Genomic DNA, 72,089 nt, shown 5'->3' with positions numbered 1-72,089 from the left:
AACTGACTGCAAAAATAACCTTAATAATATATCATAAATGAATACTGAAACCAGATATAATCATTAAGGAAATGTATGCATGTGTACTATGTAAACTCTTTCCATTTCCATTTTCCAGCCATTCAGTTGCAAACCAGATGCACCTGTACTGTTTGTGTTTAGCACCACCTGCATCTAATCCCCTTCAAAAGGAAGCCACTCAGCAGCAAAAATAGCAGATGTACAAGCTTGCAGCACGGCACAATTTTAGATTTAGCATAGGCCTACATTTTAAAATGTCATCACACATATTCTCGTCTAGGGGTCCCTGGCAAAACAGATAGGGATCCGCAGCTAAATACATATACGTACATTTGGGGGTCCTTGGTAGCCTGGCCCCAGCCCTGAATCGCTACCATATTTACCCCCCCCCCTCTCTCTCTCTCTCTGTCTCTCATTAGCAGGAAACGGTGCAGCACTATCTCTCTCTCTCTGTTTCTGGCACAACAGCGCCACTTTTGCCCCTACTGCTACTCATAGTCACATAGTCACATAGGTAGTCACATAGGTTATGGTGGTGTCAGTCTCTATCGAAAATCTGATCGCAGCAGCTGATTGGCCATCAGTCAAACAACAACAAACATGGCTGCCCCCACTGCGGTAACTCGCGACCATATCAATCTGGCTATTAAAGCACCCTATGATAAATAGTTTCTTTACAGAAACGAAAGTTTCACGAAAGTGAAACGAAATGAAAATTCAGACTGAGTGTCAGGCTATAGGTCCTTAATTGGCACAAAAAGGTGTGTTAGAGGCATGCTGGAGTACAGTAAGCGTTTCATTTCCTCTATTGATATGGACCAAACCAATAGTTACCTTTCTATTGGTTTGCGTTACCTTGGTGCTTATTTTCCTTGGTTCAGATTGTGTCATTTGTTTCCTGTTTCCTGTTATCCACAAAATCGACGTTCGTTTCCACATCATCATTAGTTCAACTCCATCATCATTTTGTTCATCATCTTTATTTGTCCACAATAAACATCTGTGAACCTTATATCTCTGCTCCTCTGATCTTAAATACTCTGAACTGTATCCTGATGTCTGAGTTGAAAAATAGTCTGCTATCTAAAAGAGTTTTGTACATACAGTACAAGGTTTCCACCAATCAATGACAGAACTAAACTAGACACTCTGTCAAGGTGCCAACTTGCGCCTTGCACACAGAGCACGCAAGTACTGCTATACTAACTAATGTCTATTACAACTGCTGTTCTAAATCCTTTAGACCCGTTATTGACCTTATACCAACCCTGAAACGTACCTTAGTTACGTCACCATCAACAGCCAATAAGTGACCACCATTATTACCCCGGCATACAGACAGACAGACAGACAGACAGACAGACAGACAGACAGACAGACAGACAGACAGACAGACAGACATACATACATACATACATACATACATACATACATACATACAGTACATACATACATACATACATACATACATACATACATACATACACTAGGTGTGATATGATAACTATACTGTATATGAGATGTTTCACTGTAATATTGTTGTATTATATTCCATGATTGTTCTCTAAACTTATGTTCTCTTATTCCTTTACCCTTATTCTCTAGGACGCTGTTTCTCAACCGGTGGTCCACAGACCACTAGTTGTCTGTTTCTCAACCGGTGGTCCACAGACCACTAGTTGTTCTCTAGGACGCTGTTTCTCAAGCGGTGGTCCACAGACCACTAGTTGTCTCTAGGACGCTGTTTCTCAACCGGTGGTCCACAGACCACTAGTTGTCTCTAGGACGCTGTTTCTCAACCGGTGGTCCACAGACCACTAGTTGTCTCTAGGACGCTGTTTCTCAACCGGTGGTCCACAGACCACTAGTTGTCTGTTTCTCAACCGGTGGTCCACAGACCACTAGTTGTCTCTAGGACGCTGTTTCTCAACCGGTGGTCCACAGACCACTAGTTGTCTCTAGGACGCTGTTTCTCAACCGGTGGTCCACAGACCACTAGTTGTCTCTAGGACGCTGTTTCTCAACCGGTGGTCCACAGACCACTAGTTGTTCTCTAGGACGCTGTTTCTCAACCGGTGGTCCACAGACCACTAGTTGTTCTCTAGGACGCTGTTTCTCAACCGGTGGTCCACAGACCACTAGTTGTTCTCTAGGACCCTGTTTCTCAACCGGTGGTCCACAGACCACTAGTTGTTCTCTAGGACGCTGTTTCTCAACCGGTGGTCCACAGACCACTAGTTGTTCTCTAGGACCCTGTTTCTCAACCGGTGGTCCACAGACCACTAGTTGTTCTCTAGGACCCTGTTTCTCAACCGGTGGTCCACAGACCACTAGTTGTTCTCTAGGACGCTGTTTCTCAACCGGTGGTCCACAGACCACTAGTTGTTCTCTAGGACCCTGTTTCTCAACCGGTGGTCCACAGACCACTAGTTGTTCTCTAGGACCCTGTTTCTCAACCGGTGGTCCACAGACCACTAGTTGTTCTCTAGGACGCTGTTTCTCAACCGGTGGTCCACAGACCACTAGTTGTTCTCTAGGACCCTGTTTCTCAACCGGTGGTCCACAGACCACTAGTTGTTCTCTAGGACCCTGTTTCTCAACCGGTGGTCCACAGACCACTAGTTGTTCTCTAGGACCCTGTTTCTCAACCGGTGGTCCACAGACCACTAGTTGTTCTCTAGGACCCTGTTTCTCAACCGGTGGTCCACAGACCACTAGTTGTTCTCTAGGACCCTGTTTCTCAACCGGTGGTCCACAGACCACTAGTTGTTCTCTAGGACGCTGTTTCTCAACCGGTGGTCCACAGACCACTAGTTGTTCTCTAGGACCCTGTTTCTCAACCGGTGGTCCACAGACCACTAGTTGTTCTCTAGGACCCTGTTTCTCAACCGGTGGTCCACAGACCACTAGTTGTTCTCTAGGACCCTGTTTCTCAACCGGTGGTCCACAGACCACTAGTTGTTCTCTAGGACCCTGTTTCTCAACCGGTGGTCCACAGACCACTAGTTGTCCGTGGCATAATTACAGGTGGTCTGTGGAACAATATTTTAAAATGAACAAACAAAAGAAACATGTTTAAATAATACTTGTGTATTGTAAATGTAAGTAAGTATGTAATGTACTTCGTTGCACGCACGGACAAAAAATAGCAGATCCACAAACTCACAACACGCTGTGACACGTGAGCTTGTAATTGGCTATTGCCGGTGGGCACAACTAAATATACATCAGGTTTTAATATGATTAATGTTAAATATATTTTTTTGCTTTGATTACATAGAAATGGCTGTGTAATGATGACATATATTGCGGTGGGCGCGGTGGTCCTTTAGATTTGTTTGAAATACACTTGTGGTCCATGGTGGGCAACTTTGACGATGGAGAGGGCCACTATATTTCCAGTTTCCACACTCACTCCAGAGGGCCACATTGCATATTACTGTCATAGCAAAAAATAGCCGATCTATACAAGCTCAAAACACGTCGCAGTGCGACATGTTTGAGCTTGTAGATCAGCTATTTTTGCGATTATTTGAATTGAAATCCTGAATATTTTTTTGCTATTTTTCAATTGGAATCCTGAAAAGCAACATTTTTATTTAATTTCAAATGCCGTTCAAATGCCTTCAATTATAGTTATGTTAACTTAACTAAAAAAATACATTAGCATTTTAATACTAATACCTACTAATTTACAATTACAGCGGGTCATGTTTGCGTGTTTGGAATTGTAACAGCTGAAATCAATAATATATCAGTATTCGGATATTAACCTGCAGGCCGCATTAAGTGAAGGTGGGGGCCGCATGTGGCCCCCGGGCCGCCAGTTGCCCATGTACAGGTCCAGAGCCAAAAAAAGAAGAAAAAATGTTGAGAACCACGTAGTGCTCTAGTTGTTACTGTATGTGGTCTGTTGACGTTGACCTCCTTGTGTATGCAAGGGTTGCAACTCTCTAAGATCCAAGTCCACGTCTTTGCGTTCCACTCCAGGAGAACAGACTGTACATTCCCCTTGTTAATGGTTACGCGGTGGTTTTACCTTGACATTGAGAAAGTCTAATGTGCTACAGCAAGGCCCAGCCAATAGCTTTAGCATAAATATTCATGAAGTACAGGGCAGAAACAAATTGCACTGATACATGCAATGCATATAGTTTATTGACAAATTGGCAAGGAAGATGTTGTGCCAAAGAAATAATGTAGATATTGCTGGCAATGGTACTTCTTTCTTTCTTTCTTTTTTACTCTATCCTGGCTACAAATGGTAAATAGTAAATGGTGCATTTATATAGCGCCTTTATCCAAGGCGCTTTACATAGATTGTGCATTACATTCACCCATTCACACACACATTCATACACCGATTGCGGCGGAAGCCATGCAAGGTACCAACCAGCACATCGGGAGCAATTTGGGGTTCAGTGTCTTGCCCAAGGACACTTCGACATGTAGACAGGAGGAGCCGGGATTCGAACCGCCGACCCATGGATCATTGGACGACCTGCTCTACCTCCTGAGCCACAGTCGCCCTTACGGCTACAGTACAGTACAGTACAGTACAGTACTGTACAGTACAGTACAGTACAGTACATCCTATGTGAAATGATTTTGAAAAATCCTCTGAAGTCATTCACATGATGACTAGGGAGTGCCCATAAATCAAAATAAAATCACATTACATAAAAACAAAAAAAACGAACAAACAAAAAACAACAACATTTTGGCCATGTAAAAAAACGATATCTCAGGACAGACCCTGATGACCTATTTCGGCCCCTCTGTGCGTCATCATTGGTGATTACATCAGCATAGATGTCCTCCTGTGCCAGTCATGAGAACTTTGGTCAACAACACAGTCAGGACAACCTTCAACCATTCTCAGCACTGGTACTCCAAGTCTGTTTCCCAGCCCTGCTCTTCTGGTGTTCTAGGGCTGGGCAACTGATTGATGATGGAGAGGGCCACTATATTTACACACTCTCGCCATATAGGGCCAGATTGTATATGCTTGCTGTCGGGCAGAAACCTCTTATCTCCATACCCATTTAGGCCTGACCTCAAAATTTAAAAAAAAAATCTTCTAAATCCTCCAGTTTTCTGAAATAAAATATTTTCACGATTTTTCAAAAATAGCAGACCTACAAGCTCGTAGCGTGCCACTCGGTGGCGCGCTATGAGCTTGTAGATCTGCTATTTTTCAATAGCTAAATTATAACATAATGTTTAAAACACTAAAAGGGGTTCCCGCCCAAAATGGGTTAACTTTTTCTTTTCTGTTCAAAATCTTTTTATTTTGGTTTCATAACAGTATGGGGTCAAGTCACAGGTTCATAGAAAAAATAAAACATCAGATTTTAGTATCAGTGACCGAGGTAAACAAACGTATAAATCACAGAGATCATGGGCAGACATAATGAAAAGACTATGTTATTGTGCAAAACATGCCCCTTCAAGACAAAAGAAAAACATTTCCCCCCTTCAAGTCCCAATTTAGTAAAGCCAATTCCCAATTCCCCAGCCAATTCCCCAGTACTCCATCTCTGCTAACCCCCACAATCAGTCATTGGGAGGGTGAAGAAAGCCTCGGGTTTCCTCCAACTTTTTATTATTATTATTTTAAATTAATTTCCTACTTCATGATTCTAGTATGTCACACAAAAGTATAGCAAAAATAGCTGATCTACAAGTTTTTCTTCTGCCATTTTTCGCAGTTTTGGCAGTTTTGTGCTGTCGTTTTCCACGAAATTCGATAATATGGTAGAGGGCCGTGGGAATAGCTCAGGAACTGCAGCTCACAGTCATTCGTCAAAGGACCTCTGACATTTAGATCTCCCAATGAATGAATTATATGATCTGGTCTATCCACTTTTTTTTACGTCAAAAAAGCGATTTCTGTAGCCTGGTTAACCACTCCCCCTTGAAATGGCATTTCCATTAATTTGTGTGGAGTCTGGACCCAGCTAATGCATGGTTGGCAGCGGGAGTACAGCGTTGACAGACAACGCCTTTAGCCAATCAGCGAAACAAAACAAGTCTCCCTGAACCTGTCTTATCGCTGCGTACAGCTATATTTTTGAGGGGCGCTCCTATATACAGGTGTAATGTTTGTTTTTAGTTCAATGTTTGTTTTAAAAACGCCATTGACAATGAAGGGAAAATGTATGTCATCTTCTCCCCGACACAAACATTAAATGCCATTAACAATAAAGAGAATTTAATGTTTGTTTTGTCACCGTTTGTTTTACATCACCGTTACATCACATAATCAACATGAGTTAGACGTTAATATATTAGCGCCCCTCACTTCACACGGGTGTGATTTTTAAATTGGAATCCTGAAATATTATTTAATTTCAAATGCATTTAGTTAGTTATTAACTTTATGAACCGCCAGTTGCCCATGTACAGCATGGCTTAGTCCCTCGTGAGTCAGCACTCAGCAGACATGACAATCGAATCATCCACAAGGATTAGGGCTGCGAACCACCCTATACCGTACACCTCAATCTCAGTCTACATATTATGTGCGTGTGCGTGTGCGTGTGCGTGTGTGTGCGTGTGTGCGTGTATTTTCATCAGATTGTCAATTAAGTTTAAATAATTCAGTCAGGGATGGATTTCAATCACTACATCAGTGGTGGTCAGTGTGTCAGACAGCAAGATCAATTTCTTCTCGGTCAATCAGCTATTCCAGCCTGTCAGTCATTCTCCATGAGTGAGTGATTCATTCAATGCTTGCTGTGTTCACGCCTTTGCTGTCAAGTCTTAGCAAAACAAGAGCCAGACACAGTAAACACAGTATGCTAGCCGGGGGGGGCATTCATACTGTTTACTCTTTCCAAACATGCATGCATAAACAAACATCACGCTGCTGAGCATTCAAATTGTTGTGACTGTCGTGGAAATCGGTGGCCATGAACCAGAGTGGGACCAGAGTAGACTGACTGACTGACTGACTGACTGTCTGTCTGTCTGTCTGTTGATTGAGGTATTAAAAGACCACACCAGGGAGACCTATGACAGTAGACTTGTGAAATATTTGACAGATGAAGAGAAAAGAGAGAAGGAGAGGACAGAACATGAACATGAATGGGGCACTGACTTTCAGTACATTTTCTGGTAGACCAATGGAAGTAAAGATATAAGATAAAACCTTACATACTGTACATGCGTGTGTGAAGAAGTTATAATTCCACCCATTGCCAATGCAGAAGCTCTTGATCTATCCAACTCATCTTCAACCATCTGTAGTCAGGTCGCGGGGGCAACAGCTCCACCAGAGAGCTCCAGACTGCCCTCTCCCGAGAACACATTAGTACAGTAACTTCCTCCTGGGTGATCCTGAGGCGTTCCAAGGCCAGTGAGTTGATGTAGTCCCTCCAACTGAGCCTTGGTCTGCCCTGGGGTCTAGACGTGCATCAAGGACCTCCCTAGGGAGATGCTCAAGAGGCATCCTGACCAGATGCTCGAACCACCTTAAGCTGGCTCCTTTCCAGGCGAAGAAGCATGCAGCCGAGTCTCTCTCACGTGACTGAACTTCTCACCCCATCTCTAAGGGAGATGCCAGCCACCCGTTGGAGGAAAGTCATTTTGGCCGTTTTAACAGAGAACCGTTTTTGCTCACAAGATGTATACCTACCTATCTGCCCAAGATTAATGGTACCGTTTTGAGGGTGCTCTCTTTTAAGATGTATGCCAAAAAAAACGGATCAATGAGAGAAAAGAAAGATCCCATTCTGGGTCATGTTAAAGTGAGTTTATGGCTTCCCCCAGTTTTTGCTAAGTAGTTTATTTTCAAGCAAATGTCTTCATAGTGGCACTTGATCTGGTTCCAAGTTGAGATGTTTGTCTTAATCGCAGACTTAAAAAGATTTTCTACTCGCCCACAAGCATCACACGGGTCACGCAGGGATTTCACTGTTGGGTAAATATTTGGGCTTGTTGAATTTTACGAGCTGATTGTTTGAAGATTCGCTGCATTCAAAATGTAAGCATGGGACCAGGTGCCAACATTCGGCACCAGGGGAGGCTTTCACGCAAAATCCAAGCTTCAAGCTTCCCACCCAGTATCAGTACTATGCACATGTGAGCGCGCATGTGTTTACATACAGTACAGTACATGTTCTTCCCTAGTATGGATCCATAGGTTTTGTGCAGGCCAGTTGGAAGGCCGAACGCCAGCTCGCGCAGTTAGCCGGCGCAGCTGCCGTCGAGCCAAGTGGACGAGGAGTACACCGACTTGTGATGGTGACGTCAGGACCAGCTGCTGCAGGGGCGACCTCCCAGAACTCACAAAGTCTCTCACACTGACCTGGGAGAAATATTGCTTTCACTTGGCTTCCCACCCTCTGTGCGTAGTTCAGTCCATTCCAGTCCAGTCCAGTGCTTTCATACTGTGTGTGTGTGTGTGCGTGTGTGTGTGTGTGTGTGCGTGCGTGCGTGCGTGCGTGCGTGCGTGCGTGCGTGCGTGCGTGCGTGCGTGCGTGCGTGCGTGCGTGCATGCGTGCGTGCGTGTGTGCGACCCCAGTCACACTGGCACCACCTTGACATTAAAGAGTTGTGCGTTGGAATATTACTCATTTGTTGGACGTTCTGCATCAATGCTGGGCCACTCTCTCTCTCTCTCTCTCTGGTTCTCTCTACTACTAGCACTGCCCACATCATGAACAACTCCTGTGGAATCTCTGTGGCTTGTAATGTGAGTTAACAGCATAAAGAGGTTATGCCCCCGTTGACACTTTATCACTGTTCACCAAGGGGAGCGATATTTTAAGCCCCTACAGAGCGGAGAGGCGGCTTATTATAGCTGTGAGCACGTCTTCACCTGGAGCAGCCAAAGAGCAGCAGTCACAAGACACGCAAGAAGTTCAAGAACTCGCACCCCCTCTGCCCTGCCAGCTCAAGCCACAACTCCGGCAGGACGCAGCAAGGGTCAGATCTTCCGACTCTCTTTCAGACAGGTGACCGTAGTGTGATTCCTCGCTTAGTACCAAATAGGGCTCAGCCAAGGCTTGCCAGACTGCCGGTTATATACTTTACAAAACGAAATTAAAACGTGATCCTTTTGAAATGTATTCCCCCCACGCACAAACTTGTCAGCTTGTATTTGGTTTCGGATAAGTAGTGACTTTTATCTTGTGTAATAAACACTATGAATTGAGCCTGACAAGCTGTGCAGTTTCACTCTGCTGTTGAGAAGTGGCTCCTGGCATTATACTGCATTGGCAGGCCATTCGGCGGGTAGTTAGATGTGATAATCTGATTTAGCCCCCGAGCATCTAAAGTTTATTTTGTTCTGTTTGTGCGTGCGTGCGTACGTGCGTGCGTGCGTGCGTGCGTGCGTGCGTGCGTGCGTGCAAACCCTGCAATCCACCACCGGCCATCCCTGTGCACCTAGGGTGACCAGATGTCCCTCTTTGCGTGGGACAGTCCCTCATTTCCAAGACTTTTCAGGCGTCCCACAAATTGAGACCCTGCCTGTCCCACATTGTGACTGGCAGGCAATTGCATCAGTGTTCAAATGCCCTAATAGTTAGTCCCCTAATAATTGGCCTTCTGTTGAAAAGCTCTCTCATTGTCTCTTCCTGCAAGATGTGTTTTTAAGCCTGTTAAAATAGCATACAAATAAAGCATGATTTTAAAATAAAGCATGATTTTAAAACAAAATGTGAGACACCAAAGGAGTTTATAAATGATAGCCAATAGGCCTATGGTCGAATATGACATCAAGGCATTTAATAGCAACTCAAGTAGTAAGTAACAAGTTGGATGGGGGGACAGGGGTCCCCCCATCCCACTTGTCCCACACAAGCGATACTTCTGTCCCTCGAATGAACAGTTTGGATCTGGTCACCCTATGTGCATCATGGACCATTGCCAGCATCTCAGACAACAACTCACCTAAATAAGGGATGGTCGTCGACATCACTCTCTAACTCTCCGTCCCATTTTGCAGCCCTTACACATCCCGTAGGACAGCAAACTAATCTATCTAAGGGATAATGTACAGTGATCCTGTTGTTATTGCAAAATAAACCCCGACAGGATGGCGCAGGGCCGACTCTCTAAACACTTTGCGTTGGTCCTGCTTCACCCTGAAGGGGTTTGTTTTGCAATAACAGGCAAACTGTGCACTATCCCGCTTATTTAACGGCTACTTATGAACAAAATCAATAATTTGGCATTTGATTCCCCCCCCCCCCCCCCCCCAAAAAAAACGATTTAATTAGATGTCAAGTTTCTGCTTCCATGGAAATCTAAATGGAGGCAGAACCGTGGCCTGTTATTCAGAAATAACAGCCTGCAGAATGCCCTGATAAATATAATAATATAATAACAGCCTGCAGAATGCCCTGATAAATTTAATAATATAATAACAGCCTGCAGAATGCCCTGATAAATATAATAATATAATAACAGCCTGCAGAATGCCCTGATAAATATAATAATATAATAACAGCCTGCAGAATGCCCTGATAAATATAATAATATAATAACAGCCTGCAGAATGCCCTGATAAATATAATAATATAATAACAGCCTGCAGAATGTCCTGATACATTTAATAATATAATAACAGCCTGCAGAATGCCCTGATAAATATAATAATATAATAACAGCCTGCAGAATTCCCTGATAAATATAATAATATAATAACAGCCTGCAGAATGCCCTGATAAATATAATAATATAATAACAGCCTGCAGAATGCCCTGATAAATATAATAATATAATAACAGCCTGCAGAATGCCCTGATAAATATAATAATATAATAACAGCCTGCAGAATGCCCTGATGGAATCACTATTCCATAAGTCTGTGTAATCAGAGTTAAATAAAGCCTGTGACTTCAGTGCACAAGAGCCATGGCCACCTGAGACCTCAGCCTGTGGGATATCATGTCAGTCATCACTGCTTCCACGTCAAGTCGTTTGTATTGCTCACATTGGCAAGCCCTTATAGCCCCACACACACCCACAGCTGGAACACTCACTTTTTTATTGCCAAAGTAGGGCATTGTGTGGCCGGTGAGAGCATAAGTATGTACGCTTCTGTTGCTACTCTGTGAACCAAATACGATTCTAAAGAGGGCCGACTCTCGAGTAAGAGTGAGTATGGAAACATGGCCAGTGTGTGTGTGTGTGTGTGTGTGTGTGTGGGGGGGGGGGGGGGTGTGATAGGTGGTGTGAGGGCTAAAAGTAGAAAAGCCCCGTGATGACATGGAGCAGCAATTAGACTGGCCCTTGACCAGGTATGGAGGGAATCCACATAGGTCACCTGTGCTGCTGGAGTGCGGAAAGCAGCAAGTGGTGAACAGTGTTAACCTGAAGGGACTGAAAATGAACCACAGTAACCTACCGCTGCAACAAAACACCGCCATGACGCATAATGAGCTCGGGGACATTGTCATGCAATATCATGATGTCACTCCGAGTGGCCCAGTGTCTGATGTAACACCTTTAATAGTTAAATAGTGGTATGAGTCTTCTTGTTATATAATGTTCCATTATGCTCATCATTGCCCACTGACAGTAGAAATAAATTTCCATTTAAATATCAGAAGAAATGTTGTTTCTTAATTATCTCCAGTTATTTCATTTGTGATTGTTTTGTGGCTCATATAAATGGTTCTACAGTGTATACTTTTAACTCCAACAGACTAAAATTACAACAATAATGAGCCATTGGTTCCAAGGCAGTCCTGTGTAGAATCATGTTGATCATATGATGTTAAAAGTCAAACAAATGAGTTGTGGCGGCGCTACAGCATATGAGCAAACCAATCACTGCTCAGTATGCTTAAGCCTCTGTCCTTCTTACAGTATAATTAATGCTATAATTGTCTCTGCCAGGCCAAAGGCCGGAGACTATGTTTTTCTCCTGTCCATCCATGTGTCAGTGTGTCCTTCAGTGTGTCGATCTGTGAACAGCTAATCTCCAGCACCGTTTTGCACATGCACTCCCAGTAGGACAACGGAGAACCTCTGCCCCAAATGTTTAAAATCTGCCTTGCAGCGCTATATCAGGCCAATGTAGGTCCTGCAGTTCAATACACACGTTTTGCTGCTGCTGCTGCTGCTGCTGCTGCTGCTACTACTACTACTACTACTACTACTACTGCTACTACTACTACTACTACTACTACTACTACTACTACTACTACTACTGCTACTACTACTACTACTACAAACGTCACTCAAATCAGTATACATTCTCTCTGAAGATGTTACAGTCAAATATGTCATGTTCCCAATTGTCTATATCTGCCTTCCAAAGTCCTGGGTAGGCAACCAGGCCTGACGGAGACCTGCGCTCTGAGGAGCACACCTTTCTAGTTAAGACAGTCTCCTCACTCCAAATGGGCTCAGCTAATGTTTTGACATTCACAAGAATGTTCACTTTCCTGTCACTCTTCAGGGTTGAGAGGAGTTTAGAGCTCCCAGAGTTCTTGTTACTTTAATTAAAAAGGGTATAACATAACATGCTCGCTCCTTTTCAACAGGCTTGGTTCAGACTCCTGTCCCTATAATGCACACTGCATTGAGGACATGCTGCAGTTATCTTAGGTCATGTACTGTCCAATTTGCAAACATACTGCACAGTGAGTGAGAGAGTGTTTGTGTGCTAGCTGGTAAGACACGTTGTGCAAGAGACATCAGGCAAACTCCCTCTCCCTGTGAGCCTATAATTGATTTTCTATGCAATGCCGAAGGCCTATAAACACGAACACATGTTGTCAACATATATAAACAAGAGCCGTACAACAGTTTACTCAAATGTCAAAACTCTGCAAAGTAATCCTTTGTGCTGCTTGCTTGTTCAACACAAACTGCACGGCACTTTGTTTGGCAGAGTGGGAGGGGGTGAGGTCGTTTTCGGGGGGCATGACGAGGCCTTTGCAGCTGCATTGTCGGAGTGCAATCCTTGTTATCGCAGTGCCAAGTGATAAAGTGGCTGAGCTGCCCGTGGAGCCCAGGCACTGGTGTGGTCCACCCTCTGGATGACCCCAGGGGATGTTTATACACAACACGGGGAGGGGCAAGGTCACCTTCTCAGAACTCACACGCCCCGTGAGGTCACTGGTCAGCTGACCATGGAAAACATCTTTGACGTCTGCAAATAAACAGGCGAGGGGAGGCCGTAACAGCCCCGTCTCATAATCACATGGATAAACAGTGCACTCGCGCAAACACAGCATACAGGGTAAATAGCTGCACACGCGCACGTACACACACACACACACACACACACACACACACACACACACACACACACACACACACACACACACACACACACACACACACACACACACACACACACACACACACACACACCCCTCATTCTGTGGAGACTCTGGAGAGGACCATGAGAAGGTCACCTGGATAAGTCCTGGCAGCCAGTCCCCTAAAGAAGCGCCAGATATCCTGGGCATCAGGGAGCCTACCAACTGGATTATTACATAATTAGCAACCTAACAAGGTAATCACTGTGGGGGGGGGGGGGGGGGGGGTATTATTTTTTAAGAAGTTATGCAATTCTATACAGCCAGGCAGTTTGGACCAGGTTAATTTGACGTTGTTCCTTCCTGGCCTGTCAGAGGCGTCCATTTATAGTCAGCGCAGCACTCCGCACGATGGCTGGGAAATACACGGCAGAGGGGAATCTAATATGGTAGTGACATTTTTCTCTTGGCAGGGTGACAAAACAGAGTGTCAAGGCAGGGGAGCACGCTGCAGGAAGCCGGAGCCAGGAACTCCCATCAATCTCCCAGGATGGAGGCTGATTACCCAGAGCCACTACTAGCACTGCACTTACATTCAACCAGCCTTCAACCTTTTCTTCTTGCATTTCTCTCTCTCTCTCTCTCTCTCCCCCTCTCTCCCTTTATCTATCTGGCTAGCCTTTCTTCATAATTCTCTCTCTTTCGTTTGCACTCTCTCTTTCTCTACCTTTGCCATGAACTTTGTTCGGCTGTCCTGGGTGTTCCCATGCACGCCGCTCACCTCTGTTTGAGCGCCGCCGTCCGTCGGCTGTTGCCACGGTTCCCCTCTGTGTGGACGTGACAAACTTGTGTACAGCAGCTTCTAACAGAGATCCAGCGGCACCCCTTTGTGAACTCTAGTACATGCTGTCGTGTGCATTGACCCTCCTGATCAGTGTCACGTTATGTCACCACTGCAGCTTTGCCTGCAGGTGTTTCCGTCCTCACAGGAAGCCCGGGGGGGGGGGGGGGGGGATTGCTTGACACAAGCTGGTGTTCTATACACTACAATGTCACGGCAGAGGGCATTTTCAACCCACTCATGATCTAAGATAACTTGGCAGCGTCATTGTTCAACTTCTGCCACCACTGATCAAAAGAAATACACAGTGAAATCCCGAGTGGTAATTTAACTCTGGACGTGTAAAGCTTGGCCTATAAGGTTAAGAGTTAAATGAACACTCTAACTGTGTGTAGAGCCGGACATGGAAATCTGATTATCAAGGCCCAATAACTTACCTCCGCCTACAATCATGCATACAACCCCTGATTCTATCTATTTTCCAGTATGTTCTCTGAAACACCAAATACGGTACCTTTGCTAGGATGGAGGTAGATGGCTGAAAATGTTAGCCGTGGGAGAGGCACTGAAGATCTCCAGCTCTACCTGCTGCCAAGAAAGATAAATATATATACTCTGCCCTATTTATTTTCTAAATTGCACTGAGTAATTAAACTAATTTGCAGTATTGTCAAGTAATTTAATGCATTAAATATTGGGAAGATATGTGTGCGTCCTTAACCACACGCACACACACACACACACACACATGCACGATTGCACACAAGCGCGATTGCACACACACACACACACACACACACACACACACACACACACACACACACACACACACACACACACACACACACACACACACACACACACACACACACACACGTGGATAGTACCTACATAATGTGCACGCACGCATGTTGTCTAAGAGAAAAGACATGTGAAGCATCAGCAACTCTAGGAAAAGTTCAGCGCTACACAAGTAGCTAGGATTAAAATTCAGGACCATGTTAAGACATAAGACACACTCTATGTTCCTAGTTCCTACCGGATGGCACTCTCTGTTCTTAATGTGGTTTTGGCTGACTGTCTGTCACATGCAAGGCTTAAAAGAAATGTCAAGAACTAAGCGGTGCAACTATAGGCCTACGTTTTTGTTATAGTTAGTGTGTGTGTGTGTGTGTGTGTGTGTGTGTGTGTGTGTGTGTGTGTGTGTGTGTGTGTGTGTGTGTGTGTGTGTGTGTGTGTGTGTGTGTGTGTGTGTGTGTGTGTCCTTAAAGACCTCTGACAAAGCCATCTCGGATGGTGACAAATCATGGGCCGAACAAATAAAAATAAAAATAAATAAATAAAAAGGTGGTGTACCCTGCCATTTTTTTCTTCTAATTATTTGTTCGGCCCAATTTCTTTTGTTTATTGTCATGATTTGTCAGCAGCCGAGTTGGCTTTGTCCGAGGCTTTAATGGTCTTTAAATAAATACTTATGGTCTTTAAATAAAATGGTCTTTAACTAAATACTTTGGGAAAATCTATGGGAAAAATTAATGAATGGGAAATTCTCTTCCGGGCCGCTCGACGGGGGCGGGACTGCGATGCTCTATAGGTCGTATACTCTCTAAACAGCAGGGTCAATAGGTCGTACTCTAAGCAGACATAGGGACAGACAGACATAGGGACACACATATAGCCCTTTAAAGAAGGCAGTTTGCACCGCTCAAAAATAATACTCACTCACTACATGGTTTGAAAATACAGGGTTAAATGCATTCCCTAAACGTTTTCTGTAGAGTATATTTTGGTCAAATGAATGGTATACCACTCATTCAGATCTTTATTGTGTTTTTGTTCCCTGTACAACAGTCTCTATAGTGACATATCAATCTTAAAACCTATTGCATAGACTACAGAGCCTGCAGTTATGTCTGGCATTTCTCGTGTTTGGTGTTTGCTTACTGTAACATTATCACCCTCAGAGATATTACTGCCCTCCTGCCACGGTGCAACAGCATACATATATAGCTCTGCATGTGTCTGCGGCGCACTGTTTGCCTGACCGACTCCGAGAGCACGAGTATCTACTTAATTGTTCTTAAATGGGTAGACAGCATCGTACGATAACGTACCAGAATCTCACGGCTTAATGAGGTGAAAGCCACCCCTCACATCACAGTCAGTCGGGAAACAGCGAGACAAACCCATATGTATTCTTTTTTTTTTTTTTTTAAATATATGTTTATTGGTAGCGGGTTTCAACAATTTAAGTTCAGTTTGAACATACCATTTTTTTTTTCATTTTCTCCCTCACACCATCCCTCCCCCCACAGTTATCCTCATTATTAAAACAATTAAAACAATATATTAAAAAAAAACAATAATAATTGAGTACAGACATACAAAAACAACAATAGCAACAAGGAAAAAAAAGAAAAAGATCCAGTCCAATCAAACAACCATACATTTTTAAACAAACCCATATGTATTCTGAATGCACACAAAATGGTGAATTTGTAGACTCCGAGTTAAGTAAACACTGATGGTTTTTACTGTGCAGTCTGTTAATAGAGGTTTATTGATCATGTGAACACTGTCTGGGATGGTGGTCTGTGGTCTTGAGTTTGCCCTCTACGTGCACGCTATAACGTTAATGTAAGGGATGTCCCTCCTTACGAATCAAACATGCATCATTTCCTCCTTATTAGGGGCTGTTAGTGACCCAGGCCCAGGGATGCTGGATCTGTTTCCATGGTGGGCATAAAGATAGATGTGCATCTCCTGTTGATCCAGAGAGACTAATGACTCCCATTAGCGGCGAGAGAGGCGCTCTCCGCAGGACTGCCCAGCCAAAGTACACACCGCTGTAGGGACAGGTGGAGGCGCAAGGTTAGCTGAAATGGAAAAGGCGGATCGTATGAAAGTAAAGTATATGTAACGATTGCCTTTAGTGGCGTTAATAATAGAAGAATAACAACATGGAGCATTCTGCTCACTAAACAAAAAGAAAAAGTTTGACATAATTTACAACACTAGTTTGCAAAGATCCATTATTCCTTTAGTGTAGTTTTGCATGGAACTGATTAAATCATAAATCAATCGATCATTAGCAGTCTTCATTTACAATTAACCATTCATGATTCATGAATCACCACACAAAGCAAAGATCCACTATCTTCTGTTCGTCTTTGCGTTTTGTTTCTTGTCTTTTGTTTTGTTTATGTGCACATGTGCATTATTTTATCTGGGTACACACGCTCCCACACATGTGCGGATGGTGTGCGACCAGAGCACTGCAGTGAATTACAACTCTGTTCTTGTAACGGGCTGTGCCCGGAAACCAAAGTGTGACCCGGAACGAGGCTCCAGTCAAATGTTCCGTCATCACCGCCGGCCCATGGGAGTGTAAAATGCGAGGCCCTCTGCAGTAAAGGCGTCGTCTTCAACACTTGGGTTTTTACAGCACCATCAATCTTCCATGAAGAGTGTCTGTCTCAACACAGTGTCATCACTTTTTGCAGAAGACAAGAGACAGATAACTCTAGATCACGGTGGTTCTCAAAGTGGGGTCAAGGCACCACCAGGGTTCCTTGGAGCCTTACGGGTCCATTTGGACGAGATATAAAGCTCTAGAAAAAGTCAGGCCTCCAGACAGGACCCCCACGGACAGATGCATTGCATTGGCAACTGTGGCCCTTCCTCTAGCCTGGCACTCAGTGTCCATCTGGGGAATCATGGTGGGTGGTATGACCGTCAGCCCTTTTAACCCATATTTCACAAACGTTATGTAACGTGAAGAGAACAGAGAGAGAGAGAGAGAGAGAGAGAGAGAGAGAGAGAGAGAGAGAGAGAGAGAGAGTGAGAGTGAGAGTGATACGAGTTCGACTGTCTGTGGCTGCCTGGAACATGTGTGGTCCAAAGGGCAGCAATACTGTACCAACGACTCAGACAGGATGAGATTGTCTCGGCAACCACAACCAGGGATCACATTTTCTCTGAGATGGCCTAAGGTGAGAAAACACAGTGGGGTGCACTGCAAAATCCTGAATGCTTAACCCTGAGAGTGTAAGTATGAGGGGCCAAACCGGAATTGACATGAGCTTTGCGGTGTGGTGGAAGCAAACATGTTCACATGTATGCACACACACAGTCCATGTGCAGCACATTCAGTTTCACACAAACAGGGACACACAATGCCACTTTAATTGTCATACTTTATCTTCTTGGTTACTTATCCTATAAATGGTAAATGGTGCATTTATATAGCACCTTTATCCAAGGCGCTTTACATAGATTGTGCATTACATTCACCCATTCACACACACATTCATACACCGATTGCGGCGGAAGCCATGCAAGGTACCAACCAGCACATCGGGAGCAATTTGGGGTTCAGTGTCTTGCCCAATGACACTTCGACATGTAGCCAGGAGGAGCCGGGATTCGAGCAGCAGTCGCCCCATCCTATGGTATGCATACTGTCCCCTGTGCCCTTCACAGCTCAGCAAACTATTGGTGGCCTGCAGGCTAAAATAGGATGTGTGGCTATAAGAGAAACCATGTAGTTAAATCTAAATCTGTGGACCTGTATTTGCGTGGGCGGCATGTTTTATAACAAGAGGAAAAGTGAAAGCATGGATTTGAGGAAAATGCCATGTTTTTGCTGGAGGAACGTTAATGATAGCCTCGCCGGCTCGAATACGGGCAACGCTGTCATCCACGTAGCACGGCAACCTCAGGCACGCCGCCAGCGCATGTACACAGCCAAAAGCTCTCGGTTAGATAAATGTGGGCCACGTAACATTACTTTGCTGTAACAAGCCTTTTTACATGCAATTACAGACGTACTGAATGGGTTTGCTCGCCGTTAAGCTCTTGAGCAAAGGGTGCATTTTTAGGGGCTTATAGCATTCGGTCAAGAGACTGAGCCTGCATGGCTGCATCTTTCCTCTCAGACTATTCTCAGACTGGAAATGGCCTTTTTTCCACATAGAGCGTGACAAACAGCCGCACAGCAACAGGTCTGCGTGCAGTCGAACAGAAAACAGCACAAAATAAATTGTGCATTTGCTGGCATGGTCCATAATATGCTGTGGTTAATGGAACGGGTTTTCCTGGGTCTCTGGTTGGGTCAGGCTGTGGGATTTCTGCAACAATGTATATCTCTGCCTACAGTATAGCTGCCATGAACTTGTCTCACTAGTCTCCGTGGGGACTATAATATACCATACCATACAGTAGCAAATGATTATTTTTGCAGGATTGGCCCATTTTGAACAAAAAGCCTCAAATCATGAATGCAGCATGCAATTTACGTTAAATATTTCACAGACTTTCCTACTAGGCTGAGGAATATATCCCACCCTTTTCACATTGGCCTGTTATAGCGCCACCAACAGGTGGATTTTTGCAAAACACATTTTTGGAACAAAATGCCTCAAATGATCATCTAATTGCCATCCAAGGCGTAAGAAGAAATGGCACCCTTTTCACATTGGCCTATTATAGCACCACCAGGAGGCCACAACCTGGCCTGCCCTAGTGGACACCTGTGCCCCTCAGGGCACTTTATCTAGAACTATGTTTTTTTCTTTTTGGAGTTAGTCCATACAGATGTAATGTAACTGTATGAGTTGTGGCCTTGCAGGTGGCCTGATCCGTCATGACTGGCTGACTCTCCCTCAGGAGTGGGACTTGCCTGTTCTCATTGTGCCCACTTTAATAAGGAAACAAGTGTCTGCCAAGGGGAATGGAATGAATTGTTGAATTGTTTCATTTATTGACCAACTGACCTTGGCATTGTTGAGCTCTCTGTTTATCCAGCAAAATGTTGAATATGAAATCATATTAACCCTTGGTGCGAGGGAGAGCACAAGATAAAGTCAATCATTATCGGCCCCTTTGTGCAAATGGAAAGTTAAGTTTTCCTCGCGCCGGTTAAACATTCATTCATACGCCGGCCACCTATCCTACCTCCTCTCTGCATGAAGCCATGCTCACTGAGGTCTAGGGATTGGTGGTGCTCCGTCAATCAGCTCACCACTGTTCCCATGACTGCGCTAAAACGCACCAGTTATTTTGGTTGACGTTTTTCATACCATGTGTGTCTCACCGCAATGTGGGTGGACGGCCTGACTGGACGGACAGTAGCACCGTCTCCCATTGCAGGTCACACCCCCTTTTCCATGTCCTTGTGTGACCCGTCACACGCACGCACGCACGCACGTGCATCATCATTCTATAAGCTACAAATCTCACACTGTGACATGGTCTTGACTGATACACACGTGCACGCATGCATGCACACACGCACATACACACACGGCCATGAAAACACACGCATGCATGTACGTACACCACACACACAAGCACGCACGCACGCACGCACGCACGCACGCACGCACGCACGCAAACGCTCTGTCTCCCTTTCTCTTTCCACATGTAACACACACCCGCTGACCTCTAAGCAGTTGTCCACGTCAGTCCTAGGTTCCAGTCTGAGTTCAGTTTACAAAAATCATACTCATAGTTAGAAGGAGCTGTAGGCAGAACGTGAGCCTGTGTATGATGATACTATATATACAGTACACAAGAAACACAGACATTCTCCTTGTTCAATGATGCAGCAACGGGTGATCATGGGGATGTTTGATTCAGATGAGCCCTTGGCAGACTTTAGGTGTGCTGTTCTGGGTGTTGTTCTGAGCACAGACATATGGAATAAGTGAACATAATTATGGGAGTGATTTCCTTGGAGTCTGAGATGACTGGGTTTGTGGCGTGCGCCACATGTTTGCACATGCAAAATGTAATCTGTTTATACACATAAAGCATGTTCTGTGTGTTCAACAGACCTCTGAAAATCACCAATTCCCAATTCCCCAACTTCTCAGAGTTGCAAACATCAGACACCAGTGAAGCTATTAGGAATGCTCTTGCATAGCCAAAACACGCTGCTCAGTGCCTATAATTATATTATTATAATAATTATTATTAAATAATTATCATCATTATAACAGACAATAATATTGTTATTTCCAGCTTTCCACTAACACAACAGATTTAATCCATAATGACAATGCATGCTCCCATATTTGATCAGTGGTCCTACAGTGGTCGCTATAGCACAGTAAAACCCTTTCCGGGTCCATTTTCAACTCTCAGAGTTAAGTGACTGCTCCAGATTTGACTGTGATACAGCAAGCCTCCTCTGCAATGCTGTGGCCGAGGTCTTAAAGGCATGGCGTTCATTCTGAGGTATCATATAGTAGCATCTTAGCCAAAGGCACATTTGAGACAATAAGTAAGCTGGGTTACATGGCTGCATGCTGTTGCACTGACAGGGGGGGACGTGACATTCAATAGGCCCACAGCTCCTCCTCCTGGTCAATAGGACACCTCAGGCAGGATGAGCTGGGGTGGTGAAGGGGATTTCATTGGGCCTAATTACACTCATGTTTACGACACTTAAACTGAACTGAAAGCAGCAAGAGAACTCCCAAGGCTACGGGCAGCAAAAGCCGTTTGTTGATACTGTAGCTGTTTGTCCTTCTGTGTCATTGGCCTCTGCTAAATCCTGGTGTCCAATCTTAGCCTGCATGGCTAACATACTGTAGTTTTTAGCGCTGGAGAGCCCTGCAGATCTGGAGTCCTTGGCTGGAGTTCTTGGCTGCAATGGGAGCTCATTTTTGGGGAACGTCGTGGATGGCAATCCGAGACAAAATTGTCATTACGGACACAAAGCCTTCATTTAGTCTGTGGGGAGTATATCCACCACTTAGGAGGAAATTGGAGTGACTGATCTCACAGAGATAAAATTATCTGTGTGGCATCATGAACTACAAGACATAAGGAGTATTATGACTCCACAATGGGGACCGTGGCAAAAGAAAAAGCTCACATCTCATTCATGTGGGCTGTCCACTGAGCATGCAATTAAGGCTCAGATGGGTGGACAACTGATCTAGGAGTGGCGGTGCATGGGAGACGAGGGTGGGGGCGTATGTTGGGGGTTTGCATGCAATGGGATGAGATTGTATATATGCTGGGATCCCCTGTAGGATTACTTCAGTAAACGCACACTTTGATCAGCAAGTAATCCAGCACAAGGTCAAGTTTCCATGAAATCAAAGAGACCACATGCAGACGCAGTGAATCTTCTGGGAAGGTATGGTTTCAGCAGCCCGGAAGAGATGGACAAGTAAGAAAGCATAGAGAGATTGGTGTAAAATAGAAAACACAGGCAGAGGCAAAAGCTGAACAGCATGTTTCCATGCGTTGTATTTCCAACACACTACATACTCATGTTGGATGCGATAACTTGCATCGTACCTCAGAGCCATGAGAGAAATTGAACTCATGATTGCACAAGAACCAGGAGGTTGTTTTTCACAGCGGCAACATGTTCCCCAACTAGCATCTAAAATTAGCATGGCCAGATCACTGCAGTTCCTTTATCTCTTGATTAGCAAGAGCCAAAGTAAGTAATCATCTTCGGAAAAACGATTGGAAACTTTGCGCATACATGGAAATACTGAACTAAACTTTTTTTTTTGTCTCTGTCCTTCATTCCTTGTATCATCTGATTTACACTACCTGGAAAGTTAGAGGTTTGATTCTCACAATCACAGGAGTCATGTGACCTGAATCAAATGTCAGTCAAAATGGTTATGCTTATTTGCCAAAGGAACCAGCGTCATCTCACATGATGACGATGATAAAAGTGTTCCGATCGAAAAGGGCATCCTGCGTGTTCCATAATCACGTGTGGCTCATATGCTAGAGACGACAGTAGGTCACAAAAACCTCCATGTGCGAATACAACACGAGTCTGACACATGTACAGTGCTTGACAGTTGACACAGATGCATGCACTTTGTCCTAAGTTCAGTCGCTGTGAAATTCTTATTTGGCAAGACATTGGGAAGGTGAGAGGCAGGCGTATGACCAGATGACTACACATAAGATATGTCTGCCTGGCTACTAATGTCAGCTGGCTCTCAATGACTTATTTTAGATGCTGTTTATCAAGGTTGGCTATTCTCGTCTCTGGCGTCTGTCGCTCCAGCTTTCTGCTCTCCCGCCCGCCTGATAACATCTCCTCATCAGTTGAGTGAGTTCGGACCTGGCCTCTTTCTCATGCTTAATTTATAGCCTACTGATTTGTGCAATGGGATCACACGCCGGCGACACTCTCGTACGACAAAGTATAAATTAAGCATTGGAGACCAGCACTTTTGGCTGGCATGACTGCTTAAGTATAAGTAAGTAAGTAGCCTTGGGAACCAACGTTTCCTAAGCCATGTGGCCCATAGGGCAGGAGTCTAGCTCCTGTTTCTGTACCATGAGGCAGCTTGATGTACAAGTACACCCCCTGGACATGACACTAGAATGTTGCAGGGACTTGCCCTCAAGCAGGGAGGCATTGGGTCCCATAGTCTTTGGTACGATGACTCGGCCGGGGGATTGAAACGCCCTCCGAATCTAAGGGTGGACAGGACACTAACCAGAATGTTGCTTAACACACAACATTCACTCAATAACACTTGAACAATTTTCTTTTTCTTTTTTTCTGTCATGTAAATGTCAGTGGTAAATTATGATTTGTGGGACTTGAAACAACATCTTAACCTAAAGAATAATAACCATGTCAATGATAATAAAAGAAAACGTGAAACTGAAAATAAAATGTATATTAGAAACCATATAGGGCTATTTATTTATTTTCAAAGCTACAGTGATACTGTTGTTGTAGTCGGTGAAGTCAGAGGGCTGGATATATATCTTGTCTTTAATTGTACACAGGACCACCCTCCCCTCTGAGTTGGACCTCTAATGACCATTTGGCTGCAGTCGAGTTGTGGAGATGATTTGAAACATGAGTCGCGGTAGATGCAAGCCAGATGGGGAGAGAGGCAATGGAGCCTCCTGGATCGACAGGGGCAACACCTTCTCCCACTGAGTTCCAACATGGATTATGCAATGCCTGACATGCTCCATCGTACGGCAGTGTGTCGCACAACCGAAAATAGCATGGCTACACGTCGCATCTGCGAGGCGCTCTGAGCTTGTAGATCTGCAATTCTCAGCGTATACGAAAGAATAAATCAGGGTTTAGACCCACGTCTTTTTTTCCAGTGCAGGTCAAGTGTTGATTTATTAACCACGATTAAACTCTGCCACGCCACAAAGATTAGGATTTCAGGCTGTATACAATCATGTGAACCCTCAAGTGTTTGATCTGCTGTGAAATGGCCGTGGAATGCCCTCACACAATGTTTGTAGTCTGCGTGCGCGCGCACACACACACACACACACACACACACACACACACACACACACACACACACACACACACACACACACACACACACACACACACACACACACACACACACACACACACACACACACTTTGCATATTGTTTTGCTTTTTCAGATTCTTGCTGAATGCCTTTGAGTTCTGGTCTTTGTGAAAGCATACTGTATCACCAACTTTGTATCATACTATGCAATAACAAAATTAAATGGCTACATCCATCTATCCATCTTCAACCGCTTATCCGTAGTCGGGTCGCGGGGGCAACAGCTCCACCAGAGAGCTCCAGACTTCCCTCTCCAGATCAACATTAGTGACTTCCTCCTGGGGGATCCTGAGACGTTCCAAGGCCAGTGAGTCGATGTGTTTCCTCCAACTGCGCCTTGGTCTGCCCCGGGGTCTCCTCCCAGTGGGACATGCCTCGAGGACCTTCCTAGGGAGTCGCCCGAGAGGCATCCTAACCAGATGCCCGAACCACCTAAGCTGGCTCCTTTCCAGGCGAAGAAGCAGCGACTCTACGATCCGAGTCTCTCTTGCGTGACTGAACTTCTCACCCTATCTCTAAGGGAGATGCCAGCCACCATCGAATAAAACTCATGTCGGCCACTTGTATTCGCAACCTTATTCTTTCGGTCATGACCCACACTTCATGACCATAGGTGAGTTATTAGTCAGGCAGTCAATAAGGCAATAAATACCTTTCCCAAACCGGTTAGTGACTACTGTAATCTCATATAACTGAGCAATGACCTATGAGTACAAAGGACTATGAAATATGTTTTACAATAGTGCACTTGGGCTACTGAGGTGGAACACGTGTTTTAGTACCTACCTGTAATTACTGTAGCTGCCCAGATAAATGCTGTCCTCTATATAAACTATTGTGCATACGGTAAATGCTATAAAACAGATTAGGGTTGCAACCTGTCCTACTTTTCAAAAAAGTTCTACAGGCACTCTATAATACATTATGGCATGTGACAATATTCACTTATATACTGCATGTGTGCACGTTCCAAGTTTTGCACATTACAGTATAGGTTTATTATTACAATGGGTTCTCATAAGATTCCCAATAAGGTCCATGGTTAACATAAGCCCACGAGAGTCACGGATTGTTCTGGGACATCAAATACAGTCATTAATATCTCAACCGTGAAGTTTATGCCGTCATATGCTGTGTTTATTGCTCATGGTTAAGAAATCGTAAAAAAAGTGTGTTGATTTCTAGAGATTTGTTGAACAAAACATGTTGACATCGTGAGCCTTTGTTTTCACATTTTCTTGATTTCTCAAAAAAAAAAAAAAACTCAATGCAAAAACTCCATTGGAAATCTGCGGTGGGAACCCATGATGGCAGATGAAAGTTCTGGTTTAGGCATACAAAAGAGACGTTATCCCTGTAACACTATACTTGGAGTTAAGTGCTATAGCCTATATCTACCCTATATCCCCTGCTGAACAGCCTCAGGGTAGGACTATAGGCCGGTATTAAAAGCAGTGGTGGTCCTGCCACTGGGTGGCCGCATTCTCAAAGCCTTTCTTATCGCAGCCCGAGGGGCTTCTGCATGGACACTGCTGTGGCAGGCCGGTGGGCAACATCAACCTAATGGCCCCTAAAGGCAACATATATCAGATGTGTTAAAGTACTTATTCTCGGCACACCTAAAACCTCCTTTCAGAGGCGTCCCTCTGACTTGGCATTCTCAGTTTATCGGTAGTAGTTGTGGCTGTCGACACGGCCCAGCGCAGGGGGACAGCGGGGGATGGGGGGGGGTCTGCGAGCCTGCTCAAGTGGCAGCCATCAAAGATAGTCATGCTCCGGTCATACTTAATCCATGAATGCTGTGAAAGTCAAGTGTGTGGAAGACTGATGGTGCATGGGGAGTTTTGTGTGAAGTGATTGTCAAGGGGGACACATAGGCCTACTGTATAAAGGCTGCGTATGTGCGTGCGTGCGTGCGTGCGTGCGTGCGTGCGTGCGTGCGTGCGTTTGTCTGTGTGTTTGTGTGTGTGTGTGTGTGTGTGCACGTGTGCATGTGTGAGAGAGAGAGTGTGAAAAAAAGCCACAAATATCAAAGTAAGTGCAGCACAACGGCACGTAACGTAACTCCATCTGCCAGTGCCCTAAACTCCTTTATCCTTGTGATCTGGGTGACTCTCAGTGAATGCTCTCCATAAATGCTGACAGACAAGCGAGCCATGCAGGACATGGGTGCTTGTTGTCCCCTCAGTCATCATTCATATCAGTCCTCGGTTGATAGGACCTCCCTTTAAACATTAACCAAGCAGCAGCTGCCTTTATCTCAAAGCCCTGTCAGGAATGTGTTGTGTGGAGTTCCGTTCAATAGTGCTCCGCAGTGTTACAGGGCCAGTGTTTGGGCCGCTGACCTCAGCACTAATATGCGGCGCTGGATGGTGTTCAACGGCATGTCCCGCGCCAGCCAAAATGGCACCCCAGCAGCGTCCCTCCCCGATACAAGAAGCGTGCGTGATTTCCTATACTCCCAGATAATCAATACATCCCACCACACCAACCACCCACCCATCGCTGGTTTCTCCAACTGCATGTCTGGAAAGGTTGACCAATTAAATGCAGTGGGTTTGTTAAACTCATGACCTTCTGTGTGCCTCGTCTGGAAGCGTTGCTATCGCTGCCCTTTCCCCATTAAGCCACAGGGAACACAGGGAACGGGCAGTGGATTTCAACAAGGTGAGTGGCAGTTGTTGTCACTGTCTGAAAAAATAAATCCTAAAGGGCAAGAACCTCAAAATATCACAGTGCATGTGTGCGTGCGCACGTACGCGCATGCATGCACGCACACACGCACACACACACACACGTGACACACACACACACACACACACACACACACACACACACACACACACACACACACACACACGCACATACACAATGAACTCATTATAAACAATATTGATATTCAAAAATAAATGTTAGACGGTCTGTAGCCAAAAATGCACTTTCGTGCCTCCACATATATATATACAGTACGTCAACTGGGAGGAGTTATTTTCTGGCTGTGTGTGTACATTGATTGGTGGCCCTTCTATGCATGTATGAATCTAAACACCAGTGGCTGTTTATCTGACCACGGAAAGCGTCTTCCAGTTGGCAAGAGGGACCGCTTTCCTATTGACTCTGTCATCACGCAGACCGGCTGGATGGCAAAAGCAGACACAAACACACTGTGGGAAGGTCTGGCATCAGTCCAGACCTCTCCAGCAGTCATCCTGTCACTCAGAAGCCTCCTTAAATTAAGTCTGAGCGTGTACCAAATGTAACCAAATGGACCATTACGGATCCAATTGGTTACATTTGTCACGTTACAAATGGATCAATTGGATCGCTGACTTGAAACAGCTAGATCGTCTGTGACCTGTAATGTGGTGAGCTGTCCTGAAAATCTCCCAAAAATGGATACAGAACATATACTGCATGTTATTATTGTTATTATCTTATTGATTCATTACGTCAATTACGGCACTGGCCATAAGCGGGTTAAGGGGAAATAAATTAAATAAATTAAACCGTTTCACAGCAGGTGGTTGGAGGGGAAAAAACTCCTGATTAAGAGAGTATTGTCTTCTCATCGTTGTCTGTGTCTGTCTGACCCCAAGTGGCACTTTTCAAAATTCCACTGAAAGTCGTGGAAAAGTTTTAAGGCGCTGGCCTGGCCTGTCTTGAGTCACGACTGCATGATTAGCGGTTGGTTTGTTAGACTCGTTCCTGTCTTGTGGTGCCAACTGCGGTGGCGAGGACAGAGGGACATCAGACAGACGGAACCACAGAGGAGGGATCAGTGGATGGCGGCACGAATAGAGGAAGCCATGCATCAGGAGAACTGACTGTGGCTTCAGTGACAGGATACGCAAGGGGAAAACATCTGTTCCATAGAATACGCACGCACACGCACACACGCACACACACACACACACACACACACACACACACACGCACGCACGCACGCACGCACGCACGCACGCACATGCGCACGCACGCACACACACAGTACACCAAAAGGTATATTTTGTATACAGTATTATACTCTCTCTGAGCTGATTTTTTACACTAACTACAGGGCAATTGCTTCCAAGTAGGGGTGGGCGATATCCGATACAATGAATTGCTGTTATGGCCGATAACCGATAATAAACTGATTAAAAATAATAATAGGCATCCTAATTTTGTCCATTCTGAAATAAACTCTCATAAACGCTTATAAACTCTGAATTTGAAAAAACAATGCCTCTTTATTCCAAAACTATAGGGATACACCGTTATTGAAATGTTGGCCCATAACCCAACCTAAACGTATAGTATTTGTATTTAAAAATGTTCCAACTTGGCCCGGACGGTTAGCTCAACTGTCTGGGCACCTAGGCTGCCAAGCCATATGATGATTGCCCATCCCTGCCCAAGATTTCTTATCACCACGAGCGGAAGTAATTAACAATGATGCATACATATACATACACACGCGTACGTACAAAGTCCATCCATCTAGATATTTTCAGCAGTAATGGTTCTGATAAGAGTGGCCTCGTATCAACCATATGGTGGAAGCTCTGTTCATCAGTGAGACGGGGTGTGGCCCATTGAACACTGGGAGAATCAATACATGTGCCTATGACAATCTATGTGGACATGAGTACAGTAGTTATGTGCCTATGACAATCATGAGTACATGAGTACAGTCAAAATAGTGTGAATGAATGTATTCTGGGCAGGCGTCTGCAAAAATATCAGATCTTCAAGGTGCTATTTTTGACGTACAACAAACTATAGAGGGTTAAGTCGTTTTTTTAATAAACCAAGAAGCATTACTCAGCAGCATGGGTTTTTGTTGTATTAGAAGGCTCTATATACATTCGAGCGACCATGCTGCATGTTGCTTCACTGAGCCGGTTAGTGGCAGGTGGTTCTGACTTTGACCTACTCTCTCCTTGCCAGAAGCCAGCTGACAGATTGGCCCAGTGCCAGCCCCAGACGTAAGCTGCTGGGACGTGCGGCCGTCCCTGTAGTCACCCGGGCACAGTCCCAAAGAAAGGACTTGGCTGGCAGCTGGCTGATGGAGGGGTAGTGGAAGAGGTTCAGGGGCTACCTAAGGCTGTCAATGCTGCTGGAAATTAATTATGAAGATGAAACTGCATCCAGAAAAAAAAAGTGCATTCTAAAAATGGGAGTATACAGCATCCAGGCCACCCACTGGGACAATTTTGCAGTGTGTGTGTGTGTGTGTGTGTGTGTGTGTGTGTGTGTGTGTGTGTGTGTGTGTGTGTGTGTGTGTGTGTGTGTGTGTGTGTGTGTGTGTGTGTGTGTGTGTGTGTGTGTGTGTGTGCGCGCGTGTGTGCGTGTGCGTGTGTGCGTGTGTGTGTGTGTGTGTGTGTGTGTGTGTGCAGTTAAGCGTGCGATACATAATTGTGTTTGTGTGTTTATTGCGCTGCCTAATTGATTATATAATAGGTTATTAGAGATGGTTAATTGACACTGGGCTTTCGTGCTGCTCACAGTGGAGTTACAAATGCTAGCTTGTACCATTTAGTCCATTGTCTAGGATTTTCCTGGCCAAGTGAGGTGCTGAGAGGGCAACGGAATCGTTTGGGTTTCACAGAAGGATTATCAGCAATACATCAAAGCGTGGGGCTAACCTCCAGATTAGTTGAAAAGCAAAACGCACACAAAACTGCTTACTCTCTTGAATGGTGAAGGGAATCGAAAGCCAAAAAGTGTATCCAAAAAGAAAGAAGAATGGCTGCAAAAACTGGATCACCTCTGCATTGAAATTATTGTAAAAATCGATGTTTCGGTCACACAGGACACAGGACACACTGTTGGGTTAATTCAAATAAAAACTATACAGGACCTTCCTGAAGATAAAACCCACCTAAGGTTGGGTTTATCGTATCCGCTCGTCTGCTACTGACCACGGATACTGCCTAAATGGGCCCCTCAAGCCTCACACAATGTTCTGTGTAAAAAAGGTTTTGCAGATCTGTGTCTTTAGAAACACAGCATGGTGCACAATATTATCACAAATAATTTAAACGACAACTATACTGTTGCGTTTGAAGTAGGTCTGCTCAAACATCCACCTCTCTGGCAGCGCTTGCAGGTCTTCCCTCTTCACCTTTCACCTTTTCATGGTCGGTAACCTATTTCCCACAGAGTAACTGATATTTAACCATCTTTAAAGTGCTCCATTACGCAGCACTTGGGCCTACATAGAACTGTATGTCAGGCCCGCAGTAGTGGGTCCACCGGATAGCGAGCTTAGGAGCCTTTCATCTCACTGGTAAACTCTCTCATGGTAAATTTGACCCTTGGCCCTATCACCAGCCCCTCCCTCCCTGTACCGTGCCCCCAGACGGTAGGTCATTGGGGTTGGAAGGGGTCATGGGGCGTGGGGAGGCATTGGGGAGTTGCTGTATTAAGGGCAGTAAGTCAAAATAATGGGCTGGATTACCTTGGACGGAAAGGTCACCCCAGTTAATCTCCAGCGGGAAGTTTTGGATCAGAAGTCGGTGATCCGGTAATCAGCATTCAGCCTGGGGGAGCAGCGGACAGAGGCAGAGCGCATTAGTGGGCCACACAATGCATAGGCACAGAAAACAAACAGAATGCGGCGCAGAAAAATAAATGTCTGTCACACAAACACCTGGGACAAGCCTCTCCCAATCATCTCTCTGGCTGCAATCAACTCTGACCCGCCAAGCCCTAGGCCTAGCCCTAGGGCAACACTGCACCCTGTAGGCCATCGAGAGCATCGCATCCGCAGACTTTGCTCATGGAAGGTTCACTCATGGCCATATTGAAACCCCCTAGTGTCTTGAGTAACACAGCAAACCACATGAGAAGAGCATATTTCATTTATGATTAAGACTGCAGTAAGGATTATTGTCTTTGGAATATATTGGATATTCTATGAAAGCTACGGGAGAGGATAGACTGGAAAGCTGTATAGGTCAAAGTGGAACGCTCTTCTGGCAGAGGACCTGTTTATTTTCTCATGAGGGGGGTTCCTTATGGAAGTCGCCATTCCTCAAGACTCCTTAAGGCTGTCATTTAGCTCACGCACACACACTGTAAGCACACGTGCTTTGGTGCTTGAACACACATACACACACATTTACACCGAGACACACACAGAAATGCAGGCACGCCCACACACAGAAATACCCCTGCATACATCCATGAAGCTATTCACTGACTTCCAGCTACAATAACAGTAGATTTACCCAACAGCCTACAGGAATTCCAGTAAAACAGCAGAAAGCCTGGAGAACCCCCAAATCCTATTTGTGGAACAGTCTCCGAGTTTATTTGAACAGATGACTTTCCTTCAGGGGCCATACATAAACGATGCCACACCACGACACACACACACACACACACACACAGGGATGAGGTGCCGGCAGCTACATCTTGGGACAGCCAGCGCACCAGGAAGTCTGAACATGGGACCACTACAGCAGTGGTTCCAAAACAACGGGTCGGCGCCCAAGACATGGGCGCCGGTCTAAGTATGTTTTGCGTCCCCGGAGACACCAAATGTATGTTTTGGGTCTCAAGCTGAAAGGTTTGAGAACCAGAGATGTGTCCTCTTGTGGGTCTCGTCTAAGCACTGTTCATGGCCGCTGCTGCCTGAGTGCAGACCATGAACATGAGATTTCAGGTTGAACTGAAAATATGAATTCATTCTTACCAGCATGGAGGTTGTTTCCGCCGTGTTTTCTTTTTGTTTTGCTTTTCACTTCAGACCATTTTCAACCTGGCATGCCTATTTTGGGCATTTTTCCAACAAATATCTTTGGAGATTTCATCATCTAAAAGCACACAATGGCAATATTGTTTTTTTTATATGGCTTAAGTGGTTAATACACCTGGCACAGGATGAAAAAAGATGAGCAGCCATTTCTCCAAAAGAGCAAAAGGGGAGGGAGAGAGGGAGGGAGAGAATGAGAGAGAGAGAGGGGGAGAGAGAGAGAGAGAGAGGGAGAGAGAGAGAGGGAGGGAGAGAATGAGAGAGAGAGAGAGAGAGAGAGAGAGAGAGAGAGAGAGAGGGAGAGAGAGGGGGAGAGAGAGGGGGGATGGAGGGAGAGATGGGTAGAAAGAGAGAGAGAGAGGGGGAGAGAGAGAGAGAGAGAGGGGGGAGAGAGAGAGGGGGAGAGAGAGGGGGGATGGAGGGAGAGATGGGTAGAAAGAGAGAGAGAGAGGGGGAGAGAGAGGGGGGGTGGCAGGAGGGAGAGATGGGTAGAAAGAGAGAGAGAGGGGGAGAGAGAGGGGGGGTGGCAGGAGGGAGAGATGGGTAGAAAGAGAGAGAGAGGGGGAGAGAGAGGGGGAGAGAGAGAGAGGGGGAGAGAGAGGGGGGGTGGCAGGAGGGAGAGATGGGTAGAAAGAGAGAGAGAGAGGGTGAGAGGGGGAGAGAGAGAGAGAGGGGGAGAGAGAGGGGGGGTGGCAGGAGGGAGAGATGGGTAGAAAGAGAGAGAGAGAGGGTGGGAGGGGGAGCTGCACATGACGTGAGAAGAAGCACCGGGGGAGAGAAAGAGGCTACGTGATCAAAGTCACGGATGCATCTCAATACCAGCCTGTCTCTCTCTCTTTCCCTCTCACATCTCGCCGAACCCCTGAACCCTTCCTCTCCTCCCTGCAAAATGAGACCATTTAATGACAGTTAAATAGATAAAACGGAGTGTTGAGTTACTCTGGACGTCAGCAAAGAGTGGACGGGTTCAATTCCCACATTAACACTAATTGGGATCATTTAATTTGCCAGTGTTAATGTGTGTGTGTGCGTGTGCGTGTTTGTGTGTGTACATTTTGTGCGGCGTTCTTGTTTCAAAGGCTCTTTATGATGACATCTACAATAACGGTTGTGGCATCATTGAAGTAGGATGTATAGGATGACATAGATGTGCAATCTCGCTTTGTAAGCGAGGGGAACCTCGTGAAATGGTTAGTGTTGGGTTTTTTTGTGAGGCACTGCGCCTTTGCCAAGCTCTATAGTTTTCTGGAGAATGCCCCCTTCATCTGATCGGACAGGAGGGAAAGGCCCCCTTTGCCAATAACAAAGCATTGCCACACAATTCCATGCCACCCAAATTGTGCACTCGCCCTCTCCTCTGCAAAATACAGCAGATGCTCTTTCCTCTAATCACTGTCCAAATTTCTCAATGCAGTATTGGGCCGTGCTTGTGCTTTGCCATACTGTAATACTTTTGCCTGCATTCATTTAACATGAAAGTGGATTAATTAAATGAACACTCCTGGTTTGATTGTGTTGCTCAATGTTCTTGTTGCATCATCTGCTAGCTGCGGCTGGTATTTTAATTTAGTGAAGTATGATCTTTTACACTCAGTAGCCTTGGGTCCACCTGATCGTCAACACAGCTTGCTCCTGTCAACAGCTCTACATCTCTGCATAAAAAGTAAGCAGACTGGGTGAAGAGGTTCACTTACTGTTCATCTAAACAATAGATTTTGATTGATTGATTGATTATTTATTTAAGTGTCATGCTTCCGAAGAAGCCCAGCCCATATGGACTTACAGGACACTTTTTACAGTTTACATAAACAATGACAATAAACCTACATGACAGTTTGCAAACAATGATCAAGTGAATACCAAACTGACTGAACTCCAGAATAAACTCCAGATCCTTCCAAGGCAGATTACATAATATACAACATAAAATAAAATACACCATTGGGCCTGTGGCAGGAGACACATGCACCTACTTGACAATAGAATGGCAAAAGTTACTTTGCAGGCTATGTGGTTCGATTGTCTGTGACCGACAAGAAAAACAGACGTCCTCCTGGGAGTTATACAAACTACTAGTGTAGTGTGTGATAAAAAAATTCAGCCAATGGCAGTTCTGTAATGTAGAAGAAAATACCTTATTAATTACTTAAACCATATGTGCTTTGTTGTACATCTAATAGTTAAAATAGCCAACTCACACGCCATTTTAGGTGAACGTGTGCCTGTTATGACACAAATAGGGACTCTAGGGTTCACCTGGAACTGTTTGCCCCTACACATTAAGTCTGCCCGCTCCTTAGAGGCTTTTAAATCTTTGCTTAAAACACATCTTTTCTCCCTGGCATTCAATGTTGTTTGACCTAATGAACCTGTCTAAATACTTGTGTTGCTTCAATGTTGTTTTACTATATTGTTTGTGTTGATTGTATGCTTGTTATATGTTCATGTACAGCACTTTGGTTGACCCTCTGGTCTTTGTAAATGTGCTCTATAAATAAAGTTTGATTTGGTTAATGACAGAGAGCAGGGAACGGTCAGACTCATTCAACGCTACTAGTTGACGGTGTTGCCCTGAATCAGATGAAAGGACTTGTTTGTGTACACTATTGTGTACTGTACACTAGAGCCCGAACGATGCCAGATTTTCGATTCTGATGCTGATACCAATGTTGGAGAGTCCTAGACCAATGATTGCCAATGTTTTTGACTGATAGGCCTATAATTGTGAGAACATTTTAAGGTTTTCAATTATAAAAACTTGGATTTGTATTAAACATTTAAGCAAAAAGCAAGCAAATAAATACAAATAAGCTTAAAACAATTTTTTGATGGATAAATACGAGTTACGATTAAATTGTTTACTGTATACATCTCAGAAACCTTGTATCTCCAAATTTCAACTTTTTTTCCATGAGTGAATGTTCTACTTCATCATAGAAGAGTGACACACTATAAGAGTAAAAATAGCAGATGTACAAGCTCCCAAAGTGACGAGATATGATGCATTGTGAGCTTGTAGATCGGCTATTTTCACTATTTTATTTTTTACATTATATTTTTTAAAGGAATGGTTTTGGACATAAAAGGTTTCCACCGGACAGCAATATATGGTTCTGTATCAGCATCAGTCATTTTGAGCAGATTCCATTCAAATTGGCTACTATGACTGCCTATATGAAGTCCACAGGCCTGGGTAGACGACCTGGCCTGGCAGGGATATGCGGCCAGCAGCTGAACACAATTAACTTTGACGAGTGAGCTTGCGACTCTGTTGCGCACCAGTGTTGCCAGATGTTTGATTGATTGATTGATTGAAGAATTTATTAACAGTTTGCAGAATTACAGTACATTTCAAGCACAAACTGTTAACTGTACATTTCAAGCACAGGCTGTTAACTGTGAGTGGACGACCCAATTAAGCATTACACTTGTTTCCAATAGGGTCCACCATGTTCAAATCATCAAAACATTTAGAGACGTACAAATAGACACTTCTATAGACAGAACAGGAATTCATCATAAAGGAGGTAAAAAGGGAAAAGAAATATATACAGTGAGGGGAAAAAGGGGGGGGCGGTGGGGGGGGATTCAGATTTTACGGGGGCCAGTTTCGAATTGCAGCCATCCGTAGGTGCCCTACAATAATTATCGTATTTGTACGATCATTTTACCCTCTGCGCGATGTATGATCAATAATTCCAAAAATGCCCAAATGTACGATCATTTCGCCATATCACAAACTACTGTGTGAATTTACTAAATTCCCTGACTGCTGATTCGGGATCCGGTTTGGCTTTACAAAATAAGTCAGGAAATCATGAAATCTGACCCATGATTTGTACTGGAAGGCATTCAAAATACTGGTTGCGTCTTCCCAGTCCAGTTTCAGCCTTTTATCTGTGTAAGGTCCAGGAAGTTGCCTGCAGCATGTGAGATGCGTTTTTGTCTCATGGGAATCTCAAACAAGGTTGTTTCTTACACCAAATATGCTATAGTTTGTGAAATTAAGTGTGTATGATAGTTTTCTTCCAAATACAATAATTGTAAGCCTACGATAATTCAACATTTCGTCTTAAACTGTCATGATTCTAACAGTGGAAAACTTCCCAGTTCAATCATTGTTTAAAAATGTAACAGAAGTTACAGAACATGGATGTTTTTGCAAACGTATATTTATTGCTTGTCCATCAGAGCGGTGAGGTCACAGCTTCTCTCTTTAACATTTGAATGATAAGACTAAACTTTGAATTTGTTTCCAGCAATTCATTTATATTGCTTGCTGGATATTAAGATTCATAATTTCGAGATTGTACTGTATGTTGTCACATTTATTAATTTATATGTGCTAGTTCACTTGTGTTATAGGCTATACTTGTGTAATAGGCTATATCTACTGGGTAGTTAGTAAAATGGCAGTTCCTACGTTCTAAAAGATAAGTGTAGGGGCAGCGGTGGCCGAACGGTTTGCGGAGCGGTCTTGATACCGGAAGGTCGCCAGTTCGAATCCCCGGACCGGCACGTTAAAATTACCACCGCTGAAGTGCCCTTGAGCAAGGCATTGAACCACTACCATGAAATGTTCTATGAGCAGGACCAGGCTGTAAACAAGTATCTGATGCTTAGTCCACTTCCCTGGGTAAACAAAGAACTTTGCTTTGCTTTGCTAGGGTACATTAATGATGATAAAAAATATCGGCCACATAAAATAATAATGACCGATGTTGGACATCGGGTACAAAAATGACCGGGCTCTAGTGTACACCTAATAATAATAGTGTACACCTAGGCCTAATAGGTGCAGTGTACCGGGCTCTAGTGTACACCTAGGCCTAATAGGTGCAGTGTATATATATATATATTAACATGCCCATGCGTTGTGCCGTGTTGTATCCAGATGAGATTCTACTTTCCCTTACCACTCACGACCTTTGCCTGGGATGTTCACAGCCTCTTTCCACCCAGTGTAGTTTCTCCATTCATGCTGGGCCCTCATCATCTCCGAGCGCAGCGGGAACACCTGCGTGACTTCCTCTATGCAACACGAGACGTGGACACCACATGGATCCTGTTTTACGGCGCAATAAAGAGCGAGTTGGCCCATGGAAGGAGCTGGGGCTACACGGTGTTGTCTGTATGTGCTGCGCAGTGGCCCTACAGCCCTGCTGAGAGGCATCTGGTGCATGACCCGCCGCCGTCGTTTCCTGCCAAGTTCAGGAAGATCTTTGCAGTGATGTATAGAGGAGGCTCCCGACTCCCGAGGGCAGCAGTCGCTTGGGACAGTTTTTTTTTTTTTTTTTTTTCAATCTTTTTCATATCAAGGTCCGTTATTCATTTGGCGCCATGGACCACCATTATTTTGATGAGACCCAAAACGATTTAGTTTTTTCCAAAATTCCATGCTGTATTGATGTGGTAGCATAGGAGAGGAACATGTTGCTCCAATAACAATTCTTCTCAAATTGTGTAGACCTTTGTAAATTACGTGATGCAGATGTTTAACAATAATTTAACTCTTGAGAGCGTAAAATGAAACGACTCAATTTGGTTTCATTTTACACTCTTACATGTTAAAGATCTAATAAGGGTCCATTTGGTTACAAACTCTGCATCATTTAGCTGGGGACCACCTGTAATACCTTCAAGGACCACTGGTGGTCCCCAGACCACTGGCTTAGGAAGTAGAGTGGCCACTTGGGAAACGGTTTGAAACCTGGTTTGATCCCCGGCTCCCCTTGGAGCAGGTCGGTGCCTTGCATGGTTTCCTCTGCCTTCGCGCTTTGGGTCATTTTCGTGCTTTATAAATGCACCATTAACCATTTCCTGAGGCCTTGGCTTCTGTCAGAGCTGCAACACCATAAACCTGCACATTGCAGGAGCAGCGGGCAGGAGTGTGTGACTGACAGCAAACAAGAGGCTGAAATACCACAAAATCTAATTTCTTTTGTCTCTATTTTTATAGCACTTACAAGTGCACACACTACATCTAAACGACTGGTGCTCAACCTCAGGTCTGGGGAACCACCAGGATTCGAAGTGGACCCTTACAGGTCAGTAACCCTTAGTATTTTACATTGTAGATTGGTGTCCCAGAGATAAAAAAGAATGGGGGTCTGTGACCTTATGCATATCAAACTGCGGGTCCTTGACAATCAAAAGGCTGAGAATTGCAAATCTACCGGACACGCGCATGACTCCCAGCGTGCTCAGAGTCTTCGAGGTGGATTCATCCGTGAGTGATGGCAGCTGGCAGAGGGGCGCTGACCCTCACCGACCCCTAGTTCGCCCAAAGAGGGGCCGTGTGGGAAATACGTGGGCGGAGGACATGCGCTAGGGGCCAGAAGGGGGCCTCAGCGGGCCAGTCGTGGCCACAGAGGGCCGCGCCCACTGTTTGGAAAAGTCAAGTCAAGTTTTCGCATGATTTCAAAACATGCTGATCTGAAGACTTCCACCCGTGCATCACCGTTGCTGGAAAATGCACCATGCTGTTTGCGTGCTTTGCCATGCACCATGATTTATCTCGGTTTGACTAGTACCATGATTATTAATAAAACAGAATATCACCACTCATGCATTTCAGCTACAGTTAAAGCCTTAACCAGTGTTACTGTTAGGTATAACACATTTGATTTTGCTGGCAATAAATATTAGAGTATTGATCAGCGAGTGTCATATTGTATTTATTGATTTTTATTAAGCCCCTTGAGTTGCCCAACTCATTTTCGACAATCCAACGACAGAACAAAACAAATGAAGGACATACACATTCCACCATCTCAAACCACACTACATCAGTATACGTGTATCCTAGAAATTAAATACAAGAAATAAAACAATCAATTCAAATAAACAAACATGATGCCAATAATATAGCATCTAATAAGTTTTCACAGCCGTGCGTGCCCCAGACACAGTTTTAAGAGTGGGCACTGTGTGTGCTTCTACTTTTAACATGACTATAAGGGCATCCCAATCCAGCACCAACTTGGTGGGATCAGTAAATGGCAATAATATGTGCGCAGCAATCCCACAAGTGACATCTAATACTGATATATCAGATGTGAATACATGTAGCCTTTATATGCATACAATAGTGCATGGCGAGTACAGTACTGTACATGTTGTGCCAGCTTTGAAGAGATAAGGCTGCATGTGACTTCTAGAAACAAGGTTAATCTTACATGGCCAACAGTCAGTATGGTCCTCAAACATTCTATGTCAAGGACCCCCAAATTGATATGCATTTGCTTTGGCCGTGGAACCCCAATTGAAAATAATGTATACCAGGGACCCCAGAAGAGACGATTTGTGTGTAAAAACATCCTGAATGATTGTAATTTTTATTACTCGTGTTTTTAAAGAATTTTCAAAACAGTAGATTGGCTCGTTTTGAATAGCCAAAAGATAGTTAATTGGTTAAACTGATTTTGAGGCTATATTAATTAATCTGTCTGGGAGCAGGGCCGGCCCTCCCATCATGAGGGGAGGGGGGGCATCCACCAAGCAAAAAAATAAAACACACAGTGCTTTAGAACACAAGGGGGCCATGGTCATTGTTCAAGGGGGCATCACGAAATATCCTGCCTAGGGCACCAAATTGCTCAGGGCCGGCACTGCTGGGGAGCCCCTGGACAAGCCCTCTTTGACAACCACTGTAACTCATCTACACTACAGTACTATCCCTACACAACCAGTATTGATTTAGAAACCTCATCTCATTGCTGAATGTCTTATTGCTGCGTGTGTTAAAACCCATTTTGGGCGGGAACCCCTTTTGGTGTTTTAAGCATTATGTTATACTTTAGCTATTTTTGAAAAATCGTGAAAATGTGGTGCAAATCTTTGAATATATATTCTTTGAGAGTGAACGTTTTAACTCAAATATTTGCTTCTGGGGGGTCCCTGGAACAACATGTTTTTAGATGGGGGTCGGCGGCCAAATACATATAATTGTGGGGCTCCTTGACATGAACAAGTTTGAGCACCACTGACATAGAAACATAGGTTTTTCAGAAAACTGTCAGGATTTAGAAGACATTTGTAGAATCGAGCTCAGGGCTAAATGGGTTAAACAGGCTTACCCCAGTGCCAAACAAATACACTATAGTATATTACTATTAGCCAATATACAGACTGTGACCTTGCATTGCCCTGGGCTAAAGGTACAGTATAGCAGGCTAATCTGTTCTAATCCTCTTAATGAATAAACATTTCGAGGTTGAATGAGAATCTTCCAGCCTACAGTGCCTCTCGGTGGTGGTTGCCACAACTACAGTACAGTTGCTACCCATGGTGTAGTCATGGATGCAGACCACAATTTCTACAACCACATTAAAAGATAACTACAATGTCAGTCTAATATCACCATAAGAAAACGTGTCTATGAATTAATCTTCAGTAGACTCGACTATTATAATGGTAACGAAGGTAACGGTCTGCCTATCAACATCGATCAGACATCTACAGTTGATTCAGAATGTTGATGCTCGAGTCCTCCTTACTAAGACTAAGAAAGAGGATCATGCAACTCCAGTTTTCAGATCTTTACATTGGTTTGGGTTCTGGTTACCATCTGTTATTATTGGGTTTATAAAGCAATGAATGGCTTAAGGCCAAAATACATTTCTGAACTTCTGCTAGGTAACATCGAGACCCCTCTGGTTATCTGGGACAGGTGTTCTTTCTGTCCCCAAAATCAGAAGTAAATATGTAGAAGCAGTGTTCAGTTTCGGCCGGGAGTCAAACTGGCGACCTTCTGATTACCAGATGCCTTCTCTATCCACTAAGCTACGGCCACCCCAACTGTGCTACTGCAAATGTCCCATGCTCACTGTCAGAGAGGAACTGGTAGACTAATGTTACCATTAAAAAAAATAAAGAAAAAATGCCAACAACATAGAAAATATGTTTTTTATATTTGACATTATTCTAAAATACATCAGTACAAAAAGATTGTTCCACATCATTTTCAATCGACCACGTCTAAGGTTAAACATTAAAGTAAAATCGCAAGTTGGAAACTTACATTCATGAACAGTTCATTCAGAGAACGGTAGCAGCTGATGCCACTTGGTCCTTGTGCAGATGCAGTGGGGACATCCTGTATTTCCTGCGGGTGTAGGGGTATCTTCCTGTCTCCTGAGGATGTGCGTGGCGCTGCTGCTTGGCCGGATAGACGTACCACATCACCACGCCAGATGGGTTGATGGAGACGGAGAGCTCCGCGGCAGCAGACAACCCCGTCAGTGTCCTCCCAGTGAACACATCGTAGGCCTGGCAGAAAACACAATGTCAAAATCTCACACACACACGAATTTCCCCATTACGCCACACACACACACACACATTTCCCCATTACGCCACACACACGCAAATTTCCCCATTACGCCACACACACGCAAATTTCCCCATTACGCCACACACACGCAAATTTCCCCATTACGCCACACACACGCAAATTTCCCCATTACGCCACACACACGCAAATGTCCCCATTACGCCACACACACACACACACACACACACACACACACACACACACACACACACACACACACACACACACACACACACACACACACACACACACACACACACACACACACACACACACACACACACACACACACACACACACACACACACACACACACACACACACACACACACACACACACTCCCCATTACGCTAAGAGGCTTCTAAATTGAAGTAATAATGCGTTTCAAGCGAATTACACTATTGATTGTCCTATATACGTTGTCATCCAGCGATTAGTGGAAATAGCTGATCTACAAGCTCATACTGTGTCATGACGCTTTGTGAGCTTATGGGCCCTATTATGCGTGTCTTAAGTACCAGGTCTTATTCCTTAACTTAAGACCTGGAGGCGTGGTCAATGCCATTTGGCCACTCAGAATAGCCAAATGGCATTGATCACGCCTCCAGGTCTTAAGTTAAGGAATAAGACCTGGTACTTAAGACACGCATAATAGGGCCCTATATGTCTGATATTTTCGCAATTAGAAAATTATTATTATGTACTTGAAAAATGAAATAAAATAAAACATCTTATGAAAACACTCATCTGTAATGACCGGCCCAAAATAGGAACGCCATATAGTCACATATTGGTGTTGGAATGTAAGCTGGACATCATAACAAATTCCATTGTGTGTTCATCATATGTGATTTTGCTTTGCGTGTGTGTGTGCATTGAATCATAAAACCAGGGTCCGATGTGGGGCTTTGTGCAGACCTCGTAGTTGCCTGCTTCGTAGCCGAGCAAAGCCAGAGAGGTACGGAAGATGTAGGGCATATCCTGCCGGCGGCTATGGAACACCAGGGCACTCGCTGACTCAGACAAAGGCCTCCAGTACACCTCAATGCGACTCTTGGTCTGCATACGTTTTGACAGAGAGACATGAAGGAGAGGACGTTAGCTCTTGCTTTATCCAGCAGATTATTTTCTTGAGTATCATTTGCATGAGGTATGTGTAAGTTGCGGTTAATTTATTCAATTGCTGTGCTGGTCTCAAGAGTTCCAATCCATGCAAGTGTTCAATTATTCTCTTCCCTAACCTGATATAGTATTGTACAGCATATTTAAGCACAGTTTATCATCATCATTATTTTTATTATAAAAAAATAAAAGAATACTTAGTTAGAAAGCCTCACCTGCAGCAGGCGTCTCCCCTGGACACCCAAGGGGTCCTGATTGATGGAGATGGCGACTTTGTTTTGCAGGATGGCTCTTGCGTCATTGCTCAGGGTTCGAAGGTCATTAGACATGATGAGAGGCGCGGCCAATATAGCCCACAGAGCCATCTGAGAGCGTGCCTGGTCAAGGCTGAGGCCAAAGTTCCCTATGATAAGCTAATGAGAGGAGACGTCAACAACGGTAATGTTAATATGATAAGCTAATGAGAGGAGACGTCAACAACGGTAATGTTAAAACAAGGAGGGAAATTCCCTGAAACGCTGGCAAAGACATCACAAAACAAAACCAAACTCCTACAGACCATGTCAGGGTCGTTCCATCTTCCAGGCCCGGCAGCTGGCTGTAGGTAATCCTGGTTGGTAAAGAACCAATCAACAATGCCCTGTACACTGTCCCATGAGTCCTGTATGTCATCGTAGTTCCTCCATACGTGACAAATGTTCCCTAGCAGAGAGTAGTTCACCTGTTTGGAACAAGGACATTGACTATACGTGTGTAGACAGCAATACAGAGAGAATTGTCATAATCGTGCACCCCTATATATTAGAATTAGTATTCAGACGGGGAGACAATAGTAGTATTTTACTCTAGTATTAGTATTATCTATAAGTATAGTACGTTATGCCCCAGGGCACTAATACATGATGTATGCATGTTGATTAGGACAAAGCAACCTTTTGTTAAAGATGAAGATTCATTGTCACTACATCATATAGCTGCTATATTATGGTAAATGTATGCTTGAGTGACAAGTATAGAGGGTATGTGCATGACATCCTCAAACCCGGAAGTAATGCGGGAATACCTACTGACTACTGAGTGCAAAAAAGCTACTTTCTGGCCTTGACAGTCCACTCACTTTATGCATGCGCAGACCCTCTATTGAACGACACGTCGCACTGTGTCTCACAACATTCTGAGTCTTGAGTATTCATACGGTATTCGCCGACAATATCACCACAAAATATCAAGCTTTGTCAACATAGAAGAAACCAGAGCTCACATCGTCTTCCCAACCAATCAGAGACTGAGTACACGTCTGTGACCATTAATAAAGGTAATAAAAGGTATCCGACACTGTCAGTGAAGGTCCTTTGCGACACATTTTTGTCGTTTGCCAATTGGCACACAAAGCATAGTTGTCATAGTTATTTTAGACAGTCACGTAATGATGACACTTACATTTGGAGGGAGTCCACCCACATAGGCAGGCCAACTACAAGAATAGGCTATAGGTCTGCCTGTAGCATTCAAAGCCATAGACATGAGTGGGTAGCCTGTGCGAGAGAAAGACAGAAACAGCTAAATTGAGTTTCCCCATTCCCATCACTGCTTCTTACATGCTCACTGCAGCTAGCAATCCAGCATCGGGAAGTTTTGCATTTCATTGTACCACTTGGATTCTAACACTGTATTCTAAGGCGCGATTCATACTCCTATTTCAGAGCCGAATAAAAGTCGGTTCGGCTCTGTAGAGCCTACAATGTGACGTAATTTGAGGTTCAGGGGGGCGGGTATCGTCCTAAAGTCGGCTCTTCGGTGCTACTGAAAATTTCTGACGAGCCAAAATCATTTTGGCACTGCAGCGCCAAAACAGTGGTAAAATAGTAGTATGAATCGGCCCTAAGCCTAGCCATGGAGATATTTAGCTTCTGGGCTTCAAGCAAATAATCCGGTTCTGTACTGTACAATGTGTGAAAGCGATGACCAGCAATGTAATAAACTCTTACCCAACATTTGTTCAATAGGACCGGAGTTACAACCATCAAACTTCAAATAGTCCACACTCCAGTTAGCGAAGGTCTGCGCATCAATCTTGATTTTGTCGATTGTAGTACCAGGGTATCCCATACATGTGCGAGTGCCCATGTCTGCATAGATTCCCAGCTTCAATCCACGGTCATGAACATACCTCGCCAGCTTTGGAATGCCACCTGGGAACCTGGAGGAAAGAAAGATACTGTACCGTTATAATTATTATTTTCGCCCCAAACCTCAGCTCACACAATCACAGAGAAACGTGTATTTATATCTAGAACGACACAGTAAAATCCTTATTACTCACAGGATTTGTTTAATTTGTCCGACGGAAATATATATTTTTCAAACTGTTGTTCGTATCATGAGTACATCTATAGTACACAGAACATTACGAGACGAAGAGACGCAATTTTCCTTCAGAAAAGGTTTATTTTTTCGACGTGAACCAATCAAGACATCAAAATGTTTGAATGAGGCATCAACTTTATGAATATATTGCTCAAATATTTACTGCCACATTTTTGTATAATGTATTGGTCACACGTGTGTTCACACTTGTGTGTAAGGATGCTTAGTGTTAATTTAACTCTTTACAATTGGAACCGTCTGTAACGGTCCATTGGTTCCATTTTGTAAACCACTAAATTAACAGTTAAGTTAAAACTCAGGATTCTACAGTGTCATTTATATTAAAGTGATTTTGATTCAGTATATATAGTTGGAACAACCTGGATGGATCGGCCTGCAACCTCCCATCTTTGTCTCTGGTCATTGAACTCCAGCAGTCGTCTATCATCACATATTCGTAGCCCAGGTCCCTCCACCCGTCCTCAGCCAGTCTGTCAGCCATGTCCCTGAACAGTGTCTCACTGTGCATGGGGAAGGAAGCAAAGATCCCCAAAACTTTACATTATAGATTAATCACTTCTACATGATCTACAAGCTCACAATGTGTTGCATTGCAAGGTGTTGTGAGCTATTAGATCGCCTATTTTCACTATTACTGAAAAAACTAGGGGTGCACGATTATGAAAATATGACCAATCTCCGATTATTTGCAGGGTCATATCTGCCGATACCGATTCTGACCGATTCCGATATTATACAGAGGACCACAATGGAAACAAGCCTTTACCTTAGCTTAGCCCAAAGCCTGTTAATAAAGTATCCAATCAATCAATAAATGGCATATACTCTTTTCCAAGTGTCTGTTTTCACAACTGAATGACTACTGAATGAGATCAGTACACAAATTAAATGTAGAATTATTTCTAATTTTTATTATTATTATTATTTTATTATTATTTATTTTGCTGGTGAAAACCGATTACATAATCTGTATTATTTTCAGACCATTCCGATACCGATATGGCATTTTTATGGCCGATATGGCCAATTCCGATTATGCTACCGATTAATCGTGCATCCCTAGAAAAAACCTTTTGGGAAAAAAAGAAGAATATAGTCAAGGTTAGAAAAACCTTTACAAATCCTCCACAAAAGGAAATGTACCTCTCAAGATATTTTGATAATATTTCAAATAACATACACTCATATCTTGTTCAGACGCTATATTCACCTGATGCAGTTTGTGGGATCATCTTTGCAGTCGATGTCGCAGCGGAAGCGTTCCCAGGCCATCCACCCCATGGGTGGAGTCCTCAGCAGACCATTGTCCAAGGCTCCGGCAGGGGAGAGGACAGCCAGCAGCACACCAACTGCTAGCAACACCATCTGAGAGGAAAATAGCACCTTTACTGCATGTGACATGCATGGGGCTGGGCAATATGTCCATATCATATCGTTATCTAAGACTATGAAGGTTAAAGTCCTACTATTTGTCACATACTGTACATTGGCAGCTGTATGCAAGTTTGTTCTCGACTCTGCATTTGACCCATCTCTAGGGAGCGGTGAGCCACTCAGGAATCATTTGTAGTTGATCTAACCCAATCCAACCCTTGATGCCGAGTGCCAAGCAGGGAAGCATTGGGTTCCATTTTTACAGTGGCCCGGCCCGGGATCGAATCCCAACCTCCCGGTTTCAGGACAGACACTCTAACCACAAGGCCACTGAGCTGGTTTAAGACCATTGTCTGGGATTGTTGGAAGACTTGTCGTTTCCTGGCTTTAAAGTTGCATTACAGTAAAGTGGTGTACTTTTCTGAACTTAGCTGACTGTTTTAGTTGTTCTATTATCTGCCTTTGGTCAAATATTTATAACATTTTTCCCAGCACGCATGCAAACAGCATAAATAGAGTAGATTGTGTCATTCTGAAACAATCAAACTCAAAGTCACACACACACACACGGCTATCATTCACCACCTACAGTAGGAAATGTGGAACGCCCTACCAACTGTCATTAAGACATGCGAATCCCTTGACTCCTTCAAAACCGCTCTCAAAGGGCACCTACGGATGGCTGCAATTCGAAACTGGCCCCCGTAAAATCTGAATCCCCCCCCCGCCCCCCCCTTTTTTCCCCTCACTGTATATATTTCTTTTCCCTTTTTACCTCATTTTTGATGAATTCCTGTTCTGTCTATAGAAGTGTCTATTTGTACGTCTCTAAATGTTTTGATGATTTGAACATGGTGGACCCTGTTGGAAACAAGTGTAATGCTTAATTGGGTCGTCCACTCACAGTTAACAGCCTTTGTATTGAGTTTGTGCTTGAAATGTACTGTAATTCTGCAAACTGTTAATAAATTCTTCAATCAATCAATCAGCTACATGCACGTCATGCTGATTTAGACTCTCGTAGATGTAAAGTGTTTAATTAATGCATGTAATTAAACACTTTAGTACAGTGGCCTACACTGAAACCCTGTCGCAATGGAAATTACACATTCTGTCCTCTCTACAGTATGTCTGTCTACTAGGCTACTGCTGAAACCACAAGCAATCTGTTCTAAAAATTATGATTCTAATGATGAGTGGTTGTGGTTGTTATTTGTCATCCCTGATAATAAGATATTCTCACCTGTTCACCGTTAGTTACTTTACTTGTTATTAAGGTTGTTGCCTGTCGTCAAAGATCTCTTTGCTGTCGTGCAGACTTCTTCCTGCTTTTCTTAAACAGTAAACAAACACTCAACTCTTCCTGAAAGGGTAGGCTGGCTGTCATGTGACTGGGATCACGTGACACTGGCAAATCACAGTGTTGTGAACATGTGACTCACTCAGCTGAGAGCAGCAGCAGTTAAGTGAGCCTGGGACCGAGGCTAGAGCAGCAGAGGCTCTCCATCTCTTCAGCTCCTTGATCAACAGAAATTTATTTTTCAGGTAGGTTCATGCAGCCAATCAGAAGAGCTTCATTGTCTCCACCAGGCCGAAGGCATGGGGAGAGAGTATGTTTTGCACTCCGTCCGTGTGTGTGTGTGTGTGTGTGTCCGTCCGTGTGTGTGTCCGTCCGTGTGTCCTTCCGTCCGTCCGTTACCAGCTAATCTCCGGCACCGTTAACCCGGTCGATGCCAAACTTTGCACACACACTCCCTGGATGCCAACGATGAACCTCTGCCCCGCATTTTCCAGAACGGCCTGTTATAGCGCCACCATGAGGCAGCTTTTCACATTGTTTACCTAAAACTGCACCGATCTGCGTGAAACGTTGCATGCACACTCCCTAGAGGCCAAGGACAAACCTTTGACCTGCATTTTCCACATCTGCCTTTTATAGCGCCACCAGGAGGCCGAATTTTGTAAAACACATTTTTGGATATTACTCCTCCAGATTCTGTCCAAAAATCTCAAAAATCGTTACACAGTATCTCTATGGTCATGTGCTCAAGTCGGATCTGTCCGATATTTCATATTCCATCCTAATTGGCTATAATTGGCTTTCACAGTTTGCAAGATTGCCCCGTTTTGAACAAAAGCCTCAAATCATGAACGCAGCATGCAATTTACGTCAAATCTTTCACACATTTTTTTACTAGGCTGAGGAATATATCCCACCCTTTTCACATTGGCCTGTTATAGCGCCACCAACAGGTTGATTTTTGCAAAACACATTTTTGGAACAAAATGCCTCAAATCATCCAATTGCCATCAAAGGCAAACATATTACTTATTTATATTACTCCTAAACATTTTGCCAAACATCTCACACAGTCCTATCCTCCTGGTGGAGACCTGTGCCCAGAAGGGCACTTTTTCTAGTTTTTGTAGTGTTCCACTTCCAATAGGCCTATCTCACAGCCCGTTTTTCACGCCCACTTCCGGTAAATAGTGGTGACTTTAACATGAGCATTTACACGTTTTTTTCTCTGGAGAATCTAAGTACATTTTCTAATGTAAAAATGTGACAGACCAATATTATTATGAAGCAAACAATATGGTAAATCAGCTCGAACAGATAGAACAAACCTTACCTTGAGAAAACAAAAGTTGTAGACTTCTTAAATTACCTCTGTTAACATGAAGCGTCTATGGAGTGACGTCACGCTATCACCACTAACCCCGAAGGGGGGCGGGGAAATTCTGTGAGATAGGCTTATTGCAGTTTGTTTAACCTGCCCTGCCCTCTATCATGGTTATCTCGAAATCACTTCTTACCCTACCTACTACCTTTAATTACTTACTAATAATTGCTAATAATAATTATTACTACTAATTGCTTACTAGTATACTAATAATAATTCACTACTTTAAAGTAGTAGGGTAATATACTATATATATAAAGTAAAAGTACATTTTCTTCAAAATGTATCTTTTATTTATAAGTTGAAAATAGATGTGTCGTGAGCAGATCGACTATTTTCAAAAATAGGACTTAAAAATTTCCAAAATAGGACTTAAAAAAACCAATATGAATATATTTATTGACATTTTTTTTCAATTAGGACTATATAAAACATTACGGTTATAGCTCTCTTGTTAATAAAATGTCCAGAAATGCAAGTTTCAATCTAAATCTGCAAAGTAACTAGTAAAGCTGTAAAATTGCATTGGAGTAAAAGCTACGCTATTTCACCTGATATAATGACTTATTGCTTATTGAACAATATTACATTTTATTTAGAAAGTTCTAATAGACCTTTCCTTCTCTCTGGGAATAAATTACTTAACTAATATAAGGATAACACAACAGTGGTACTACAGTTGTTCAGCGAAGTACAGTAACCTACACATGTGATTACAGTTACCTTATAATGTAACACAATACATAACTTGTAACATCATCTTATAATACATTTGGAAAATGCCTATTATCAAATAGCCAATTTTTGAATAAGGCTGAAGCGATTTATATATGTTTTCGTAATATTAATGCCTCTGAGATTTACTGGTAAACGTATTAAAAATCGGAAATACTCCAGTAAAGTAAAAGTACCTCAAGATGTAAAATGTACTTTGGCCTATATACTTTCCACCACTGTTCACATGGTATGAACTTATAAGTCAGAAGTGTAGGTACAGTTCAGAGTTCAGACAGAGTGTATAGTGCAAACAGGCTGTGCAACATTACTGGCTGTCGGTCACATGAAATATCACAACTCACATGCTTAAGTACAACAACACAGAGGCACCGGGCACTGATGCTTCTGAAGATAAAATGAGAGGACATAATATTCAACAGAGATTCAAATTATTAGATTTATTAGATTTATTCCACATTATTAACAGTTTTATCAGAATACTAATGAGTCAACAAAGGTAAAAAAAAAAAGTAATAATTTCCACATGATAACGTGCGTCATACATTTTCTTTTCACTTCTTTTGAGGTAGCCTACATTTTTGGTTAGCATGGCTCTCCACGTACAGTAGCCCACTCGGAACCTTCACAACATCCATTATAGGAACGGTAAATTGACTCCATTACTTACTTAACCACAAAAATTATATAAATTATTTCAAAGCTAGCAGCTCTACAAGCTCACAACACGTAATAATGTTGCACCTTGAATAACCTCCTGCACCTTGAATAACCCATTCTGGACGGGAACCCGTTTTGGTGTTTTAACTAAGCATTATGTTATACTTTAGCTATTGAAAAATAGCAGATCTACAAGCTCATAGCGCGCCACTTGGTGGCGCGCTATGAGCTTGTAGATCTTGTAGGTCAGCTTGTAGGTCAGCTATTTTTTTTAAATCGTAAAAATGCGGCACAAAAATTTGGATATATATTCTTTCAGAGCGAATGTTTTTCTTATTTCGACGTCAGGCCTAAATGGGATAATGTCCTGCACCTTGAATATTGAGCTGCACCTTGAATATTGAGCTGCACCTTGAATATTGAGCTGCACCTTGAATAATGTCCTACACCTTGAATCATGTCCTTAAATGCACAGTACACATCAGCTGCTAAGCTCACGCATCTATATAGGTACTATGTGTAAATATTAGGGATGTCCCGATCACTTTATTTTGCTCCCATTCCGATTCCGATTATTTTATTTAGAGTATCTGCCAATACCGCATCTCCTACATTCGAAATTTCTATTTTTATAGAACACTTTTAGGCCATATCATATCGTACAATATCCAAAATCACAGACAATATCCAGTCTAATATCATGAAATGGATATATTATTGATACTAGGGATGGCCCGCTTACATTTCTTTGCTCCCGATCCGATTCCGATCACGTGATCGGATCGGGACAACTCTAGTAAATATGTTTTTTGTGGAAAAAGCTGTACAGTTGTATAGCTACCTTTTAGTTGCACCGGTTGTGGCAAAAGCTTGTAAATACCTAAACCCCACACAGAAGAAAACCCTTTACCTGTACTTTTGTGGTAAAAGCGCTCACAACCTTCATTCTTCTCCTGCCTTGATATCCTTACACCCCCCCCCCCCCCCCCCCTCCTCTTCTTCCCTTTCTTTGTTTTCTTGGAAAGAAGTGACATGATGGGAGCTGCGTACAAAAAACGAATTTCACCCACTTTTTTATTTGTAAAACTGTGATGTGACAATAAAGCTGATTCTGAATTATTCTGTACTGCAACATGTGAGTTTGTAGATCTGCTATTTTCCAAACATTTTCCAATAAAAAAGGATTTTGCCTGTAATTGTATATCTTATTTTGTTTTATGCATGTCATTGCATAATGATGTTTCCTTTGCATGATGTTCTGTGTAAAAGCACATTGAATTGCCTCCTTGTTGATATGTGCTATACAAATAAAACTACCTTGCCTTGCCTTGCCTTAACTATAATGACAGTGATTAAAACGGATTGGTCATTGCAAAGACATAGGCCACAGGCACCTGCAGCCCAATATTAACAAAGTGCATTTTCCCCATAAGAAGTGCTCCCATAACCAATCCTACGATTGTTCCAAACTTCCCCTGCCAGGAAGCCCACTTGCCTGCCACAGCTGCTGCCGCCCCCACTGACACCCCTGCTGCCCCCACCACCCCAAGCAGTGCCCCGGCGGTCCCTCCCGGCCCTATCACAGGCTCCAAGGCCTGCACCACTGTAAGTAAAGCCAGTGCCACGCCGGCTGCCCCCACTATGACCCTCCCCTCCCCGGCTCCTCGCCTCACCAGTGGCCCCCCTACTGAGGCCCCTAACCCCAACTGGCACAGCTTTGCCACAAAAAACGCTGTGCTCAAGGCCTCGAGAGCGGACCTGTAGTTCATTTGAGCACTGATGAATTCTCTGGAATTGTTTTCCTTCCCCGCCGCTCGCAACTTCATGGACATGGTGACAACCTCCTGTCCAGCGTGCAACGTGAGCACTGCTATGATGAATGTGGCCAGCATTCCCATGCACCCTGCCAGCATCCAAAACTTAAAGTCAGATGCTTTCATTAGCATGAAGGCAATGAGCATTACCAAAGCCAAAAGTGCTACCATCACAATTTGGTGGCCGCCATACCCGTACACCCCGAACAGTGACGTAACTATGGTGATCAATGTCATAGGCAGCCCTGAAAATGCAAGGACGTCCACGTATTTCATCAGCACGCTGTTGATCCAGTCCTGGATGGTTCTTTGTTTCATCTCCTCCTCCTCTCTCTCTATCTTCTCCTTCTGGATATCTTCTCTCTGCTGTTGCTCTGCCTGCCAGACTGCTAGGTCATCCGCACCATCTTCTTCATCTCCTCTCTCCAAGGCGAGAATCTTTTGCTCCATCTGCACGGCCACTCTGTCCCTCTGCTGTGCCTCCCTGGCCTCGATCTCTCTCCGCTCTCTCTCCCTGGCCAGGGCTGCTTCCCCTTGCCCAAAGCAGATCTCCGCTTGTCGAAAGAGGACCTTGAGTAAGACATGCAGAGCCGGTTTGAGCACGGTGAATATGCTCAACGCCCAGAGCAGTGTCACCATGCCTGAGTTGGTCACAATCCATTCAATGATGATCCCAAGCGTGGCTCCGCTTAGCGTGGTCCCAAAGACCCCTGCCAATCCGGCTGACGCCCACAACCCAATGGAGTCTTTGGGTGACACACCACAGCTCCTTGTGGTCAGGAAAACTGACAGTGTCACTGTGGCCATGATCACCCCAGCCACTATGGAGGTCATTGCAGTGGTCAGGGCAGTGGCTCCTACCAGGGTACCCAGTCCAAGTGCACCCACTGTCATCACCTCATCGATTACAGGTTTCATCGGGCCCTCTGCAGTCATCATCACCACGACATGGTCCACCGGGTCTTCTGTGGCACCCAGCACACAACCTGCCACAGCTCCAAGTGCAAATCCTATGGCTGCCTCCATTGCAGGGGTCCTGGCCTCTGAATCATGTCATAAAGAGGTAATTCACAGTCAGTTACAGTGTCACATCATAATGCTATATTTAATACATCTAGTAAAATGCTGTGATAATGTTAAGTTGTTTTCATAGTCATGCAGTGTATTTCCACAATATGACATATAATTAGATGATCAAACCTTCAAAAGATATTATTAACAGTTTTCCACTACCCGCCTTCACCTTGTGTAAACTGAGTACAGCCATCATTGCCACTTCAAGCATGAACAGTCGGGAGCCAAAGGCTCATCAAACTGGTTGATCAGGTTTGTCAAGCAGAGAGTGATTTGATCCAATCTTTCTTCACACGGCTCCAACATTTTCTAGCATAAAAATGTCAACATGCAATCCTCAAGAAGAGGCAACAATAGGTTTTTTTCCAACCATGGCAGGCCTATCATTCCAGTCTCCAAACAGGGGGAAAGTAGCTTCTTTATTTTGTAAATATGTTTGAATAGTTATAACAAATAATAAAGTGCCAAATGATATACAGTAAATGTGTAAATTATCTGAATGAAAAGGTCTCTATATACAAACAAAAACAAAAAAGAAATAATAAAAAATCACTTCTGCACTGTGCAAGCAACACAATTGTTTTACACATTCCCCTGTCCACATTTATCACAAAAATGCATGGAAGAAGTGTTTTGGCAGGTGAGAATGACTTACTTTTAGATTGTCCCATGTTCTTCTGGAGTGGACAATGGTTACAAGACCCCTCTTCCACTGGAGGTATAACTGTCTGATGAGACCTCCAGATTTGTGACTCTGCATGCAGCCACTCTTCAGTGAGAGGCAGACATGTGATCTGCTTGTCCTATAAAGGCAACCGTCGAAGGACACACCCGCTACCTGTTTTGCTTCATTCTCTCCTTTCAGTTGATCGTATTGTAATCGCCAGCATCTCAGCGATACTCTTAAGTGTTTGTGTGTGTGTGTGTGTGTGTGTGTGTCACATGTTTCAACGTTCCTGTCGTATCTGTCATCTACCCCAGCTTCCTGTACTGTCCTGTCCTGCCGGTCCCGTCCCGTCCTGACAATCACTCACCTACTGTAACTGGGCTCTGAGGGGCAAGTGGATGACCTTCACTTTTGGGTAGTCGCATTCAGATCAGTGTACGACCTTGAGCCTACGGGCTGTCAGGGACAGCCAGTTGACGTTAGCATACAGTGCAATGATGGGTGAGTGATCTATAGCACTGTTTCCCAAACAGTGGGTCGGGACCCATGTTTGGGTCGCGGACCAATTTTTATGGGTTGTGAGTAAATATATTCTTTTTTCGTTTCCTGTATTTAAAAAAGATCTGTTATTTCAAAAGATTTTAAACAGTTTAAACAAAAATAATTCACACCTTTTCAGCAATTGAAAACAATTCCAACATTTTCAAGTATTTAATAAATCGAATCCAAAATTCTAATTTCTACAAATAAATAAATACAACATTTAAACATTTAGAAAGTAGCCTATAGTGAAAATAGCAAATGAATGAGCTCACAATCCTCACATGCAATTAGAAATGTTGGGAACAGAATGTTGTAATGATGATGTCACAATGGCTACTGTCCACTGAAAGCTATATGCTTGTATAATTCGAAGATAAATAAACTCCCAAAAGCATAAACCTCAAATGTGCAAATATACTGTATATAAAATGTATAAATGCATCATAACCATATTAGTGGAATAACCACAACCTAGTAGTTCCAGTTGTTTATATACTGCACATTTGTGCACATACCCTATTTACTCAATAAAACATACGGTACTTGACTTTGATTTAGTCAACAAAAACAGAACACTCATCATTTCACATAAAAAATGTCCAGTAGATATATGCATGTATTCATTAATGCAATTAGCATAGCTCCTACAATTCCAGCAAGTCCAGCAGATCCTAATCCAGCTGTAAGGAGTCCACCAGCTCCCAGCATCATTGCTCCCATAATCACCACACCAAGGGCTGCTGAATTCAGAGCATCATTAAGTAGCAGAATTGTATTTGGGTGTCTAAATGCAGGCTCTGTAATGTTGTCTGTCAATATAGGTCTTATTATTAAAACCATTGACGTGACAAAATTCTTGAAAGACAGCGAATCTTCGTAAAGTATCACAGAGTATCCACATTCTATGCAAAACACCAATATTGCATAAAACCACAAAGCGTATCCTGTTATTGCAACCATAGAACACAAAGCAAATCCTGATGCTGCTGTTAAGCCCAACATTAACCCAAGTTCTCCTCCTACACCAAGGTACAATTGAATCAGTCCACGAAGTCCTGCCTTTGGAATGTCCATATGTACATTGTATAGCACCACTACAGCAGGGAGAGGGATCCACAGCCAGCCCTTTAGCTGTATCTGCCACCAAGGACTGGACTGACATTGCACCTAGTGAAGCACCAACCACGCCTGCTAAAATCTCTATTATATACACGACCGTGGGAAGTGTGAAGAATATGTCATGGAACTGTACCGTTGCAGTGGATTGAACTCCCATTCCAAACCCAAGCAGTAATCCAGTCACAGCTACCAACAATCCAAAGTATAGTTGTTTCCTAATGGTCATTACAGCCAATGTGTCCACAATACACCCCCCTGGTAGCAAAAGTAACACAACAAGGAATAAACTGTTTTACCAGGATCATCCATTTCATATCCCGCCACTGTCATTCCTAACCACACTCCTTGTAGCATAGTAAGGAATGTGAGAGTGAGAAAGCAGAGCATTGTAGTTGTAGGCGATAGCAGGCCTGTTGTTGTGTTTTTCTGCAGTGCTACAAGGATGCCGAGGCTAAGGCTGAGGATTAACCCCATGAAAAAGAGACCTCTCAGTTCCAATGTCAACACTGCTAATGAAGTTGATCCGAGGAGTGCTCCTCCAATTCCACATCCCATTGATATTGCCAAACCAATATAGGCTGTTTCTAGCAATGGTCCAATTTGCTTCTTCGCGATGAATGCAGCTCCAGCAGAAGCCATCGCAAGTCCACAAGCTACGGCTAGGAAAGCCATGCCAAGTCCAAGGCACCCTGAAAGAGTCCCAAATCCAGGAAGTCCTGTTATTTCAACAATTTTGTAAACCCTAGGATATGGGTTCATCTCCATTGCTTCCAGGGCCTTTTCAGTGGCCAGCTTGAGGGAAAACTTCGCAATAATCATATTCAGCACCAACACCACCAGAGTTGACATTGCTGTATGAAACAGAACAAAAAGGAATTATAAATCAAAGTGGCTAATTTGTTTGTTCAGATGTATCTCCCCCACCCCACCCCTCTCTCTCTACTAGATCTCCCTCTCACAACTCTCTCTTTCCTTCTTTTTCTCATAATCTCTCTTTTCTTCTCTCTGTTTCCAAAGTGCTGACTTACCTATGTCTGATCTTTTCCTTTTGATCTTCAAGTCAAACACGGAACTTCAAAATGCAGTTAAAGTTTTACAACAAATGAGCTGGCATGCAATTGGGCGTGGTATGGCATAACGAAACAAAAAGCGCCTGGATAAAACATGATAAAGGTGAACTCTATGGTGGCCCTATTGTGTGTGTGTGTGTGTGTGTGTGTGTGTGTGTGTGTGTGTGTGTGTGTGTGTGTGTGTGTGTGTGTGTGTGTGTGTGTGTGTGTGTGTGTGTGTGTGTGCGTGTGCGTGTGTGCGTGTTTGTGTGATTATTAAAAGAATTATCAGGTGAAAATATATATGGAATATAGAATACTAAATATGATTTACAATATTAGGTTGTAAATCATATTTTGTATTCTATATTCCAGTGTTGTCAACATAGTATCTACTGGCGTAACATAAGCCCATGAAACAAATTTATATTAATCTATTAAACATGATTGTATTGAACATGAACTTCTTTCACTATTCAACAAGATGCTGCGTTTCACGCACACACATTTAAATGATTTCATTTTAGTTACATGATGTATTTTTAATTATAAGATTATAGTTGTAGGCATTTTTGGCAGATCTATGTTTGTCAATGACAATAACTTGACTATGTTATGTAAAAGATAGCGTTTTGATTGATTGATTAAAATATTTATTAACAGTTTGCAGAATTACAGTACATTTCAAGCACAACTCAATACAAAGACTGTTAACTGTGAGTGGACGACCCAATAAAGCATTACACTTGTTTACAAGAGGGTCCACCTTGTTAAGTTCATCAAAACATTTAAAGACCTACAAATATACACTTCTATATAAAGTTGTTGGTGTTTCCCATTTGCAACCATGCCCTGGTTGGTTTCTTTTTTCATTAATTTTTTTTTATTTAAAAAAAAATTATATGCCTATATTTGCAGAATTAAGAGTGCCTTTATGGTTCTTTGATTGAAGCTCCCACACGGAACTTGTCCTGTAGTAATCGAGCCGTACGGAACCCTTTGGATGTGACTCCTTTAGTTTATACGTACTTCCGGAAGAATGATGGCAACAGTAGAGCAGCCACATGTGGAGATTTCCACCGAACTGTCGGGTAAACAAAACAAACATGACATTCTAAAACACTACAATATTTTATCATAGGCTGTGTTGACATGATATAACGTTTTCACCTTGATTAGTGCCAAGAAAGAACATTCTGCTAATCTCAGCCCGGAGTGTCTGACCAGTGTCGGAGGTAGTTAGCTATTTGGCTAATGCTAACGTTGAAAAACGTGATGTTTGTGTTTTTGTGTAAGACAAAATAATGATCTAACCTATGTCCGTCTATCTTATACAAAAAGCATTGTGGGCTTGCTTCCATTGTGGTCCCATCTATTCAATTCATCAAGACATATACAAGAAATCATCAATACTAGGAGCAGTAGCCTAAAAGTTGGCTATATTTTCAGAAAAGCATTGGGGGCTCATTTCTTTTGGCAAGTTTTGATGGCTGGTGCTAGGCCGGCGTTCCACATTTTGCTGGCATAATAGACGTTGAATGAATTCATCCCCACGTTTGTGCCGAATGTGGAATCAATGAGATCAGTTGGGTATTTTACAGTGTGTAGTGGCAACCTTTCAGTGACATGCTTGTCTTCCTAACCCCTCAGGAGGAGAAGACGCCGAGGACGACCAGAGCGGTGACCAAGAAGAAGGCGACTCTGATGAAGGGAGCGGCGGAGAAGGGTCAAGCGTTGGAGTGGAGGACGATGGAGGGGAGGACGGCAGCGGGGAGAGTGACGATGGAGGGGAGGACGGCAGCGGGGAGAGTGACGATGGAGGGGAGGACGGCAGCGGGGAGAGTGACGATGGAGGGGAGGACGGCAGCGGGGAGAGTGACGATGGAGGGGAGGACGGCAGCGGGGAGAGTGACGACGGCGACGCAGAGGATGACGATGGAGGGGAGGCGGACGAGGAGGGAGGCGGTGAGAGCAACCCCAACGCCGGGTGGGCAGAGGCCATGGCCAAGGTCCTGGCGAAGAAAACCCAGGCGGGTCAACCCAGCATCCTGGTGAAGAACAAAGAGCTCGACAAGAAGAAGAAGGAGGAGAGAAAAGAAGTGCTGGAGAAGAAAAAACAGGTGACCGGCACTGTGCATGACCGTGTTACTAAACATAATGCTTACTGTTATAATCAATGAATCGGGCCATTCTTTTTAATTTAAAAATAAAAGCGTGAAGTGAAATGATGACTGTTGAGGGCTTATTTTGATTTGCTGCACGATGTAAACGCTGCAACGAATTAAATCAGGCCCTTAACAGTCATTTTTTAAACTGAGATGCAAAAAAAGATTGAGAACAACTGATCCATTCCTATCCCATGTTACCCTTATTCTGTTCTCTTAACCTTGTAGCGATCGGCTATCGCACGCACTCACCCACTCGCAACTCCGCAAGCCACTTTTTATGTAACGGTTTGTCTTGATGTTACTCTGTTTCTTGGTGCCAGTTAGGCACCAACTGCTTATTTTTTAAAGTCAACCTTACAATGGATTACAAGGATAAATATAGCAGTACCACATGAACCTGTAAACCATATAGCCAGGGATAGGTTACCCAAAAAAGCGAACCTTCACTCAATACAACAGTAAATCAGTAAATTCACACAGACACAGAAGAACTCAGTTTGATTGCTTGTATTAGAGACTCCAGCCCACTCCCAAAATCCAGTCCACAGGTTCCCAGGTACCACAGTAGTAGCGTCCACAGTCAATATTATTATATATATTCAGTACACACAAAATGTCATTCAATCAATGAATGAATACCTCTGTTAGACCCAAAAGAAAACAAAATGAAACAAATATCCCACAGCCTGTTCCAGGGTGAATAGGAGGCAACAGGGCTGTTTGTGTGTGAGAGTTTGAGCGTGTGTATGGGGGGCTGGGGGGGTAGGTACCAGTCGGTGAGAGAGCAGCTCCGTTGCTGAATGACGACAAGGACCAGCGACACGGACAATCAATGGAAAACGCCCCAAGGATTCACTTCTTGGGTTTTCTCTCCTCCACCAGGATCCGATTACAGCTTGGTCTTCATTCATACACGCACCGCGCGGACTGTAACTCACGAACACGATCACTTCTCTCCACTCCAGTCTGGCTTCTCTCTGACAAGGCCGCGCCATCTTGGCTACTGTTCCATACATGAAACGTAACGAGTGTCAGGGGTGTGTCGCTGCGCTGACATTAGTCTGTGTGAGTACTGGAATGTACGTGGACATGAATACTTGCGGTGGTGTGAGTGGGTGCGTGTGCGTGCGTGTGTGCAATAGCCGATCGCTACAACCTTCCATATTAAACTCATGTTAACTGATTCATTGGAACTTTGAGCGAGCAGACACATGCAATTGATTATGGCCACATTTCCTTATAATGGTTACTCGACCAGGCAATCTGGTACACTTCTTGAGATTCTAACTCCCTTTTCTGTGGAATTTCTTGATGTCCGACTTCCCAGTAAGTGACTGACAACATTGACACGTCATCGTACGTCACCAGGTTATTTTGTGCACTGTTTCTCAACTAGTAAAAACTAAAATACAAATCTTCACTTTCCTACATTACTAAATGCATGGTCAGGGACCACCCGGACCACATGCAATACCTTCACGGACCACCAGTTGAAAATCCCTGATTCAGATAATGTGCAGAATGTGTATGGACCATACATTTTCTAAAGTTACAAACCATATTTATGGTTTAACAATTAATCAAATAATTGTAAACGGGTTGGTTACTTTTAAATATCCCAGAATGGTGAGTTTCTTTCCTTCTTTATCCTGTTATAATACAACAAGACAACACAGGGACTAATGTGTTCCTTCCCACTCTCACACATGTAATTTCTGTTCATGTACTTTTTCCAACAGACTGATAAGAAGCGAGCGTGGGAGTCGATGGCCAGGGAGAAACCTGATGTGGGAAAGGACCGTGAAGTTGAGAGAAATCTACAGCGGGTTTCTACGAGGTAATTATACTTAACGGTTCCATTGTGTTCTCCAGAAGACGTCGCCTTTGTGTCCACTTGTCATGCTCAAGACAAGCCTGGTGGGGAGGGAGCTGCAGAAGTTGTGGGTTTTCATCCACCGTGTTGCATTGCATCCAGCTTTGTTGAGCGTCTATAGAGGAAACCGTGGAGCGGTGTGCCCTGTAGGCCAGTTGTAGGCAATCAATGTTGAGGCGTCAATACTATTTCTCAAGGGTTGGGGGTGGCACCTGTCAGCAGGGAAGACTACATCCTCCCGGTGGTGGCTCCTCACTGACAGGTGAGTTGGTAGGATACGGCAGTGACAACGACACACAAATGTGTGTGGGGAGGAAATTATTCCCATAACGACTAAATTGGGGCAAGAAATATTGCCTGCTTGAATCTCAGAAGTCTAATATCGCCCTTGGCCAGGGGGAATTCTCATTTGGTTGAGCAGAAGATGTTTGGTTTCACATGTGGGAGACATGGTTTTGAATCATCAAGGTTGAGCTTTAAGGTGGATTTTCAGTGTTCAGACATACCCCAGTATGTGTTTGAGCTAAAGGTGTGGTGCATTTTAAGGGATGGGTGATATTTAATTGTTTTCTTTTTTCCAAACTAAATCTAGAAAATCATACCCGTATGAAGTGAGGGGCACTCTTATCATCGTACATCATCATGACGTAAAATAGACACTATGCTCAGACACTGAAGTAAAATTCTCCATTCATTGTCAATGGGAATTTAATGTTTGCATGGACAAAAATAGACACTAAGCCGATTTGCTCAGACACTGACGTAAAATTCTCCATTCATTGTCAATTGGAATTTAATGTTTGTGTAGGGTGGACATCTACACTAATAGCTGAATATAGGAGGGGCTAGCGCCCCTCAAAAACATGGTTATTAATGATTAATGTTTAAAATGTGGTGTCATGAAGGGTAGAGTTGTCTACATCAGTGCAGGTGGTGTTTATGTTAACTTGAGGTCCGATTCGATTGAAGCATCAACCTCCAGGTGTTAGTTCCTGAAAAAGCTAGTCTTGACATGAAATAGCCTTGCCATCGAATAACAGCTGACAGAATTAAACAAGTGCGTATTCAGTAGGCGATAAAACACAATGCAAAGTGGTTTCCTCGCTTAATTCTGTTCCGTCTTCAGGGGCGTGGTGCAGCTCTTCAATGCAGTGAGGAAACACCAGACAACTATGGATGAGAAGGTGAAGGAAGTTGGCAGCTCAGAGCGCAAGAAGGCAAAGCTACTCAACTCCGTTTCCAAGAGAGACTTCATCGATGTCCTCAGGGGAAAGGAAGGTGGCCGCAAAGCAACCGTCAAAATCGAAAAACAGACGGTGAGTTTCACATTACATGCATTTGTCAGTCCTCCTGCAGTCCTTTTAGTCACACAATGTTTTGCTGATTGTAAAAAGATTAAATGAGATGTCATGCAGAGTTTATACGGAAAATCTACGCAAGTCTTGCATGCTGCTATTGATATCAATACATTATGTAATCACAGACTACTAAGTTTACTTCACCGTCTGATTTATTGGTTTGCATGCATGGGCAATTACTATTTTCTCCCATCATGACAAATATTTCCTTGGAACATTTGCAAACCTGTAATTTCACTTTATGCCCACATGGTGGCACTGTTGGCTTTCAGGTGTTGATGAATTTGGCAGCGATTACAGAGGGCTGGCTCAAGTGTCAACATTTGAACATAAAGCACACCATAGAGTGTATGAGCATTTAAAATGTTTATTCTTTTGTTTATACATGGGTATTGTGTTTCCTGTGTTCAGTCGGCTGTTGACGAAGCAGACGAGAAGCCTGCCTGGAGCGTGCTCAGAGATGACTTTATGATGGGGGCCTCCATGAAAGACTGGGACAAAGAGAGTGATGAAGATGAGGGTGAACAGCCAGACACACAAGAGGCCTTAGAGGACAGTGATTCAGACTGAGACCAACCCTTTCCACAATAAAGGGAACGTATGTTTGTGTCACCGAAGTGAGGTCACCCTTCAAGGCTTCGGGGTCTGTCCGGGGATCGGAGCTAATTGGTCCTAAACCACTGAGATGGCGGAGAAGGAGAGGAACTGTTCACTAGTACCTTATGATGAAGGCCTTACTATGCACACTGCCACAGCTGCTGTGTTAAAAGCAGAACGTTTAAGGATGGAACCCACACACAGAGCTATGGTTTGGACTCATTTATTTGTTGTAAAATAAAATAAATCGGGCAACATTTCGTTACATGGTGGATCTTCATCAGGTCAATACAAAACGCCTGTTCATCCTTCCATATGTATAGATAATATATGGCTCTCCCTGTTTTTTCTTAAGTGCAGATGAGCCTGAAAAGGACCTTTTTACGTACTGTAGATCCTGCCCAGCCCACCCAGTGTGGACTGATAATACTGTTCTCCCGGAGTGTTTGTGCTATTCTGGAGCTTGAGGCTATTAAGTGCCATGTGCTGAATCTGTTTCCAATCTGCCGTTCCTGTAAATAGATTTATTTTTTTGCCACAATCTCATGTTTTTTTGAATAAATAGCCAGTTGAAGAAACATCTAATTCCTTTTGCGTCATTATCATTTGTGGTGGGATCCACCACAGGCTGTGTCCCACATTATTACACAGCACAGCATGTTAATAATTGTGCAGCTAATGGTCGTCTTTGGAAGAGTCTGGCGATAACATCTACTTGGGACAGGACAATCATGCTCGCTTTCACGGAATGTGACATTAAACTCTTTATGACCCCGTGGAGGAAATGTGTGTGCCAGAGAGCACAGGCCAGCTGGTGACAGTGGAATAGCTGTCATACTATACATAAACCTTCCTGTTTAATGACGCTCATGCCTGTGTCTGCTGGACTGTTGCCAAGGCGAAGCTGCCCCCCTCCCACTGCACACACACACACACACCCTCACCTTGCCTCAAAATGACCCTGGGAGGCGATGTGGCGTTGACAGTTCTGCTGACTCTTCCCTTTCTCTTTTTTCCTCCTTTCTTGTGCTCGTTCTACCCTTCTCTCCTCCACTGTCTGGCCCTCGCCACACAGCGAGTGGAAATATTTGCCGAGGGCCTTATCGCCGTGAGGAGAATGCCGGCGCGTCTCTGCAGACCTGTCTCCACCATGCAGAACGCCCATTCGTCATGGCAACACTGTGGCCTGCCACTGTGGAATGCCAGCCTTCTCCCTGGCCTTGTTGACACACAGCTTGAGAGTGGGTCGCTATAGGTCTTCTTCATTTACTGCCTCGGCTGTCGCTCATCGTCGTCATCTCTCTTTCTCTGGTCTCCTCGTGCTGATCGGTAGGGACCACCCTGGATCGGCACAGACATTTTGGATGCGTATCTGGGACCGCCTTGAGGAAAGTGAAGGGGCCTGTCTGTGTGTACGCCAGGTTCACAGGGAATGCAGAGAGATGACGTGAGCCAGAGACCCAGTGCTGGACGTTTGTGCAGGTGCACTGAAGTGCAGCTGATAGAGGCGGGGGGGGGGGGGGGGGGGGGGGGTTCTCTCTCCCACACTCTCATAAGCAAATACATTCTATGAGAGATGAGGGTCCTGGTGTGGAGACCTGCAAAAATAATGTCAATTACTCCCAATCTGGTGTAATGTTTTTTGCAGTTGTGGTGAGCAGGTGTTCGAAGGTACAGTCCATGGAGCAACTGTCTAAGCATGAAACAGCTACCCCCTCTTGTTTCTCACTTTCTCACGCACACACGCGCACGCATAGACACCCACACCTCTTCTGGCCTCAACATCTGTCTATGTGGGTACTGATTTAGTGACAACATCTGGTTTACACCAGTGGGCTGGATGCTGAGAGAGTTTCTGAGAGCCTGTCACTGCTGATAAATGGCTAGCTTTGGTAGGGGTATATGGGGTGTGGACGGTTCTTGTGAGAGGGGAGGCAAAAGGGCCTTGGCAAATGATGAAAAAAGTGAGATTTTCTAAGGCGCATAGACGTAAATCAAGCTGGCATACACACAAGGCGTTGGGACTGTGGGAGAATGGAAAGTGGAAAGGAGAGCGCGGGGGCGGGGGGGGGGGGGGGTAGTGAGGGTGGTGGGATGTACTGTAGATCCTGACTCATGTTTGACATGATCCAATTCTAAGACAGGTGTAAGGAAGGATATGCGTTTTGCTCATTATTACATTACCCTCATTGTCTCCACCAGGCCGAAGGCATGGGGAGAGAGTATGTTTTGCACTCCGTCCGTGTGTGTGTCCGTCCGTCCGTGTGTGTGTCCTTCCGTCCGTCTGTGTACAGCTAATCTCCGGCACCGTTAACCCGGCCGATGCCAAACTTTGCACACACACTCCCTGGATGCCAACGATGAACCTCTGCCCCACATTTTCCAGAACGGCCTGTTATAGCGCCACCATGAGGCAGCTTTTCACATTTTTACCTAAAACTGCACCAATCTGCGTGAAACGTTGCATGCACACTCCCTAGAGGCCAAGGACAAACCTTTGACCTGCATTTTCCGCATCTGCCTTTTATAGCGCCACCAGGAGGCCGACTTTTGTAAAACACATTTTTTGATATTACTCCTCCAGATTCTGTCCAAAAATCTCACAAATCGTTACACAGTATCTCTATGGTCATGTGCTCAAGTCGGATCTGTCTGATATTTCATATTCCATCCTAATTGGCTATAATTGGCTTTCACAGTTTGCAAGATTGCCCCGTTTTGAACAATAGCCTCAAATCATGAACGCAGCATGCAATTTACGTGAAATCTTTCACACATTTTCTTACTAGGCTGAGGAATATATCCCACCCTTTTCACATTGGCCTGTTATAGCGCCACCAACAGGTTGATTTTTGCAAAACACGTTTTTGGAACAAAATGCCTCAAATCATCCAATTGCCATCAAAGGCGTATGAAGAAATGGCTACAGAAATACATGATCTCTGTAGTCATGTGATCAAGACGAGTCTGTTGGATTTCTCAGATTGTACACTGATTGGCTAACATTGCCTTCCAAAGTTTTCAGGAGTGGCCCGTTTTGTACAAAATGCTGCACATGTCCTGCTCATCCAGAATTCTATCCTCAGAGATGCTATGAGTGATCTGGCTCTCCTCAACAAAATGAAGAAAATTGTTGCAAAAACAAATAAAAAAAAACATCCTCCTAAACATTTTGCCAAACATCACACACACTCCTATCCTCCTGGTGGAGACCTGTGCCCGGAAGGGCACTTTTTCTAGTTGTTCTCTGTTCCTATAGGTGGATCTGGCAATGGTTCAGTTACACTAGAATGGCTCATGTTGCTCCTGTCATGGGTTAGATCAGGGGTGGGCAACTGGCGGCCTTCACCTTCACTTAATGCGGCCCGCTTGTTAATATCAGAATACTGATATAGTATTGATTTCAGCTGTTACATTGTGTCCAATGTAGTTATGTTAACAGTTCATAAAGTTAATATAAACTAAATGCATTTGAAATTCAATAAAAAGGTTACTTCTCAGGATTCCAATTCAAAAATAGAAAAAAAAAACTATTCAGGTTTTCAACTCAATTATAGCAAAAAAAATTGCTACGACAGTAATATGTACTGTGGCCCCTCTGGAGTGAGTGTGGAAATATATTGGCCCTCGCCATCGTCAAAGTTGCCCACCCCTGGGTTAGATAGTGTTTCCCTCTCTGTGTAAAGCACAGCAGTGTGCCCTTATACACTTGATGCTTCCGCAGAAGTTGGATAAACCGTCAGGTAGGTCAGAGATTCTACAATCTACATGATCTGACATGCAGTCATTTACATTTCAACTTGGCATTTAATGGGTTTTCACATTTGGGGAATTTGAGAGCGCTCCCACCTGCCACTTGGCAGATTAAACAGCCAAAGGGGTTGGATATTGATTAAGTGCCCTGAGAGGAGGGTAGTACCTTTGCTCCATTTCGCTGTGTATATGATGTGTGTGTATATACTGTAATATATATACAACAAGGCCTATATAAAATACATGCAGTTGTGTGTGTGTGTGTGTGTTTAAAATGTAAGCAAAAGAAAAAATATCCCACCCTGGAACATTTCCTAGGACTGTGTGTGTGTGTGTGTGTGTGTGTGTGTGTGTGTGTGTGTGTGTGTGTGTGTGTGTGTGTGTGTGTGTGTGTGTGTGTGTGTGTGTGTGTGTGTGTGTGTGTGTGTGTGTGTGTGTGTGTGCGCGTGTGTGTGCGCGCGCGCGCGTCCGCGTGCCCAGCCTGAGCCTGTGTGTGAAAAGCCAATTGATTTGTCTGGCTTTAGGACCCAGTGTCATTGCGCGTAGGGCCAATAGGCCATTACCCGCTGCACTGTCCCATTGGGCGCGCTGAGCACTCATATTTACAATAAATCGCCTCGTAACCTGGAATCGAAGGGGTCCCCTGGTCTGAAAGTGATGACCACAACCTCGGTTTGTAGAAGGGGGAGCACGTGGTAAAGTTAGTCCCCCTTATAAATCTCCCACAGCCTACAGGCGGCCGCCCGCTGATGCTGTCCCACTCACTGGCACGCGTAAAGAGAGGAGCAGTGCATTTCTGAACCGTGCTTCTTCAACTAGATGGGCTGAGTGAGAGGGACGACGTGAAACGGTCCTGCTCTGTGGGCACTGAAGAGAGACAGACAGACGGCGGTCGTTTTATTATTTGACCACCTGACCCATACATGAAGGAACAGTGTTCGGTTGTGTCATTCTGATTTCGCTACGTGTTTCGCTTTCTCTCCATATACGCCGACGCATGAGCTATAACGACTGACAACTTGACACCTTGCGAGTGCCAGGACGGATTTTTTTCCCCCCTCTCCCCCCCACCCCCCATTTTTCTCCCCAAGATTGGGGTCTGTTGATGAACGCAATGAATCGCTTTATATCAAGATCCTGAAGTTTGACTTCAGCTACACACAGTTGATCAAAGACGGACGTTGTGTTGCGTTGCGTGCGTTGCTGTTTGGCCACGGGTTGGAAAGCTGTGTTCGTGCTGATGCGGTGGAGGTGTGCTCTATACCGCAGGCTACACGTCTGTGTTGCTCAGCTGGCGACAGCAACTTAGTTGTTATACCTAGTTTTGTGTTTTCATCGGAATGTTTTCTTTTATTTTTGTGCCAGTGACCGTGGACATTTAATGGCCTGACAGCTGGCGTTGGCGACTCCCATGCAGCACCACCTTTACGCACTCCTGGCATGCGCTTATATGATCATCAACTGGGAATAGGATCGATTCGGTTTGCTCTGACCGAATAACGGATTTTGCAACCGGGACGGGTGGATGGATTTTACGGCGCGATCCAAAAATATTTGACTGAAACTGAAAAGGGAAAAGTTCAGACGAATTTCCAAGGCATGCAAGTGTAAACGTTGTCTCCGTTTGAAGCAGTCAGTGACATTCTCCGCGAAATGGGTTTATTCCGTTAACATTTAATTTAACCTGAATTCAATCTTTTTTTTAAAAATCTATATTGATTATTGATAAGAATTCAAGAAGCTGCTGAAACCATCTCGCTGGTGAGGAAGATGAACTTCTACATTCTAAGCCTTCTCCTGACTTTGGATTTAGCCTCTGTGGCGCTCGGTTTGTCCACGTGCAGCACGCTGGATATGGACCAGTTCATGAAGAAGCGCATCGAAGCCATTCGGGGACAGATCCTGAGCAAGCTGAAGCTCACCAGCCCCCCGGAGACGTTCCCGGAGCCCGAGGAGGTGTCCCGGGACATCATCGCCATCTACAACAGCACGCGGGACCTGCTGCAGGAGAAAGCCAACGAGCGCGCCGCGACGTGCGAGCGCCAGCGCAGCGAGGAGGAGTACTATGCCAAGGAGGTGCATAAGATCGACATGCAGCCCTTCTACATTCCCTCAGACAGTAAGTGCGTCTCATGTCATGGAACCACCGCATGCACCGCGTGGTGGATTCGAACCAGGGCTCGCGTCATTTGGGGTCAGGGCAGGGGGATGGCCATCCAGCCATCCCCCATGTTCACAGTTAACCCCAAATTCAATATGTCATAGTGCCTACTATTTCTCCAACATGTTTTATTCCTTCTCAGATGAATAGATTTCAGATCAATGCTGCTGACGTGCAGCTCAATCCATGCTCGTCCATGTCTCCGTGATGTGACACATGTGTTGTTTGTTGTCTTGTCTGTAAACCCTAAACCGTACAATTATTGGTTATCCCTGCTATAATTGGGCATGTGTTCCGCGTGGGAAACCGATCGAGGTTCGAATCCTGGGTGTTGTTTAAAAGTCAAATAGTGGCATATATAAGCATACATAGCCTACTTTGCGGCGCGTTTGTACGCGCGCACATGTTGTGTGTGTGTGTGTGTGTGTGTGTGTGTGTGTGTGTGTGTGTGTGTGTGTGTGTGCGCGCGCGCGCGTGCATACGTGCAAAGTATGCTGCTGGAGTGGTGCCTGCCTCAGCCTGGGATGGGATGGAATAACAACAACGGGCTGTTGAGCTATATGGAATTGACGTCGTCATGAGTACAGTATGTTGTCACGTGCTGCAGGGTTTGTGATTGTTTTGGAAAAAGCATCCCGTTCCGTTCGTTCTCTCGTCTTCTTGGACCGGCCGCAGGGAAAACAGCCATAAAGCACACGGAGTTGGGCCCGCGCTGCACGGAGCGCTCCTCATACATCAACAGAATAGTAGCCTGACGTGAACTTCTGCTTCTCATGAAATAAGGTGGAATGATTTCCTTCAGCCTGCTGCTGCTGCTGCTGCCGAGTCACAGTCACGGCGCCGCCGTGGAAACTTGTTATTGTATAGTTACGAACTGGTAGACGCAGACTACAATGGAACACTGATCCGAGGACCCCCCCCCCCTTTGCCCAAGCTAAGAATGGCTACCTTGTGTGTGTGTGTGCGTGTGTGTGTGTGTGTGTGTGTGTGTGTGTCTCACGCGTGAGAGAGAGAGAGAGAGCAGGCCTAGTTTGAAGCCATGTCAATTTTGACCTAATGTTATTTTGGCTCTTAATGTCCTTGACCGCAATTTCTCCCTAAGAGACACAATAACACAGAGTTACTAGTGTGTGTGTGTGTGTGTGTGTGTGTGTGTGTGTGTGTGTGTGTGTGCATGTGTGTGTGTGTGCGTGTGCAGTGCAGTGTGCGTGTGCTTGTGTCACTCACAGTTACCTGGATAAATCACACTAAGTAGATAAATGTCTCGAGTTTGTGATCCGTGTATCAGACTAACCGAGCCATTTCTAACTCCAATTCCCCATTCATGTGTGTTTAATAAATGGGTAATATGCAATGTTCCTATACACATATACTCACTTTCAAAGGCATGGCAGGCTGGATTTATTATAATAATATGAAATGACACCGTAGTGCCATTAACTTTGAAATGGTTTTCCCCTTCGGATCAGGAATGTGAGTATATGGTATGAAGGAAAAATAAATTAGCAGATACTTTATATGCCCCAAGGTGTATTTTGCATTAATGTTATCCTTGGCCCGGCCTGTTGTATAAATACCCTAAATATGAATAGATCTGGCCCGGGGCCAAGTGCAACCATGGAAGCATTTACACGGTATAAATAATACCAAGTCAACATTCAGAGAAAAGGGCCAGATTATTAAAAAAATGTGTTCCTATTAATCTTAACTTCTAACGCTGCCCAGCTCCTTAGATCTGGAGCGCTATGATGACAGAGAGAGTGAGATAAAGAAGGGAGAAGGAGAGAGAGTATAGAAGACAGGGAGAGGGAGAGAGGTTGAACCAGCAGTTAACCCCTCAACCGCTCAGCTCTCTTCCCTCCACTGGGCAGCCCTGCTGGCGTGATTGGGTGTCAGAGTGAATGTCTCTGCCAGCTTATTTGCGCACGCACGCACGCACGCACGCACGCACGCACGCACGCACGCACGCACGCACGCACGCACGCACGCACGCACGCACGCACGCACGCACGCACGCACACACACACACACACACACACACACACACACACACACACAAGGGTGTCAACCTTATTTGGTAGGGCGCCAGGAAGTCCTTGGAGGCAGCGCCGCAGGGCACAACGGCACTGGAACCTGCACAAAAATGTGCGAGGGAGAGAGGGGGTTGTGGGGGAGAGGGGGAGTGGCCGAGGGGGATGCGGGGTGGCGTGGGGTGGGGGTGGCAGAGGGACATGGCTCTGGCTGGCCGGGGCCAACAGTGAACTATTGAAAGCAAGCACAATCTGCACGGCATTGTGCATAGCAACTATATATATGTTGCATCAGGGCCCTGGGCTCTGCTCGACCACTTACTCCATGGAAAATTCCAGCAGGAGACCCACTGTCGCTGGGGTGTGGACGGAGCTTCTGCTGTTGGTACTGAGATCCACCACATTCTATCTCTTCTTCCCATCCTTCTCATTAATCCCCCCCCCCTCTCTCTCTCTCTCTCTCTCACCCCACCTTTCAAATTTCTGTATTGTGCCATTCCACAAGAACATTGCCAGATCTCTCCGCAAAGATGCCTGTGTGTTTGGTTGCCATTATAGTGTGAAATTTTACCACATACTTATATGGCACAAGTTTGTCTCTGGTATAAATGACCTATAAATTAGCTATTATGCGTTGGCCTGCTTGACACAATGTTTGCCTGTTAGCATGCCCAGTAGAAGAGCTGAGTATACATAAATGCCTCTTTGGCATGGGCCTGTCTGCCCCCCTAAGTTATTGTATGTCTCTTGTGTGCTATAGAGTTCCCCTAGTTGCCCCAAAGCAGCCTGTGAACACACTGACCCTAGTGTGTGAAGACTGGGGCTGCTTTCAAATGTCTTATCCCCCCCCCCCCCCTGTGTGTTTAAACTATGCAACTTCAAGTTTATATTTGTTTTTCTATCAGCTTCCGGGACCTTCCTGATTGGCGTTGTAGCATGTTCGTTAATTTAAGTGTAACCAAATTCTGGTTGTGTACACTCAATAGCTACAATTCGATACATTTACAGTTACACTGAGGATCTTACTGTATATGTGCATTATTTTGCCACACATCTCCATCATGTGTGGTATGAGTGCTGAATGCCTGAAGTATGACGTTGGCATTGTTGAAATATGAGAGAACGAGAGAGAGAGAGAGAGAGAGAGAACTGAACCATGGCCTCTGTCAAATGTGACAAAGTAGCAATGCTGTGTTATTCTTGGGGCTCGTAGAGATCATAAGTGCAACACTGTCCAACCGCTCTTGATAAGGCTTTACAATTGAGACGTCCTTGACGGCCGGCGAGCTCACCAGATTGGCCCAGCAGACTCCCAACAACTGTTTCATTCAGGCACTGATAAAAGTTGCCCTTTCACGTTGCATGTTTACCTTTAATGACATGTGGCATCTGATTTACTCTTGCGCTGTT

General features: G+C 44.3%; 3 protein-coding genes across 5 annotated transcripts in view; 2 read left to right on the top strand and 1 right to left on the bottom strand.

Annotated features, from left to right (window-relative positions):
• Nucleotides 1–16,545: 16,545 nt before the first annotated feature.
• On the bottom strand, nucleotides 16,546–47,789 carry LOC306925668 (alpha-N-acetylgalactosaminidase-like). 3 transcript variants are annotated; one of them, XR_013790278.1, is made up of 11 exons: nucleotides 47,638–47,789; nucleotides 46,231–46,385; nucleotides 45,380–45,520; nucleotides 44,621–44,832; nucleotides 44,073–44,167; nucleotides 43,192–43,353; nucleotides 42,848–43,045; nucleotides 42,429–42,569; nucleotides 41,198–41,445; nucleotides 30,877–30,958; nucleotides 16,546–16,964 (listed from the first exon to the last, which is right to left on the bottom strand). XR_013790278.1 is itself a non-coding variant. In XM_079504651.1 (9 exons), exons 2-9 carry the CDS (start codon nucleotides 46,383–46,385, stop codon nucleotides 41,215–41,217), a joined length of 1,335 nt encoding a protein of 444 aa, XP_079360777.1. In that variant the 5' UTR covers nucleotides 47,638–47,789; the 3' UTR covers nucleotides 38,837–41,214. The 3 variants fall into 3 exon arrangements, 1 of the variants encoding a protein (XP_079360777.1); XR_013790279.1 differs by having other exon boundaries at nucleotides 16,546–16,934; XM_079504651.1 differs by lacking the exons at nucleotides 16,546–16,964; nucleotides 30,877–30,958 and having other exon boundaries at nucleotides 38,837–41,445.
• Nucleotides 47,790–57,690: 9,901 nt separating this feature from the next.
• Nucleotides 57,691–63,320, top strand: rrp15 (ribosomal RNA processing 15 homolog). The gene is made up of 5 exons (XM_079503925.1): nucleotides 57,691–57,830; nucleotides 58,390–58,859; nucleotides 60,647–60,744; nucleotides 61,907–62,096; nucleotides 62,550–63,320. Exons 1-5 carry the CDS (start codon nucleotides 57,779–57,781, stop codon nucleotides 62,706–62,708), a joined length of 969 nt encoding a protein of 322 aa, XP_079360051.1. The 5' UTR covers nucleotides 57,691–57,778; the 3' UTR covers nucleotides 62,709–63,320.
• Nucleotides 63,321–67,659: 4,339 nt separating this feature from the next.
• Nucleotides 67,660–72,089, top strand: part of tgfb2 (transforming growth factor, beta 2) — a 36,545-nt gene continuing 32,115 nt past the window's right edge. Inside the window, exon 1 of the mRNA XM_079502546.1 lies at nucleotides 67,660–68,607. Coding sequence (XP_079358672.1) covers nucleotides 68,259–68,607 — 349 coding nt within the window. The 5' untranslated portion in view covers nucleotides 67,660–68,258. The remainder of the gene's footprint in view (nucleotides 68,608–72,089) is intronic.

The sequence above is a fragment of the Electrona antarctica genome (genome assembly GCF_951216825.1).
Source record: "Electrona antarctica genome assembly, chromosome: 6".
Taxonomy (NCBI): Eukaryota; Metazoa; Chordata; class Actinopteri; order Myctophiformes; family Myctophidae; genus Electrona; species Electrona antarctica.
The sequence above is the reverse complement of the archived record's forward strand: the minus strand, read 5'-3'. Positions and strand labels throughout refer to the sequence as shown.

What these genes read in the sequence shown, in the direction of transcription:
- rrp15 (XM_079503925.1), top strand. Translation starts at nt 57,779, where the DNA reads ATGATGGCAACAGTAGAGCAGCCACATGTGGAGATTTCCACCGAACTG. An exon ending in GATTTCCACCGAACTGTCGG is followed by an intron (nt 57,831 to 58,389) that starts GTAAACAAAACA and finishes CTAACCCCTCAG; the next exon opens with GAGGAGAAGACGCCGAGGAC. An exon ending in CTACAGCGGGTTTCTACGAG is followed by an intron (nt 60,745 to 61,906) that starts GTAATTATACTT and finishes TTCCGTCTTCAG; the next exon opens with GGGCGTGGTGCAGCTCTTCA.
- LOC306925668 (XM_079504651.1), bottom strand. Translation starts at nt 46,385, where the DNA reads ATGGTGTTGCTAGCAGTTGGTGTGCTGCTGGCTGTCCTCTCCCCTGCC. An exon ending in GATCCCACAAACTGCATCAG is followed by an intron (nt 45,521 to 46,230) that starts GTGAATATAGCG and finishes CCCCATGCACAG; the next exon opens with TGAGACACTGTTCAGGGACA. An exon ending in TGGGTGGACTCCCTCCAAAT is followed by an intron (nt 43,354 to 44,072) that starts GTAAGTGTCATC and finishes TGTTCCAAACAG; the next exon opens with GTGAACTACTCTCTGCTAGG.